Below are 69,230 nucleotides of genomic sequence, written 5' to 3'. Positions count from 1 at the left end.
GTTATGTGGCACTACGTAGGCGAGAAACGGTGGGAAAACTTGCAGATGAAAGCAACCTCATTTATAAGGAACACCCATCCTCCAGCCGAGGACAGTGAACGTAGCCAATGATGGACGCCACTGAGGTCTGTGTGATCTCGCCTCCCAAGTTTGTCCAGGCTGTGAGTGAGGCCATTGAAGGACCAAAATTGAGCTGTACTTCCACATCTGAAGCCACACCAAAGTCTGGCATCCTCCAATGAGCATAGGAGCTATGGTATATATGGAATATCAAAGAGCTGTACATCCAAGCTCATACTTAAACACACCAGCTAATTATAAATGATTTTGCTTCTTCCAATGACACCATCCACATGTACTTTAAAATGTCCACACATGCAGCATTCACAATTAACTGCACACATAGAGACGAAGCCCCTGAATATGCCATAACTCATTATCCAGCTGATTAAAGAGGCTTTAAATATTCAGTCCACACGTACCATATCAAGCTCAAGGCTGAATATGTAAGGAGCACCTCATTAAGAGATGACAAACGATGCTCATACATACGCTTTATCATCGATGTTGGAGTGGAAATACTTGCTCCATGTACACCAACTGTTCTACATTGCCAAGTTGGCTTACTTGTACAGTTTCCATTCATACTTTTGGTCCTCGATGAAGATGATTGTCTCTTTTTACTCAGCTGTAGTGTAGATTAGGTTTTATCATCAAGCTGTGAGGAAGAATTTAAATATCACGCACAATTTCAAATTCAATTTTAACTAGCAAATAGGAAAGGCCCACCTTAGTCAGATATAACGGCAAACACATTTTATAGGATTATAACAAAATAAAGTTGAATTATGTTTGCAAAAGTTCTGATACTTTGTGTATTTATATTCTATTATATAAATTGTTAATGCAGGGCTTTTATATGGAGTGTGGAGTTGATGGCTTTTATTCAAGGATCCAAAAATGGTCAGTTTCTTATTTATTGTAATTATTTTGATGGCTTGTTCTGGTTGAGGCTAATATTTCTGTAAACATGGAATTAGGGGAAGCTCACAGACACACCCTCTTTTGTTAATGTGGCTTTTTGCATGCTTCTTACATGATTCTTGTTATGATTCTTGGCTGGGTCTGTGCTGAAACATCTGTTTCATGCTTCTCGTGTGTGGTGCTTTGCACTCCATCAACTGAAACCTTTGCAGTCATCCGTGATGAAAACATAACTGGTGGTTTATAGAGCACAGGAATGTTTTCAATGACAAAGTGAAGATTTTTCTCTTGCCACAAGAGGGCAGAGGAAACTCTCTACAATCACATCAAACACTCAAATCAAACTGTGGATGCTGCCAAAAGTTTCTCTCTTTGCAGACTTTGTAAACCTCTTATATTCCACCAGACTCATGCTCTCCTGGATAAAGATAAGCACAATACTGAAACATGAGCACATTTTCAGTGTTTATTTCTTTCAAGTCATCCACATAATAAATAGAGACAATTCAAACCAATTACACTAGACTGAAAAGAGGGTGAAATAGCTTGGCTTTGCTAGGCTCTAATGCGGCAGGCACTTAAAAAAGATTAGTGTGTATTATTTAGAAGGATTACAGTGGGACTTTTTTTTTTTTTTTTTTTAAATAACACCATGAGGCAGCTTCCTGCTACTAGGCTGTCAACACAAAAGTGAACAGGAACAGGACATGCCTAAAAGCATATAAAAAATAAATCTGTTTCTAGTCTGCAAACACGCAACAACCAAAACATCTGTAGATTAGAAAAAAATAATACAATTTTAGGTATTATTAAAACCTTAGCATGCAACATAAGTGGCTGAGCTTGAATACTTTTTCTGTTAAACTATGAATTAAAACGTATGCACTTGATCAATTCAGTATTATCTTCAAACTAGTAAACACAGGTTTAAGCAAATATGTCTTTCAGGACCGAGCTAAAGCTCACTCTGCCATATTGTTGTTGCTTTTCTTTTTAAATCAATATTAATTACTCCAATAATACAGAGAAATATGATTCACCAGAAAGAGTGACTTGGGTTGTGACATGGTGCACACGCTGTGAAAGCTTTCAGTTTTTCTTTTTTCATCTGCACGGCACTTTGCCTTTACTACCACAAGTGGATTATTGGTTAAAACTATTTACTGTCGTAGTAGTAGTAGTAGTACACAGAAGACTACTTTATTTTGTCAGTAACATCAACTCAATCAACCAAAACGTTGTTGAGGAAACAGTTGCAAAAAGAACAGACCTTAACCCTCCCCGTATATTTAAAAACAGATTCAAGTCAGTGGCTTGGCCACTGTAAAAAAAAAAAAAAAAAAAAAAAAGACTAAATACATTTCACCTTGCATGATTACACACATCGGATTGTACATAACTATTTCCATTTTTTATATATATATATATTTTTTAAGTCTAGCCCAGTCCAGAATTGTCAACTTTTAATTTGCATTAAAGTGAGGATTTGATCTCTGACTTGGCCTGCTCCAAAAAATAAACACTGGCGATAGTACACAAATCCAGTGTTACAATAATGAGTATGAATGGATCACACAGTTTAGTACAAGTAGATCTGAGAGGTGACAAAATGCCAGTGCTCACTTTGAACACTCTTTTCAGATGTGAGGAATTAGCTAGCACCCTTAAAAGCTCGCTTATTTTCTTGGCACAAAGTGGTTTGCAAAATTCCTCAACACTTAAATGCTTTTAACACCTCTTTATGCCTGTACAGATTAAAATAAAGCTGTTATTGAGTGCTAATTGACACAAGTTAAGTAGAAGGTGTAAATTAACTCTTGGTAAATAATAACATCATTTGAACTATGACAGCAGGCGGGAAGGGGGGGGGGGGGGGGGGGGGGGGAAGCTGGGTGGGTAGAGCCTGGGTTGACTTTGGCACAAGAGTGCAGTTCAGAGGTGAGCCAACTTGTTTCTCCTGTACACCGATGGAGTAGTTCCAAAGAGTTTGTGACAGAGCTTTGACTGGGAAAAAAAATTAATGTTGCTCACAGGATTTCTTCTTTATCTGAGGATCTCAGTCAACTTCCGCTTGACTTTTAATGTCCAGTTAAACGGGTTAGACCTCACTCACTGGCAGAACAGCATCCTCTAGGTTCAGGGGTGTTTCAGGCATGTGGGGCTCAAAGCTGCTCCGCCGGCGCCACGGTGACTCCTCAGAGCTGGCGACGTTGGTCACGGGAGCGTCGCAGGTCACTTTGCCAGGCGTGTTTCCTGCAGGGACAGGCGTGCTGGCGTGTGGCTGTGACTGGGGCGTGGCAGCAGGCTCATGAAGTGCTCGCTGTCCCATGCCAGACTGTGAGCGTGTGCCGCACGTGACAGCACTCCCCCACTCTGGGTAGCATGGTGGCACTGCAGATATGGGCGAGCGAGGGACGGGGGGACCCGTGGGGGTGCGGTAGAAAGTGGAACGGCTGCCGTGTTCCTGCAGCAGAAAAAGCACGAGGAAAGAAAGAGCAAGAATGAAGGAGACAAGAGGAGTTGTTGTTAGTGAGATGAGTCAAATCCTGACGTGTGTACTTCATGTGAGAAGAGCCAAAGTTAGTTACAGACTTGGAATTAGCGCCCGCATTTGAGGCCTGATGCAGCTTGAAGTTGTAGGTGCTCAAGAATGAAGCATTGCTAGAATATGGAGATGACGGCAGTAGGAGTGGTAGCAGTAGAAGTAGAGGTAGCAGGAAAAGTAGTGTCAGGAGGTTTTAGTTTTGGTAGTCTCAATAGGTTGCAGTAGAAGTTCAAACAGAGTGCAGTGGTTGGTTGTTGCTCATTATTTCACAGCTTTTCAGATTTCAATCTCTGAGAAAAAAAAGATGTATCAGAAGAAAGAAAAAAACTCAGTACAGGTAGGAAAAAAAAAAGGGTCAGCAGGAGGTGAAATGTAGGTTAGACAAACACTCTGCAATGCTCTGTAATGCACCAAAATGTGCACATGAAAGCACCACCTTTATGGCTGTATATTTTTAAACATAGCCTCTTCACCAAGATGCTTATTCACGGTAACACCATATGACATTGCAGGCCTGTGCAACTTCCTAACTATCACTTACGCGTCATAAAATTTAAGAGTAAAATTGTAGCACAAACATGACAGAAAACCACAGTAAGCATCACAAGTGTATTAAAAGTTCTTGTTTTGTTCTCGTCGTTGAATCCAAATGTCCAAAATCAAGCTCATGTCGAAATTTAGCGGACAGTGGGAGGGGAAAGATTAGACAATCTCACAGTATGAAGGGTTGGGAAAACCCAAACCTTTACTGCAGTGCCAGTTGTCATCCATTGTAGGCATTTAAAGCTAACCTGCTCTAAATTTGACTTTTTTTTTTGTTAAGAGTCAAGCCCAACCGAAACAGGATATTAAAGCCTGATGTTTTGTGATTTAAAAATTCAATATAGCCGCCGATATTTTCTTTTCATTCAGACACACAAAACAAACACTATTTATTCTTTTATGTGTCATTATTTATGATTACATACCAACATAATAAAACAAGATTATTTTTAAACGGCATCATTGCAACAAGTGTTGATTGACCTGTGTTTGTGTGAATCCGCTTTGCCTACTGGGAAGTTGCAGAGTGCCTTCTGGTGGACAAACTATGTAACAACATGCCACAGTTGAAGGGTGTTTCCTTCTGTCCCTTTATTACTTCCCTTGTTTTCATCAACAGTCACAAATGCCAATACTGATATATCAACAAATAGCTAATATAGGCCAATATATCAGCCCAACCGATAGCTGTTTAAGAAAAAAGCCCCAACATGTCACTATGAAAACTGAGTTTGTGACTCTGGACCTGTGGATTCAGCTTTGGTGAGTTGTTGTTACACATTCACAACATTCAGAGATGTGCTTTCGGAAGTCAAGATGAAAACAAGGATTTTGTTGTATGGGAACATATGAGAAAGATAAAATAAACATACAGGCAGCGAACAGGAGGGAGGAGAAGAGACAAGCAGGATGTCACACATCTAAGACAGGTACACAGCTGCAGCAGACTGCAGAGATAACAGAGCACGGAGGGAAGAGAAACAGAAGGTGTGAAAGATGCAGTAATAAAGACACAGATACAGTTAGGCTTAAACTATTCATAGCTAAGCTGGTCAGACAGTTCATGCAGTCAGAGCATATTTGTGCATGAATACTTCCAACTTTGCACTGAAATGTCATCAGCAACAAAGAAAACATAAGAAAGCTGTGGATGAAGATGAAGGCTGCAGGGCCTTGTGATGGTCAGTTTAGAGTCATTTTGTACTGTGGCAGAAAAAAACCCTTCATTTTTAGCATTTGAAAGACTTGAAGTATGCTTGATTTGCACTGCCATGCCTGTGACAACAGCCATCACATGCAAGAGAAGCAAGCACACCTCGACTCTTAAAACACCTGACGCACAAATTGCATCCCTTTAGCTGCAAATATTCTAAATGCAAAACCCCTAAACTTTATGCTAAGCTTGATATCAGCGAGCTGCAAAACAAAACAAACAATAAAAAAAAAAGCAAAGGAGATTGAGGGGTGAAGATAAGCAGCGAGAATGAGGATGTGAAGGGAGGAGGAGCAGTTGTTGGGTAATCACAGCCATACGTAGGGTGTGGTTGGTTCAAAGCAACAAAAAAGAAAAAAGAAAAGCGCATCAGATGTGCAGTCGGATCTGATCTGTTCCCCTTCGTCCACAAACAAAAGGACCAGCCAATAAGTGAAAAAAAAAAAGTATTAAAAAGCTGAACCCAGAGCTTAAAAAAGGGGGAGGGAGTGGGATTTAGACGAGCTGACATACGTGCTGCTGCACTCCCCGATTCGGGACGTATACCTCTGTATACAAGGGTTCGACAGCCGTCTGGCCTGCCGCATCTGCAACAACACAGTGCAAAGCAGGATTAGAGCAGATGGGCCATCTGCCCACTGGGAAAGGAGAAGAAGAGGTGGAAAGAATGTGAAAGGAAGAAAGGGAGAAACGGATCGAGAAAAGAGGCACAGGGAAGGAAAGACAAGCTAGAGAGAAAGACACAGAAGGCAAGAAAGGAAACCACAGAGAAACAGACGCTTGCGGATAATGACTTCAGTCTAACCAAAAGGGCCCAAATGTGGCAGAGGCTGGTTTTCATCTGCAGTGAGGACAATGGAAGTGGTTTATTTCACTGCTCACCTACCGGGTCAAGCTGCTCGGCTCCCTGCACGTAGACTTCTGAAAAGTAACTAATGCTCAACAAGTGGTGACAGCTGGTTATCCATTACCCACTTTAGCTAAATCAGTTCAGGGGCAACCCAATGGGACTGGAATTAAGTGGTAGCCATGAACTTCAGTGTCCACAGTTTGTTTCCAACTGAAGACTTTTTGCATGCCATCAGTCTCTCTATCGCTCTCACTTTGATGCAAATACATTTAAAGAAAATAATTTCAAAAAAGTAGTATTAAAAATAAAAATCAATCCCGTTTGTAGGTGGTAATGAAGAGGCTTGAGGAACATTCAGAACCGTTTTGAGCAAAGTTCAAGCTATAATTTGCCCCCCGATTATAAACATCACAATCCCCTTTACAGGTCCATAGCTCAGGAGTTAGAAATTACAAGTCTATGCCATTCTGTACTATGCAACTACAACACAATATTGTTAAAATACTATTATAGGATGAACCAATGTCATGCGGAAAAAACGGCACAGCCAATTCTCCTATTATGCATTTGTTTACAAAGAAGTAAAAGAAAAAAAAGAAAAAGATTGCCACTGAAATTGCGTGAGGACGTGTAAGAATAAGAAAAAACAAGCGGCACAAGTGAAACAACACACAAATCAACCATATCATCTTGACTACTACAAACCACGTCACTCAGTAAGTCTCCCACTCTACTCATGCAAGTAAAATTCAGGGCTGACGTTACTTTTGATGTTAAACTTTAACCTAATTGCAGTGACTTATGTTCCCTCCCATGGTGGATTTGTGTTGTACCGTAGTAGAAGATACTTACCGTGGCAGCTGACCTCCCAGGGCCCCGCTGGGCCACAATGGCCCCCGACACAGCCTTGATCCAGCTGTGCATCTCCTCTGGACTGTCCGCCTAGTGGAGACAGACATGAAAAGAGGCAGAACGAAATGAAGGAAAGAATGAGAACATAAGGAGTGGAAATCAGGATCAGAAGTGGCGGGAAGGGTAACATGTAGTTGGTAAAGATGCAGACAGACAAGACTGAATACCAGATTCATCAACATTAGTAAGCACTCACGTCTGAGCCATTCTTTTCATCACAGAGAGTCGCATACCTGTATGTAAAACGTCCTTGATGTGGTGACAACTTCAAATAGATTATCTCTCATCATAATGTCACTACAATGAAGCAGAAAAAAAACAGGATCAAATTGATCTCATCTCTATCTTTATCAGAAAAGGTAAGCACAAACCACCGAGACAAAGACATTTTTCTGTACAATGGAAAAATGTTGGGACTTGTTAGATACCTCTGCTTGCACTCCTGGACTTTGTGAACTTCTTTTAGTGGGATCATTCTGAGAGGCTCTTTCTCCTAAAAACAAAGAATTAACTTTTCATAACACAGGACAAATATTATTTATAATGCATTCACATTTAAAATGCTGTATCTAATGGGATAGCTAGAAAAGGTGCAGAGTTTCTGGTTCACAGGGGAAGAAGGAGGTTAACTTTCCAAGAAGTAGCAAACTGCAAACACTAATGGTTGCAACTTTCTTGACACAGCACTTTGATACAGCAGACAGAGAGTCTGTGTCCTTGAGGCCTGTTGATAGCCAAATAGACAGATAAAGTTGTCAAATAAGGGCAGACCTAGACAAGGACAGGGTAAGGGACGTACAGTATTATCCAGAGGACAGTCTGTGTGTGTGTGTGTGCGTGTGAGTGTGTGTGTGCAAGTAAGAAAACCCGGAGGGAAGAAGGCATGATCGGACATGTACAGTGAAGGCATTGAATTCCACAGGCTATGAATAAAGCATGTTGGAACTCGGGGTTGTGTTTGCAGATACTTCCCCCTCGGATTCTGGAGGAAAATCAAATGTGTGTGTACTACAAATCTAAACATTCCATAAAAGCTTCATGTAACTTAATCACAGTTAATTACCAAATCTGACTTAAAGTAACTCATTGAATTCTCTTCGAGAAGAAAATATCGCCGTTTCCAGTTCCTCATCTGGGGAGAAAAAAAAAGAAAAAAAAAAAAAAAGATTCAGATTACAGAAGCACATCTTTTTATACTTCTTACACATTTTACTTTACTTTTGGGTCTTTCTAAAAGTATAGAATTGTACACATAGGAGGAGCTGAATTTTCTTAGATTATCATTATATTAATTGTAATGGAGCTTACCTACTTTATTTTTTAATTGGGTCCCTGAGCAGAACTACTGCACAGGGGAACCCATCTGAACACCAACACAAGGACAAATTAAATTAACTAATTTTAAGCAAAAAATAAATAAATAACCAAAAACAGTGTCAGTGGTTGTGTCAGTGCTCACCACAGCTCCTTGCTTGACGCAGTAGCCTGACTTGATGACATTGTGGTCCTGAGCTGGCCTCCCCAGGAAGTAAGGCAGCTGGCTGTGGGAACGCTGCATGGCCTCACGCTCAGCTCTATCTGCGCCATCACCTCCTTCATGCTGGAGGGTGAAGGACATAAAATAATGTCAATTTGAAGTTCATTGTGAAAAGCAAACACCACAAATTGCCACTTTGGATTCTGTGATGACAAGCGATCAGACAATGATCCTAGTTAACTGAATTTTGAGAAAAAGACATTGGTCAAGAAATAAAAATATTCACCAGTCACTTTGTTAGGTACACCTGTTCAACTGTTAACACTCATATCTAATCAGCCAGTAACATGGCAGCATGCATTTAGTCCTGAAGACACGGTCAAATCGAGCATCACATTTAAGTAACTTTGAACGTGGCTTTGACAGGCTGGTCTGAGTGTTTTAGAAAGTGCTTATCTACTGAGATTTTCCCACACAACCACTTCTATAGGGTTTACATAGAATGATCAGAAAAGAGAAAATATCCAGTGAGTGACATTTCTCAGAGGACAATGGCCAGAGTACCTGGAGCTGATAGGAAGGCAACAGTAAATTAAATAACCACTTGTTACAACCAAGGCCTGCTGTGAATACTTAGCTCAACTAACCATAAAGCAGGTGTGCTAAAGCAGCAAAAGTAGTCATGGATTCATCCCATTTTACATCAATGATCCAGGATGCTTCTGGCGGTGTAATGGTGTGGGTGATATTTTATTGCCCCATTTTGGGTTCCAGCATTTTCATATCACAGCCTACCTGAGTATTTTGGCTGACCATGTCCATCCCTTTATCTTTTAATGGTTACTCCTAAGATAACATCTTTTGAATATGCCAACGAGTTCACTGTACTCAAATCAACTCCAAAGTCCCCAAATCACAATCCAACAGAGCACCCTTGGGATGTGGTGGAATGAGAGATTCGTATCACGGATGTGTAGCAGACAAATCTGCATCTTTGATCCTATCACGTCAACGAAAACCTCTGAGGAATGTTTCCAGCACCATGTTAAATCTCTAACACAAAGAATTAAAGCAGTTTTGAAGGTAAAAGGGCATCTAAAGTTGTACTAGCATGGTGTATTTGGTGACCTGACTGGTGAATGCATAATCACTGTTAAAAAAACAACAACCTGTGATTAACATTACGACGACTGTTGCACAGATATTAAGATAATGCAGTAGTTTCAACATCAGAAATTAAGGATCATTTCCTTTATCAATAAATTATGGATTAAAGTAGTTATCAAATGTTATTAATCATTTATTGGTTCAACAATAGTTTTGCACTTTAGAACATAGAGATATCAGTTTCTCCAAGATCAAAGTGAGGTCTTTAAATTGGTCGATTTATCTGACAGGTTAAAACTGTAGAAAAACTGTTCTGTGTTTGAAGCAGAAAATTTCACACGTTTGAGAGCCTGAACGCAGCTCTCTTTGGGCACTTTTGCTAGGTGAAAACTAATGATCTAACAGTTGGAAATAGCTTGACTAAATCATTCTAACAGATACAATATAAAAGCAGCATTTTGGGAATAGTCTAGTTTAAAAACAAATTTACACATTTTCTTTTGAAGGATTTCCCAAAGGTGGGATAAATAAAGTACATGTTATCATATGTATACATGCAAATGTAATCAAATACAATATGTGGTTCACTGCATTCACGGGTAAAGTTTACCTGTGTTTGGGTGACTATGGGCACTCCTCCAATTATCTCAGTCTTATAGGAGACTTGTTTTTTGGGCCCTGCAACATCTGGCAAAGCCTTTTGGTTCTCTGAGTTCTGCTGGCCATCAGACAACTTTGGAACCTTAAAAACAAACAAACAAACACATACACACACACACACACACACACACACACAAAAGCTTTAGGTATAAATAGCCTCTTTTTTACAAACTTCAAGCCAAGCTTCATGAAACTTTATGCATGCAAACTCTGACAAGCCTTTTATCCCCATTTCCCCTCCACATGCCCAAAACTTCATTGTCCTTTATCCCAGAACTCTGTACAAAGCAGCATCCTGTTAGTCATGCTCTGACTAACTTCCATCTAGTTCCTTGAAAGAGGAAGAAATAAAAGTTTTTCCAAGTGATAAAACATAAACCAGAAAGAGCAGATTAGAAAAGCTGAATCTGAGATGTGTGTGTGTGTGTCTTTTGTTTATCATCTCACAGTGATCTTGGTGGCTTTATTGAGAGCGTTGACCCAGTCGACAAGGTCCTGCTGATCATTGGCCTGCAGGAAGAACTTCCTCATCCCAGCATTGATGACTTACAGGTGACAAAAAAAAAAAAAAAAGAGCATTGGGAACAAAAGAAAAAGTGAAAGTACATTCTTCTGTCACAATCAGGCTACAATACACCCTCTGAATTACAAACAAATACACATACAAAGACATATTGAAGAGTGTATTCAGCCCTTTCTTGTATCAGTGTCAGGACACATCCACCGCCACAGATTTCTCTGGAAGTGAAAAACAACTGAGCCAAGGGACTCTCCCACACACACCCAGCAGCATTTTCTCTGCATGGCGATGATGACCCAGCTAGACTCAGCTGTCTCCGTCTGCCACCACCTACCCACGTCTAACCATGACAGGGGGGGGGGGGGGGGTACCAACAACCAAATATTCTCACACGGTTTTACAGCCATGAACATGAGAAGACTGCATTTCAATCATGAAGAAATTTTTGGGTCAAATGCTGATTAGCTATGGATCAGGATTTAGATGCTGAAAGAAATAAAGTCTCTTTTCTCTCTGGCTTTGCCATAAATCCTTCAGTTCTGCAGCTCAAACCGTCCCTGTGTCTCCTCTATTTCCTTCTGACACCATAGCAATAAATTACATTAAAGCTGGCCTGGTAAATCAGGCGGGGGAGAGCTGTGAAAAGGCAAAAGGCAAACTGTGTCACAATGAAGATCATTCTTCCCCGTTCTGTGTATTTATTCCAGATCTTGGACACCTCAATACACTATTCCACTACTTTCCTGCAAAATAATTCTGTCTATCTGGCCTCAAGCAGATGACCAGGAGGAAATTGTCCAACAGTCTTGAGCTAAAATCTGTCCACTGTTTGTGGGAGTGATAAACTATTCGGCAGTAGTGGAATTGCAGTGGTATCTTTGGCGCTGGAATGAAATCTGGGAGAAGGGGTATCAGATCTGACTCATAGTTACACATAACAAAACAATGCATGCTGCTGGGAAATGCAGACAAAAGCCAAAGTTCACACAGTTGCTCTTAATCTTTCTCCATCGCATATGAGCTGCAAACAAAAGTCTGTTTGAGTTTTTTTAAACTATAAATTAAATGTCAACATTGCTTCACCCTATATCATGCCTTGGCTTGCTGGACACAGGAAAAGGGGAGGAGCACGATTCATGGATATCAGACAAAATTTAAAAATAGCTTCTCACGTCTGCGAATCAGGTTCTGATTAGGATGTCGGCATCCTGTCATAACTTCAACAAGGCAACTGCTGTGTACACAGCCAGATATACACATGCAGTGTGAACATATTGTCACACACTAGTATTTCCTGCTATTGAACTGGACAGATGAAGACTTAGGCTAGTAAACAAACACTGCGATGAAGATTTACTCTTAAAAAATAAATACATCTGACAGTAGTTAATAGTTTTTATTAAATATTTTTTCCCATCTTGGCCACATGAGGTAAGAAGACAAGTACAAATAGGGCTTTATGTATTTCTTTGTTGAAGGACATTGCAAAGAGGACATCAAACAATATTAAAAAGCTATCAACACCCCATAAATTATACCCAGTCCAGGTAAAATACAAAGATTATATAATTCACTCATACAAAATGAGTGTCTTTATTACCCTTTTATTTTAACATATAAAATTAATTACCGTATACCATTACCAGAAGTGTTCATATTACACAAAGTTTCAATTAATAAGATCAACGTATGGAGAAGTAAAAGCTCAGGCTACAGACTGCTCTATACGCTCATTTTCAGTTTCTTTTGTGAAGTTATTCCAAACAGGGTCATCTCAGTCACTAAACTGAGCACTGAAGCCCCACACATTCACTGTTAAAACCTTCTGCCTGCAAGAGGCAGCCAATCAGCTTGCTTAAAGGAAGGATGGCTTTAAAGCAAAAGGATAGAAATGGAATAACTCTGGAGTTGTACGGAGGCCCAGAATTAGACAAATAAAGAATATTTTGTACTATAAATCATGCAAAACAACTCTAGTCTTCTTCTTTCCGCTGCTGCATATTCACAAGGGGTCGTCACAGCGGATGGATCCACATTTTTGATTTGGCACAGATGTTTACGCTGGATGCCCTTCCTAACACAACCCTCCCAGGGATTTCTAGACAAACGTGTTACCCACTACACTAGCTGCTAAAGCTACTCTTGTCAAGTCAAAAAATAAAACTATGGAGTTGGAAAAGAGCACAGTAGGTCCATTTTAAAGATAGTAAGTAAGAAAGTTCTTGCATAAGAGTCAGTTTTCTAATCACAGGGACCCACAAGCACAGAGTAATGCGACTCATTTCTAAAGACTGCAGAATCAATGTGCATCAAGATTAGCTAACAACGCACCAGAAGAAGACACCAGCAACTTATGCCTTTATAAAATGTTTTACTTATTGTAGTCAGCAATAGGTAATGCCCCGGGATATCCTTATTAACTAGTAGGTGAGAAGAATGAGACAAAACCTTAGCAATACACAAAAGACTGTTTTAAAATAGGACAGATAATAAATTCTACTTATAGAATAGTTCAACGTGGTCAAAAAAAACCCCAGGCCATTAACTGCTGGAGCATCGTGCATTTTTCTACATTAACAAACCACGCAACGCTGAACAATGCTGCTTGATCAGTGGTGGAAAAAACCTGAGAAAAGCTGTGCTTGACCATGTTGAGAGAGCAGACAAGGACAAAAAAATAGTCCTCCCTTAGGTTATATTAAGGGTATCCAGCTTAGTCAACATGTGGTTAAACTCACCATCATTGCTCATGTTTTCAAAGCAGTTCAGACATTTGTCAAGTTGTATTTTTATAAAGACGCAAGATGTTTTCCTGTTTAGTATGAATAATACTATGAATCATATTATCCAAGGCTCATTAGTGACATCATTGGAAAATGTGTTCAAAATAATATTTGAAATGCAAGATGTTAAAAACAAGAGTGAAGTCTTCTGTGCTTTTATTATGCTAATATCCTGACTGGAAGAACAGATTTGATGACGTGCATTTTCTTACCGAAGCAGAATTCTGCTTTAGGCCTCAGCTTGGTGGCATCGCTGACCTAAATAAGAACAAATCCCACAGACGTTAGTGTTCAAGCTCAACTAAAAAAATGTGAAGTCTTCCAGTTGTATATAACCTTGTAGCTCCTTTGATGATCTAGCTTACCTTAGAGATGTATGTGAGCTTGAGGGAACCAACACAGACCGTACCAACAGGCAAGTTCTGTGAGAAAAGGTGGAAAAGAAAAATACTTGCAATAAAAAGGAAGCTCAAGCTAATGATGCAATTACGCAATACAATACACAATAGAAGTGCCAGTAAGGCAGGCCTTTAGCCGTAGAAGATCAAATGTGATCTGGTCTGGGGGTGAGGTTCTGCAAAGCCAGTCGATATTATAGAGTAAGTACAGCATGTGTTGGCTGCACTCCATCCAGTTAATGTCAGTGCCTTCCTGTGTTTCTGAAACTGGGAGATCCAGATTTAACGTCATTAAAATTTAACTTTTTTCAATCTATAAAAAGAAAGAGACTTATTCAATTATTTACAATTTTTTTCCTGCTCTACATCATTTATGAATACTTGATGTAACAGGGCACTTAACAAATACAGCAAATCTAAATCAGATTATGTGCCAACAGAGGACATATTACACTATATAAAAAGTGACACTATGGGGCACAGAGTAGACACTGATGGCCAACCACTACGGTCAGTGCAAATATTACTGTAGTCTCTTTGGGCCCCTCTCAACAACATGAGTACATTCTATTCCCTATTTAAATGGATGAATACCTGCAGCCTGCACGACTGCTGCAAAACACACCAACCTCAAAACATGCTGATACTGATGCTGCACATGCGTGCTGGTTAACATCAGTTAGGCTTACGCTGGGCATGTGTGAGCCACACAGCTTCTGCTGCAGGTAAGAAAAGCACCAAACACACCTCCAGCTACAAGTTACTCCCCTGTGTTGCAGTCCACAGACAGCCCTTTCTGACATGATTTACAGGAGTGTCTGCCAATAGTTACAACACAGACACCGCATTAGATCTGAGATCCTCCTTTGTCTGTAAAATGTGCTTTCCAAGCATGTTAGAATATAATTTTTAAAAAACATAATTTATAGAGGAGGCTCTGCTATCAGTGGCTCACAGTCAAGATACACCTGCATGAAAGCCAATCATCTATATGATAACTAAAATTTGCAGCATGTAGTTTCCCAGTTTGCCTGTACGGTTGCCCTGAGGCCACCCTCCAGTAAAGCTAAGAGCTAAGCTAACACATCTCTGTGTCTTTACCTGTGGGTTGTCCATGTACCACACCAAGCTTCCCTGTTGTGTGTCCAGTATGAAGTAACGGCGCAGGAACTTGCCGCTGTTCTCATTCTCTTCGATGTCCAGAAAGCCACAGATGCGGTTCTGTCGGTCCACGTAAGGCATCGCGCCACCGGGACATTCCCTAGCCCGCTTAGGCCGGGAAGGGAGAGAGAGGAGCGGGAGAAGAGAAGGGAAAAGCGGGACGGAGGAATTCCTTAAGGACACATTGAAAAGAGAGGAAAGAAAAATGAGTGAAGAGGGTGCGTGGTGAATGGGGAATTTTAAGTTTTCTTTGTGCAGAGTCTTGCTCTCCCTTTCTTTTGCTGTCTTCATCTACTGCATCTATGGTGTCTCTGCCACCTGGATCTCACTAGGCTACAACCAGTGAGGGGATCATGTGACACAAACCACAACCCCGCCTTTATCCTTTTATAACAGCCTCACCCGCTCTCTCTTCCTCTTTTTTCCCCCTGTAAAACATACTCGACACTGTCACTCTCTCTTCCACCCAGCCTAGCTTGCCCCCCACCCCTTATCCCTCTTCCCTTGGTGTCTCTCTTTTCTCACTTTCTCAGTCATCTCCTCCCAAATTCTCTCTCATCCGATTTGGCAAGCCTCTGGCCAACCCCTTCTATCCCCTCCCTTCAACCCACCTCCCTGCCTCCGCAGCTAAGCACCGCTTGAGTATTGCCAAAAAATACCAGTGAGCTCAGTCATGTTCGACACAAAGGAGAGACGAGAGGGGAGAAAAAAAAAAAAAACCAAACAAACACCTAAAGGACCCACACAGGAGAGAGTGTGCAATATTTAACCTGCTGAGTGCTGCCACATCCCTGCTGCTCTCCTTTAATGAACTGAAAAGTAAATGTTTAGACCAACACGTCTGAATGTGCGCATCTCAATGTCAGCACTCGCGTGGGTGGGTGCAGTGTTACTGTGGGGATATAGTCACATTAGCCTGTTTAAGCTGCTGTCTTTCTGAACCAATCCTACAATATGTGAGATGAGTCTGTGGAAGGCCGAGATAAAGCGCTCTTTTTCCAGAACATTATGAGCACTGTGTGGGTGGATGAGGGCAAGGAGGGGACAAAAGGCCCGCTTGTTGTGCAGGGAGTCTAGGCTGTTAGCATCTCAGTTAGTTTCTGGATCTACCCGTAAAATATGCATCTACCCATAAAAGTCAGCTTCTGAGTCATCCTATTTCACACACAGGCTACAGAAAGGAGCAGCAGTGTCAGAGACGACCATCTTAACGCTACGTACACACCGAAGGTCAAGTGAGAGACGTTTCTGTGGAGACTGGCGACACTGTAAATAAAGTACTTTGCAAAAGTTCAGCTGAAAGCATGCTCATCCATTTTCGTGATGCAGAGAAGAATTTGACAAAAGATGAAATTAAATACACTTAAAGATAGGGAAGAGAAAAGGAGGATTATATCAAAAGTCTTAATGCAAACTAGATATAATAATAATAATAATAATAATAAAAATTAAATATGGATAACAGCTTTGTTAGCCAAGATATGTACTAAGTAGGGAATAAGGGAAATTTTTAAAAATGTATGTTTTTTTTCCTCCATACTATAACAATATAACATTAAAAAAATGATCACTCCCCTAGACTTTGTTTGACCCAAAGTGCCTTTCAATGGGGGGTTTTAACATATTTAAATACATCATGTGGATTTATTTTGTCATCACAGCATCAGGTAGAAAAATGCTTTTCATTATTCTTAGTTCCTAGCTTCTGCTGAACAGGGTTGTTTTTTTTACACTAGTAATTAGGGCTGCACGATTTTGCATAAAATGAGAATCACGATTTTTTGGCTTAGAATTGAGATCACGATTCTCTCACGATTTTCTTTTCCAGTATAAATATTTATTGCACTTATTAACTGCACATCAACTTCGTAACAGTTGAGACTGAACATAAAAACAATAAATAAACATAAAAACAACAAATATCTCACGTTTTGTTGTTGCTGCAAAATGTTGTACTGCTTGAAATTCCGTCTCCACCGTTGCTCGACACTGCGTGTATAGAGCAGGTAGTGCCACAATAGAAAAAATAGTTGCGGGACAGCACAGTGTAGCATTTGTCTAGGGTGTTGATCATTTTCCTAAGTCCCTCGTTTTGCACAGTGTTGATGGGAGCCATATCTTTGGTCAGGTGATAAGTAATAGCCTCCGTAATTTCTTTGTGCCTGCGGGAGTTCCACGTGTATAGGGAAGCGCTGTATAAGGTTCCCGTTATTGATGTTTGGGTGGTTGACCGGGACCGATTTTCTCCTGTCACTTCTCGTCATCCCTGACGTGCTCTCCGTTGTTTTTTCCTGCTAATTTTAGCATCACACGGCACAGCTTCTGTATCAGTGGTATAAGGCTCCGCCCTTGTCATTTGTTGAGCAGGAAGAGTGAGCGCTTGTTTTCATGCAGATTACGTCCCGGACCAAAATGCGGTACAATCGTCGTCTTTTTTTTTTTTTTTAAATCGTTGTCATTTGGAAATGAGATCGCACATAAGTATGAATCGAGATCGCGATTTTCTAACGATTAATCGTGCAGCCCTACTAGTAATACTTTTTTTTAAAACCCATTTTTGGCATCTTCCTTTAGCTCCTACTTGAACATAGATATCCTCTGCAAAAAGATGTAAGAAAACACTGACTGATGAACCCATGGCAAGTACCATTAAAAACATGTAATCAGCAGCCAAAAGATTATAGATATAAAAACAAAAAGTGCAGTAAAGTCCAAAATAATTTATCAGCCACATATGACCAACAAAAAGCAAACCAATTTTGACTCGTCTAACAAAAGCTTTGCTAGCACTTCATTTCCTCACAATTACTTAGGGAACCCAAACAGCCGAAGTGAATCTGCATCAGTATGGCTGATGCTGGTATAGATGTGGGAACATGAAACATACAAAGAAAATACAGACTGGGTATGCAGCTTAAGCTCACAGCATTGTTTTGTTTAGTTTTTGGAAGAATCAGGTAGATATTTGAGAGAATCTAATTTCCATGCTTTCTCAAATATCATCACAGGATTAACTTTCAATCAATCAGGTGAGTCCAAGGTTAATACATTTATTTAACCCCTAATGAAATGTAAAAACTCACAAGGGACTAGATAAATAATTGTTTATGTTTTATATTATAAATAACTCTGTGAAATACAGCATTTCCTTCCGTTCTAAAAATTGCTGTAGGAACTCCTTTATACAAGGCAGGTGACAGACAGGAAGAAAACAATTCGACCTGTGCGCTTGCTTCTGTTTGCAAAGTTGCTGAAAAGTTTGCAAATGACCAGTTGGTAGAACACCTGAAAAGCACAGCCTACTCTACCCTATTTGAATTCTAACAACCATAGTTGTTAGGGCAAATTTAGAAAAAGGTGGGGTAGTGAGATGATTGCTTCTGGATCTACATAAAATCTATGACACAGATAATATTATTTTAATTCCAACACACACAAGAACTTGTAACACGGGGGTCGTGCAAGGATCAATATTAGGGCACTGTTATTCAGCTTGGGCATCAATGATGTTCCATCTGTGTGTGATGATGTAAATGGTAAATGGACTGGTTCTTCTATGGTGCTCATTTACTCTACTTGAGCACTCGAAGTGCTTTATACAACATGTCTCATTCACACACATTTATAACAGTACTTTTTTTCGACAGTGCACGTGTATTCACAGCATAGTTTTTTTAATTTTTTAATACATCTGCAAGAATCTCAAGCAAACCCTTTTCACTTTGTAATTATAGGTAATGTGTGTAGAATTTTAAAGTGAAAAATGAATTTAGTCCATTTTGCAATAACATTGCAATATGACAAAATGTGGAACAAGTGAAGTGCAGAGAATACTTTCCAGACACACATGTCCAAGTGCTTTCTGACATTCACACTCCGGTGAACACATGAGGAGGAACTTAGGGTTTTATATCTTGCCCAAGGATACGTTGGCCAACCACCTTCCAATTAGCAGGTGACCTGATCTATGTCCTGAGCCATTGCCATCCCATAAAAAAGGCCTGAGCAAGACTGCAGAGCTTGTAGTCAAGCCTTTAAATATAATGCAAAAACATTTCATATTGGTTTAAATCATGCCTTACACTCAGTATTGAGAAATCTACATTTCATTTACAGTTCGCATTTCACTAAGAAGTGTAAATAAACAGCAATATTGTTGATTAAATAAACAGTGTAGAGGAAGCATATATCTAGGTGTCACTTGAGTTCACATCAAGAAGGTGAGTAATACCAAGGCCTATTAAAACTTACTCACTGAAAGCAGGAGGGACCTGAATGCACCCACTCTTCCTGTTATCTATTGGTTTATCTCTTGTTGGATCAGGTGAGACAACCTTGAAACCAATGAGATCATATCCTCAGTAAACACAGCAAATATCCAGTTCTCATGATCAATTAACAACTTTGAACTTTATGGTAGTTTACAAAATTGCACTTTCATCGATAAAAAGATTTGTACAACTTTGCTCAGGACAGAGAAGCGGCGCCTCAAGGTCAACTGTTTAAGTGTTTATAGTTCTTTTTTATAAAAAAAAAAGTTTTTCACTACCACTGTTTTTAAAGTCAACATACATACTCTTAACATCAAACATTGAAGCAACAGTGGACATTTTATCAGTTCAACTAATCACATCGTATATGAAATAAAAACTGTATTTTGGTGTATAGCAGTAAGCATGACCCCCCCAAAAAAGACTGTTTTGTAAAATGGCTGATTAAAAACATGTATATGTCACAGGTCACCTGTCAATCTAGTGGGTCAACATTTAAAAACAAAACAAACAAACAACAAAAAAACAAAAAACGCACACACAATAACAACACAGACTAAATTCCAATGCTGTTAACCCAAGTTCTCATGGGGTCTGTAGACAAGTAATAGAGGTGGTGTAGCAAAGGTAGCACTATCAGACAGGGCTTGGACTGAAGATAGCTACATCCCTAACATCTCCTGCAGAGGAAAAATGTGCATGATTATTTATTAAAATGAGCCTTCTCCTTAAATACAGATGAAATTATTTACACCAACACATTTATGGGACTGAATCTGAACTATGTGGGCCCCCAGAAGAAATTTGTTAATGTAGACAATAATTTTTCTTTTTTTTACTTCAGTTTCATTTAAAGTTTGTGTTTGACTTCTTTTCATTAATAGTTATCACATCTTGAATTTGATTGACAATGTTTCTTAAAGGAGAATGCAGAGAGCTAGATCTAGGTCTGAGACTGCGGTTTGGGGAAGGCCTCAGTGAGGACTGGTGGCAGCTCCCGAGCCAAGTGTTTCCCAAAGAAGGCATTCCCCAGAAGCAGTGATGACTGACCGTTACAAAGATCTTGATGAATCTGTGATGAAGAGCTGGATTTAATATGGTCAAATATATTGCACTCCTTTCTACTTTCAGCTGCTCCCTTGTCAAAGGGGCTCATCACAGTGAGTATGTCTGCATATGGGGGGATATATAATCCCCCGCTGGGGATTATACAGGACATATATAGAACATAACAACACATCAGTAATTCAACTGTCAAAATAACAAATATAAGTTCATATTAACTCACCGGAGGTGGCTGTAAGCTACTATATGTTACAGTGCAAGCTACCTCTTGTGCTTAGGTAAGAGCAAATACAGAATGGACAGAGTGCAGTTTTTGCACAGTAGGTATTTTTGTGTCCAGGGTCAATGGTCATAATATCCTTACGATAATTCAGCTCCCTCGCAAGTAAATCTTTGAAAATTTTCCTTACAGGACACGCATAATTGTGCCAAGGAAAGCAATCCACACATGGCAAGCAGTGATCAGTAACCCAGCCTCTATTTGAGTAGCATATCTGGGTTTCTCTAGTAAGGATTCAAAACAGATCACTACCAGGATACTTAGAAACGCAAAAATTCTGTATGGGATCACACAGCACGGTTTTCACTGTAAATTAAATTTAGGAAAGATACAAGGAAACATTACAATAAATTGTTGAAAGTGCTAACCAGACTACAGTGAAGATTTACAAGTTTAAAGGTCAACCTCTTAAGATAAGATGGTGGTAACAGCCCACTTCTTTCTAGGTCAAACATTTCCCAGGTAGACTGACTCTTTACATTTGCTGGAAGGCCTCACTAACACAAACACTGTCACAAGATACCCAAGTCATAAGTCAACATTTAGGACTGGACAGTCAGTATTTTGTTTTCATGGTCCTAAACTGCTGCTGTAACATCTAAAGTACCACAGCAACTGGAAATAGTAACTGCAGAGTAAAGGTTTATGCTGCTTGTGTCAGGATGTGGATTGAAAAAACGCAACAAATGAAATAAATAAAAGGGAGAGAAAACAATGGTAAGGGATTAAAGGTAATTAACTAAAGGGGCAGGGGACTTCACTTGCTCTTTGTGGGTCAGGCCATTCTAGTTCAAATAAAACAAATAATTTCTCACCAGAAACCTTTAAATAGAGCCCGGTTTCAGCCTTAACAGTTACTTGGTCACCCAGGTTTCTCGCACCACAGCAATGCCTAGTCTAGATTTTTCTATTTCCAAAGTAAGGCAAAACGAAGATGCTCAGTGGGTTTAGTCTACTAGCTGAGTCCTGCGCGTCTAAACCAAAGGATTTAGGAAACAAGAGTCCATAATCCCAGCGTAAATATAACATCACAACCAAAAACTGTTAGCTAACGTTGGGTATTCCAGCTTACCACAACACGCTGAAAACGGCTGTGTTAGCAGCATCAGCAGCTGTGGCTGTGGCTCCCTGGCCTCAACTTAACTGAGAACGATATGGTTCATGTTAGCTTGTACTTAGCGTGCCGCAAACTTGTAAAACGATTCGCAAGACACGGATAATTACAATATATCTCCCCTAATACTGCTTTTTCTTTACTGCTCGACCGTTTATAACTAGCTGGGAGAAAGAAGTTTTGTCACAAACGTTAACCTAACCCCGAGCTAACACTGGCGGCTCCTGCTAGCCCGCTTCGTTAAATATTAAACGGACAACTTCAAGTGTATGAAACAACAAAGTTATTAGCTTAATTCATTTAGTTTAACGACCCATGTCAGCTTACCCAAGTCGTCCCTCCTGTAAGTGGTGCGCTGAACCGCCGTGGATCTCGGTTGCTGTTGGGTCTGTGCTCTATACCTCAGCCCATCTCCTCCGATTCAGGACAGGGATCCAACACTGCTACTGCTGAGCGACAACCGCAGATCGTCTATTATGAAGATGATCACTCTGACGCTTAACAAAAACATCGATAGAGCTATGTCGTTTAGATTTGTATTTGTGTTTTTTTTTACTATAATTTTTATATGAATCCATGTGTAATAGGAGTATAATACAGTACAATTCGTCATATATTATTATTTCGATTAAATAATAAATAAAAACTAACACTAAATACTTAGTTTGCATCAGACGTTTGAGCAAGTATTTTTTCAATAACATGTAAATATATGTGTATGTTTATAGGTTTGATTTAATTGCAATCTGCTCAGTATAAATGTCAGGGTGACCAGATGTCCCTCTTTATGTGGGACTGGACAGTATTTTTAAGCCTTGTCCACTCGTCAGAAATCTTGGCACAATGTCCCATATTTTGACCGCTTTGCGGGACTAGCGTTGGCACTTACCCCAGTCAGGGAAGGCTTTTTATTACAGCCTCAGCCTGTCTAATGCTATGCACAACAGGGAAAGTGACAAGGTACCAAAAAAGTCAAGTTTGACAGATTTTAGTAAAAATGATGAAAAATATGATAAATAATATGAAGAGGCAGTACTGAAACCCAGAGACTGTAAGCTGGCAGTACAGCAGCTGAAATAACAGTGTAAATGGGAACATAAAAAGATTATCACATGTAACCACAATAAAAAAAAACATCTTTCTTTTCAATTATTGTTGGAGGAGCTGGGAGAGTTAGATTCAAATATAATATATCTGACTATAGCATTGTGCTAGCATTGTGTACCACTTTCTGCCACACAAACACTGTCAAACCAGTCATATTTAAAGATTATCAAAATATTTGGTGCTTGAAAAATGAGTGCAGAGTAAGAGATCTCTACATAATAATGTGAAAATGAAGCACTGGGTGTAAACCTGGACGGAAATCAGCAGAGTAGTGATTTAGCGACATCTTACGTTTAAAGCCTGCATCGACCGAGTCCTGCGATTATCCCGTGGTGATAAATAGAAATTTGTTATTGCGTAAGATGTGTAACAAATGTGTAGAGGAAGCATATATACTATGTGTAACAAAGAAACCTTTTTTTTATGCAAAAGCGCCTCATATTTTCTGTTTTTAGTTTATCTTTAATAAATATAACTGTCTGCTGCTATCTGTCCATACGGTTCACTCATGCAGGAGAAAATGCATGCAACTCGCAGGTCCTGCATCCAGATGCAGTTTCGGTAAATGTCTTATGTATGATTGTAATGGAGTTTCTGTGCACTAAAGATATTTATTTTCCATGCATGCCGCCTTAAGTTACAGCTAAGAGCTGTGTGACGCAAATGCATGCAATAATGTGCATTGCTTAAACTCCGTCTTCTTCTTTTAAGTCATGCAAAATGGAAACAGCTTCAGCAGTGAGTGGGATAATGGGTAGGCAGCTGCCACTGCCTTTCACAATTGCTCTTAGTCATAACAGCAAGCCAACCTGTTTGCAGCGACAGATGATGGGCGTGAACAAACACAGGAACACGTACTGTCTGCGGGCTAAGAAAACTTTGAAGAGGAGGAGCAGGCGGTGTGCTGATGTTCAGCAGGTTCCTGTGAGGTTTCTCGCTTTCTCTTCACTGTGAACTTGTTACTCCCCTCGCCTGGCGGGTTGACAGACGAGGCGACAATGGCCGACGAAGAGGAGGGGGATACCTACCGGGAGATGAAGCTTTTTCCACAGCTGTGGCCCCGCCACAGGTGCCGCTCTCAGAGTGATACCTCCGGATTTCGAGCTAGAGTTTTGTTCAAGCTCCGGGGAGCCCGCTCAGGTAGGAGAGACCTCTCACGAGTGGGCCAAGAAAAAAAAAAGAATAAGGAAGTTTGAGACAAAGGTGCTTAATAAGCACAAAACAGGCTTCAGCTAGCTTTCTTTAATCAACAGTTAAGGTTATGCAAGTTATAGCAGTTACGTCTTGCTAGACAACATCTCCAAATTGCTTCCTCTGATTTCCTGTTCTCCAACCCAAAATAGTCGTCGTATCTCTTCCTCTCACATTTTGGGCTGAATTAAAAAAAAAAAAAAGCAAATAAAGAAGCCAGTTTTTGTTTGTTTGTTTTGTTTTATACTTAATTCTGCTTTCTTGTTCATACAATTCATACAGTTCATACATAGAACACAATAATTACCGTAGTAATTCAACACTTGTAATTCATAACCATATAGTGGATACACCTATTTTTTTTTCTCAAAGTTACACAATAAATTGCATGGAGATCGTCTTTGTCACGTCAGGGTGTGACACATAATTAAATTCACCAGTAACTGAAGTTAGCAAGTGTGCAGTTTCAGTATAATAACAATATCGGTTATTTCTTTGGGTATTAGATATCGAAAGGTCTCAGAGGTAAAATGTAAAACCAATACTCGGGGACAGGGTGTTAAAATGATGCAGTGTGAGACCTCTTTCACTGTGTTAACCATGTGTCCGCGGTGACTTTCTTAAATGTCACTGTCAGGGTTTTGCTGCCTGAAGCCCGTGGCTTGCAGGCCTATATACTGCTTTAGTGGTTTGAACCACTTCCTATCAGTCATCTACACTGTTTTAACTCGGGCCGTGCTGTTTGACCAATTCACACGCCTCCCTCTGCTCTGACACAGTTTGCAGACATAACATTTATTAATTCACTGTCTTTTGGTGAGGACTTTTTTTCTTCTTAAATGGGATCAATTCATTATAGCATACAAATAACATTTGCGTTAATAGTTAATAGTTATATTGCTTGTCTACAGTTGCCACAGTAAGTGTCCTGTGTTTACCGTTAGGCTGTAATTACAGGAAATGATTGTGGAGTGGAGCCGTTAGGAAAATAGATGCCCAAAGTTATTTATGTCTCCTGCCAGTTTGCATTTTGAACTTCACCAGTTGCAAGATTATTAAATATTTCTTATAAGTGCCCGTACATATGTAATCTTCACTCAAATCTGTTAAACATATGTAAGGTTCCAAACAACCGGTTTAGACTATACAATGACTGTAATGTGTACAAAACACACTATATTGTAAACTGAACGATTTGTAGCAACAGGGGGCGCTATTTCACCTTTCCTAACAATGATCCTTAAAAACAGCACACATCAACTCAAACGTATTACGTCACCCAGGTGTGGACTGATGGTGGGAGGCTGGGTTTATTTTGACTGAGATGATGTGAGATTAGAAATAGTGTAGTACACATCGCAAATGACACAGACCATATCTGTCATTTTACAGAATCATATTTTTTTCTTTTCTTTTTTTTTTGACTAGAAGGGATGAAGTTGATCGAGCTTCTGAGAAATGTCCCTTCCCAATATAAAATTGCTCCGGTGGGGAATATTAGCATGATTAATGGCAGAAGGGAGGGATGTTCTTTTCATGCTAAGTATGGTTTGTTTATAAAATATATGAGAATAAAAAGGAAATGCCGCCCACATACTTGAGAACATGCAAGGCAACAGGAAGCATAATTAAATGATAAAACAAAATAGGCTCTTTTAAGTAAAAGTGAATTATCTAAGCATTCCCTTTAAAAATGAATAAGAAACCACAGTCTTGTGAGATATTATGTGGCTAAATTGTAACCGGAGCAAAATCAAGGCAGAAAGTTTTTGAGTAAAGTGGGTCTGAATAAAGACTGACAAAAGATTCAGTTTAATTTTTGGTGTAATTTTCTATCACTTCCTGAATGTGCATAAGAATAACAAAGCATGTACACCAATGCACTTCACGGCTCTTAGGTTATATGTGGATAATGCGCATGCTAAGATGGCCTTTGATGTACTTTGTAAATAATATGTTGTCCTCCAGATGGGTACTGTTTCGCTGTCCTAATTAGAGAGGGATAAAGTAGAGGAGGAGATAAAATGGTACAAGAGGCCAGAAAATAGAGGAGAAAGATAGAAGGAAAGGCCAAGAACAAAAAGTACGAATTAAGACAAAGAAGAGCAACAGTGAACAAACAGACCAAAGAGTGGAAAGCAAGTGAGGCATTTGAATGCAGACAAGGGAACATTATGAAATCAGCGAAGAGCAGAGAGGAGGCAGAAAGGGATGCGAGGACTGGATGATTAAGGAGGAGGAGAGGACCAAAGCAAAGAAGACAACAGAGGAGTGTCAGCTTTCTGGTAGCTTGGCTTCTTGCGGGTACTTGCCTCGAAATTACATTGATTACAGACCCTTTTAGCCTGCGATAACTGCTTGTTAAAATGTACTGAAATGCAGTGAGCTGCCCTTCCCCCTTCACTGCCCACACATCTTTAGCTACCGATGTGGCTTCTGCAGCAGCCACTGACATACCCCAAAAAAGTTATGGTTTTTGTTTTTGGAGCGAATAAAAACACCATCTATGTTGCAGTGTTCACTTATTATAACCACATTCGACTTTTTCTTTTCAAAAGTCTCATATGGAATTGGAAATCACTAAATCATTAATTTGTAATAGATTTTGTTGAGAGCTCAATTTCTAAATCCTGGAGATAGACGATTCAGAGAAAGGATTTTTGGTTTAATATTTGCTGTGTCAATTGAAAGCTTCTAAAAAGAAAATATTTAATGTGAAATGTATTTTTTTTTTTATTCCAATTACAACGGATAGATGTAGCGATGTCATGAAATGTGTGCCAAGTGATGGGGCAGCAGAGGAATCCGTCTGTAACCAAATGTAGACCACAGTTTAGGATCTATTAACTTATTTGACTATGGCTAGTATGTAGCAAAATACAACCACCTTGTTTCAGCTACATTTATGATGATATATGTTTTTTACATAATACCATCACATTTGAATTTATCAATGACCCTGCTGTGAGGCAGTAATTCCACCCCTAAAAATAACACGTCAGCGAGCTCTCAAAGGGTCATTGTGATTATACCTGTTTTGAGCAAAGCAAGACATTAGGTAATGGTTAACTCTGGTTTCTGGCGTCAAAGTTTAAAAATATTGAAAACCTAGCCTACAGCTCTGGAACCAGGCTTTATTTTAACATATGATATCAGTGGCAGATTTTTAAGAACAAATTTATATCTTTTATAACTTAAGATGCCTTTTGACCCATTTTCAACAAGCCCCCCAGGTGTGACATCCAGTTCAAGCGGTGAAACAGTTTAAATTTGTTCAGAAAAGTCACATAGGCAATACTCCCATACCAAGGATTGCAATGAATGTTAATCTTGGAATATTAAAAATAAAAATAAAAGGTTACATTAGCTAACATGCTAGCAGAAGAGAAGCTAGTTGTAATGACTATATACAAGCTCTCCATAGAAGCCAATACAGAGAATGGATCTACAGAACATACTATTTTAACTAACAGTCAGTGTTTGCTTTTAACAGTATCAATCACTGACATTTGGCCCACCCTTTTACTAATAATTTATTACCAAATCACCAAGCTTGCCTAATCCCTGATCAACTTGAGTTTGTGTTTAAATCTAACCAAAACTTGACTGCAGCGATGTCAGATGCACAACCTATTTCATTTTCAGTAGTGAAGTGTGAGTAAGCCATACGTTCAGTAAACTCTCCTATGTGTTGCTCTACAGGGACATTCCGAACGCAATTCATCAGAACCTGTCGGCCTGCTGTTGCTGCATTTTAAATGACCTCATGATTATGCCAGCAGACAAACAAAAGGCAACTCCAAATCCAATAATTATTCTGGATCAGCTCTGTTGTCTTGGTTTTTTAATACACTCCCTGAAATCTTCATGAACACTCTTTGAATGCTAATTCTAAGAAACTGATTTTCTTTCCTTTTTAATAATCACACTCAGCCTTGGTAAGGTTTTGGATGGACTTTATGTGTTGCTCTCACATTAAACTGTGAAAAAGAGAATAAGACTGCATCTCTTTTTGATTATCTTGTTAGATACTGGCACTTTAATGCTTTTTTAATCTATTCGCTTCTTTTCCGTGTGATCATGCGTGTGCCTGTGTGGGTGGGTGTTACTGGAGTTGATGAGCCAGTTTCTGTTCTTCTCGCTTATTGGGAGCCCTTTCATTGGACTGAATCAAAAGTCAAAGTCTCACTTTCTCTGTTTCTTACTCCCCCTCCATCTGTCTAACAGTAACTTTGTGCAGTTACTTAATAAGCCTTTAACTTTATTAATATATGTTGAAACGCCTCGGCTGAAAATGAGCAGGATGATTACTCTGCACAGCCTCTAATAATGATGTTTACATACAGCAAGTGTATGTTTAAGCGTGAAGTGGGAATTACATAATCACTCTGTATGTTAATTAAAAAATCCAGCAGAAAAGAGACACTAGTGATTAAAAAATACAGATATAAGATAGATAAATTATATGTATGTATAAAAAAAATATCATTTGAGAACAGAATTAAATAATAATAAGAGAGTCAAATACAATAATACAGGAAAATACTGACACTTGACACGTAGCACTAATGTTTGTGTGTGGACACCATATTTGTTCTCAGTCCACTTAACTTACATTGTTTACACTGGCTTACACACACACATGCACACACACACACATGCACACACACACACATGCACACATGCACACACGCATATCTGTTATTCTCAGTCCATCAGCACATTTTATCGTGCTCTGACCCATTTTTTCTTTCCACAGATTGGACTTTAATGTGAAATAGATATGCTTTATAATAAACAGAAAATTAAAAATCACCTGTGCTTAGTAGACGTGCACAGCCAACATAAATATGCAGCAGATATCTAAAGGAGACACGCAATAATCCTAACTTTTGTTGATATAAAACTTATTTAATTATTTAGTGCGCGCGCCTGTGTGTGTGTGTGTGTGTAAATGGGAGAAACGAAGAGAGAGGAAATAACCATCTATCTGGCTCTTAGTACCACAGAAAGCGATGAGGAAAGGACCCAAGCAGGCTTGGCAACAAAAGGCTGATAAGAAACTTGAACATTAACAAAGTCCCAAAAGGCACAAATAGAACCAAAGATGAGCACAGAGACAGAGCACACCGAGGAGCATAACAGATGAACTAGCAGACAAAGGAGGAACACAGGGCTATATATAAACACAGAGCACTAATTGGGGGAGCAGGCAGAACACTAGAGGAAACCATTAACATCAGGTACAAACAGTCAGGGAAAGAGAGAACTAACCTTCAAAGTAAAACAGGAAATAGCCAAACACAAAATTTAATAGAAACATTTAATAAGAAGGGCAGCACGGTGGCACAGTGGTTAGCACTGTTGCCTCACAGCAAGAAGGTCAATTCCAACATCAGGCCGGGGTCTTTCTGTGTGGAGTTTGCATGTTCTCCCCGTGTTTGCGTGGGTTCTCTCCGGGTACTCCGGCTTCCTCCCACCGTCCAAAGACATGCAGCTTGTGGGGATAGGTTAATTGGATAATCCAAATTGCCACTAGGTGTGAATGTGCGAGTGAATGTGAATGTGACTGGTTGTCTGTCCCTGTGTGTTAGCCCTGCGACAGACTGGCGACCTGTCCAGGGTGTACCCCGCCTTTCGCCCTATGACAGCTGGGATAGGCTCCAGCGCCCCCCGCGACCCTGAAAAGGATAAGCGGAAGCGAATGGATGGATGGAATTTAATAAGAAGTCAGGAACAAAGGCACACAGAGGGAGGCATAAACATAGACACTAGGGAGACTACTACTACTAATAATAATGATAATAATCTAGATGAAATAAAACTTAGACTCCTCAGTGGAATACAGCAAATACACAAAACAAAGATAAAGAAATGTTGAATTTAGATAAAAATCAAAGCAAGAATCAAGAGCACACAATGAAAAATGTAAAGCGCTAGAACAAGAGTGAAAACAACAAAACCACCCAAAAACCTTGTAACCAGACCAGAGGCCATGGCACTTCATCTTTCTTGCATTTTTTATTCTACCTGCCCTCACCTGACTCTCTCTCATTGTGTGTGAGTATGTTTGTTGATTTTTATAGAGATATGATTCTCACAAATGTTATGTTTATATTCTTGTCGTTGGGCCACAGTCTTCAGCTGTCTTCTTAACTGTAATATTCAATAAGCCATAAATGGGGTTAAAACGAGGAGGGGGAAAAGGCCACTAGACAGCTGCAGTTTACGTCCGTGTCTTTTCAGACTCAGTGTGTGTACTTAATACTTAGTAATTAATTAAATTAAGAGGTGGACAGTAAAAATTCAGTATCTGAAAACCTTGTGAAATATGACCACATCTGTCTTTCCATTCCTCCGTTATAGTGTGGAATTTTTTTTTCCATTTTTAAGGGGATTATAACAGTGTGTCATGGTCACGGTCCCTGTTCATTTAACTGAAATCCATTCTTGGGTTTCTGGTTTTCATATTTTCCTAATGTGTCCTGGTGTGTTTCCTGATTTTTGTCTAACTCTGTTTATGTGTCTGTTTGTTTTCTTGTTTTTAATCATTCTCAGTTCCTGTTTTATTTTGGTAAAGAGTTTTTTGTGCATCTCTGATATTTTTGCTTCCTTTTTGATTTCTCATTAGTTTCACCTATGCCCTAAGACTTGTGTGTTTGGACTCCTCTTTCCCCTTTCAGGTTTCATATGTGAGTTCAGTTGTGACTTTCGTGTATTAATGTTTTGCTTTAGGCTTTACTGTATGATTTCTTGAGTTATGGCCATGGTGGTTAAGCTGGTATGAGGAAGTGTTTTTTTTCTTATTGTTTTTTGTTTTTATGGGTAGCACATGACGTGTGCTTGAGCTATGCAATTTGTGGCTTTTATGATGCTTTATATCACTGCATTTGAGACATATTTATATACACAATACATTACCTTTTGTTTATTTTTCTCTTATTTTCCTTTCAATTCAACCATTTATTATATTAACTACTCGTTCAACTCAGAGTCACAAGCATTGGAGCCTCTCCAAGCTGATATTGGGGCACACACTGGTTCATCATCATGAAGCTAAAACGGAGAGACTGACAACCACACACTTACAACTTACAATCACCAGGAAATTCATTTTCCCAAGGGGCCACGTAAAAAAAAAAAACTGGGAGGAGTGCACCCATTTGGTCAATCCAATTTTGCGTAATATCAATTAAGCAGAACTGAGTTACCTTATTCTGCTTAATACTAATTTTATCTCTTATAAACATATAGGCGCCCTCCAAAACAACCCCAGTTTCTTATGTGACCCCTTGAGAAAATTAATTGCCCACCCCTGAGTTCAGCTCTTGCAGTTCATGTCTTTGACCTGCAGGAGGAACCTAGAGAAAACCCATGCAGGTATTCAGTTCATATTTTATTTTTTATTTTTTATTTATTTTTTATTCCTATTCATTCTATTTATCCCCTTCGTATATTTTATTTATATTGTCTCTGTATTTATATATATGTGTGTGTGTGTGTGTGTGTGTGTGTGTGTGTGTGTGTGTGTGTGTGTGTGTGTGTGTGTGTGTGTGTGTGTGTGTGTATAATATTCTGTAACTCTGTAACTTCTGTCGGTGCTGTGCTTTTTTGGAAATCGAATTTCCCAGAGGAACCCACCCGAGGGATTAATAAAGTTCTATCTAATCTAATCTAATCTAATCTAATCATATTGGTTTGATTTACTAGCATGGAAGTTTAGGTATGCAACTGCCAAAGCATTAGCAATTTCAACAAACAGCATACAACAGTAAAAATGCATTAGATTATTAGGACTGGCGTGTATGAATTCTATGTAGTTTTTCTACTATGCGAGTGTGTGTTTGAATGATTGCATCTGCTGTGCCATATTTTTCTTCTGCTTCTTCTTTTTCTTCCTTCCTCTTTACGTCACTGTGGGATTTTAACCCATGGGGATGGGGTAGAGTTAAAAAAAAAATAGATGAGCATGGAGCCAGACTGGGTAGCCGTAAGAAGAAGGAAAAACTTGACTGACAGTTTGATGGAGATAAACGCAGGATGGGACTGGGAGAGAGAACGAGGACCTGAGATGGAAACAAACATTAACTTTTAATGGTCTTTTCTGGAGCGAAGGGATGCAGATGGAAGGGAGGAAGGGAGGAGGAGCAAGTGAGTAGCAGACAGTGTAGAGAGACTGAGAGAGAGAGGCAGAGAGGGTAATACAGGAACAGAGAGAGAGAGAGAGAGAGAGAGAAAGAATAGGAAAAGCAGGCAGACGGTGAGAAAGAGGGAGGGGGAACTGGCAAGGGGGAGGGCTGGAGGCAGAGAGGCTGTGTGTCTGGAAGAGGCAAGGATCAACTCAAACTGCTGATAATATTCCCTGGGTCAAGTCATGGAACATGACGGTAAGTTTCCTCCTTATATAATAAGCTGTACTTCCTTGTATATCTTTCTATTTTTTAAATGATCCAGTGTCTCTCTGACTTTGTGTGTCTGTGCAGCAGTAGCAGAAGCTTCTGGGTCTTCACCTAACATGCTGTCCTTTGCTTTGGTTGTCACCTGTTAGCCTAGGATTGCTTTACATGTTAAGTGTAGGCATAGGCTGTAAATCCTGGGTCTGTATCACCTGAGTTATGAAACACTCTGGTTAAAATGCTCGTGTTTAGCCGGAAGAAAGAAATGAGCACACAGTGGGGGAAATAAATGGGGGTCATATAGCGCTTTAATGTCCCCATTATTAAAGCCTTTAATTATTTTGCAACTTTTGTATGAGAGTCTGACTTTCTTCAGGCTCGAGCAGTTTTTCTGGTAACGCTTTGCATTGTTTCATTATTTAAAATAAATATGCAGCGCATACCAGTGACAACACCCAGTCATGCAGTATATGCTTGAAAACTTGAGACTCAAGCATCTGTTTGGAATATTAATAAGATCCTATTGTTATTGAGTGTTGTAGAGGACTAAATGACATTAAGGGTTTCCATATCTTCACTTAACTATACCTCTAGTGTCCTGGTAGGTTCAGATTTGTTGATGACAGAAAGAGTTTTTGGCAGTGTTCATGAAGCACCGATCGTTGTGTACTTAATGTAAAAAGAAATGATTGCTTTTGAAGTCTGTTCAGAGTTGCATTATAGCATTAGGGTTTCTCATATGACTGAGTGAAGACTGCATCTAATGGCTGTAACTTTGTTATAAATATTTCTATAGAGAATAGAAAACTTATTAAGGATAATAATTCCTAATGTGCTTGGCTGGAAGCCATCTTGGGTGTGCTAGCCAACATCACAATGGTAAGTCTGTACATTGGTTGGTGTCACACACAACACGAGGGGGCAGGCAGGCTATATCAGTCCCATGTTATCTAATGTAGTTTAATTACTGTTTGCTGAGGTTGTCATAACATATCACAGTGTTTAATAGCCAAAGCCCCTGCTGTCATGCGTCAATAAATCAAGACAGAAATTTTGAACAAAGATGATTGTTGCTGTCCTAGGTAAGCTTTACAATAAACTGCTTTAACCATCCTTTAATTGTGTGATTTTGCCTTCACTGGCAGACTTGTGCTGAGACCCAAATGAGTACACAAAATATTATTGCTGCGGTGAATTTGTAAAACAGTGTTTTGCAATGCAAAGCAGCATCTGCGTGTGTGCGTGCATTCATATGCATATGTTTGCACAGACCATAGTTGGTCATAGTGCTACTGTGTGGATATATTTCCTCTGCCCACTCTTGAATGCATGTGTTTTAGAGAAAACACAAGGTCAGTCTGCAGATTTGCACACGCTTGTATAACATGAGTCATTTACTACTGCGTCTGCAGTCTGCACTATATCGATGCAGGTTAGACTCCTACAGACTGTTGATAACACAACAACCTCTGCACTCAGCTGCTAAAGTTGTGATGACCTTTCTGAGGGGGGAAACCACACACACCTAACTTCAGTTATGCCACAAATGCCACTGTGCTTGTTTGTGTTTCTCTCTCAAACATGAATATTTAAATGACAGAGGAGACTTGACCTGGTAAAACAGCATAGTTTCAGACTGACAGATTGACGTACTTGTTTGACAGGTACACCAGATAAATCAGTACAACTCTCTTAAGTTTTTAAAGAGAATGATCCTCATGTCACTCTTTGAGCCACTAAGATATCATCATAGGGGAGAAGATGTTTTATTATTTATTCTGTATTTTAAACCTAAACTGTTTTATGGTATCTAACCTTTTTAAGTAACCCTTTTCAAAACAGCTCTTACTGTCAGTAAGAGCTAGCATGACAATGGCCAAAGGATCATCATCAAGCGGCGAGTCTACTCTAAAACAAATCATGTTTAGCCTTCAAAAGAGAAGCAATGTCCTGACTAACAGCCACACAACACAACTGAGCAAACATGACTGACGTGCTTAGGACAGCTGTTTTTGTAATTAACAGCAGCTCTTGGGTAAATCTAGCCTTATATAGTTAGACTATTGTGTCCTCTTAAGCCTTCACATCACACACTTTTAAAACAGTCGTGCCATTGCCATTTTCTCTTATGTGCAGTTGCTCTTACATTTTCCTGCCACGGTGGCCATTATTTTATGGCTATTATTAAAGACCCCACAGGACATTAATGGTCTTTCCTTCAGCTCTTTTGGTCCTCATCTGTGCCTCTTTCTCAGCCTTTCTCGCTCTCTTTCACCTCTCTCAAGCTCACGTTCTTTTAAGCTCTCCGGCTGCCTGTCTGGCAGGATGTCAACTATTGATTTATACAGGCAACATTTTAACAGTGATGGCGGCTTATGGGTTGTGCCAAACAGAATACAACAAACAAGAGATCAGATTTCAGACAAGCCTGCTGGCAGATGGAAAGAGGGATGACAGTAGCCTTTACTGTATTGTTGCATTATAATATTATACAGTTAATATTACCAGTTAAAAATGCTTTTATTAGGTACATAAGAGGGTTGAGAGTGGAGAGAATAGGCAAACTTGTGTTTATAACACTGGATATTAGTTAGATTCAGATACTGTATTGAGACTTACATCCATTGTGTAGAGATGAGATGATCATGAGCAGAACTACATTTGTCCAATATTAAACTATGATTTTTTTATTATCAGCAGGAAAAAAACTATAAAACTGGAAATTCTTTCTCAGTACTTAGTGGCTATGTACTGTAAAAACCTAATGAAAGAAGAAGTAAGTTTGAAGTGAAAGTTCACTAAAGGCCTCCCTCTACCGACACTAAAACTGTATCCACACTTGGTGCTGACCAAAAAGTTGGCATATTGATGGAATCAAAATGTGTTACAGTGCAATGGAAATAGTCTTAATGGGTAAATGCTGATATACACGAAACACGTGACTCAAAAGTCCAGCTTCCGCTGCACCAAACTGATGAGGCAAAGGCTTTCTCAAGTTATTACATGAAACAAACGCAATTACCAAGTTTCTTCTTAACCACTTCTACTTTGTTTTCAACATTGATGTATTAGAGAGAACTGTTTTCCATCATTTGAGGTTTGACTGGCACTTATTCAATCAACAATGAGATCTTATCACACTGTCAGTTTCTGTAATGTTTTAACGATCCATTTGGAAAATAAGTGTGCCCAACCCTTAATATTATTATACAGCAGAGCTGCACAGTATTTGTTCAATAATTGAGACTATCTTTCATGTTTTTTCTGGAAATTTTATTTAAAAAAATTCTAATTATGCATGAAAATCTGGCTATAGTAATATGCTGAATGAGAAAATGATTTAAGGTGGTTTAATACTGCAATATCTCCTAGTCTATGCAAAAAAAAAAAAATGCTGATTTACTGAATTCTACTGAACATTATCAAACCTGGCAAAGATGAATAAGATACTGTAAGTGTTGCTGATCATATATTTTACAGACACTATTTTAAATGAATGAAACATCACAGAACTACAGAGAATGACTAGTTTTACACTGAGACCATTTAAAATAAGTTCCTCTCTTCTCAGCTTAGTTTGCTTGTATAACAGGGCCTGTTCCTTGCTGAGTCACACCTGACTGTTATGACAGTTTGCAGTCTGAATCATGATCCTGGTTCAGACAAGTCCCGTCACTGACTCTTAAAAAGGTTAGTTAGTTGATAACACAGAAAATCCATTAGGTGAACTTCACATAGACCTCCTTAAACTGGTTGTGCTGTGCATGTAAAGGACAGCCACACATACAGAGTTATGAAAGCGCAAAATAATATTAGGTTAGGACAATTTTCTTAGACTGTGCTCTGGGGGAAAAAAAACTTTGTTTAATAAATAAATCAAGGGGAGGGGAGAAAGGCTCTGAAAAGAAGCACTTAAACAATTATTATCTCTTGTTCTGCTGAGGCTACTACTTAATATTTGATGACTCTCTTCCTTTCCTCTGGCCCCTTGCCCCCTTCACCTCTCTTGTCTCTCCTTTTGCTGTTCCGGTTAGAGAATTGGTCAATCTCCCTCTGTTAGTCTCAGTTATTTAGTGTCAGGACAAGCAGAGTCCATTTCCTGAGGCGTTACCTTGAGAGATTCATTCTCATACTCAAAGCTGAGTACTCTTGATTTCAAATAAATCCCTAAAAATCTTGCACAGATTTACAGCACAAGTATTAATTTCATCTAATCAAAATCTTGCGTCTGATCAGTAATCAGTTTTTCAGGTAGTTTACATGTGAAATGTGGTGATGCTGCTTTCATGGCATGTTTTGGTCGTTTCACTGCTCAGTTCAGTTCATTTTATGTTCACAGCAAGGCCCTTTATATTGTAAAATAAAGGCCTTACAATAACAGAGAGAAAACACCAACAATTAGACAAATCCCCAATGACTAAGCGATTGGCAACAGTGGGAAGGAAAAACTCCCTTCTAAGAGGAAGAAACCACCAGGAGAACCAGAGGGACAGACATCTGACGTAAGCAGTTGGGGTGAGGAGAGGGAAACAGGACAAAAGACATGCTGTGGAGGAGAGCAAGAGATTGATAATAACTAATTTTTATTTATTTATTAACCTTTATTTAACCAGGAAGATCCCATTGAGATTAAAAACCTCTTTTTCAAGGGAGACCTGGCCAAGATAGGCAGCAGCAGATGTCTCACAGTTACAGAAATTACTCAAACACAGGCAGCAACAACACACATGCAACAATAAGTGAAAGAATACAAATAAAATAAAAATAAAATTCAATAAAATTCAAATAAAATAAAAAGTCAGTTAAAATGACAATCAATCTAATTGAAACAGTTGCATGTTATGGACTTGGCCTCAAGGATTCGTAGTTTAGATTTAAAATCACTTAATGAAATGAATTCAGTCATTTTCCATTCCTTCTGCAGTTTGTTCCAGGCCGAGGGTGCTAAATGGACAAAAGCTCTTTTACCAAGTTCAGTTCGGGCAAATGGAACAGAAAGCAACAAGTAACCATGCGGACGAAGAGAATACCGGCCAGCATGTTTCATTACAAGCAGGGAACATATATAAGAAGGCAGCAACCCAAGTATCGCCTTATATATAAAACTGTATAAATGAGAGTTCCTCCGACTTACCAAAGCAGGCCATCCTACCTGAGAGTATAACTCACAGTGGTGAGTCTGAAATTTACAGTTAGTGATGAACCTCAGAGAAGCATGATACACAGAATCAACCATTCGAAGACATTGAGCAGAAGCATTCATATATAGAATATCACCATAATCCAGCACAGGCAAGAATGTTGCAGCAACAAGCCGCTTCTTTGTATTAAAAGAGAAACACAACTTATTTTGAAAATAAAATCTCAGTTTTAACTAACTAATGATTAAATGCAAAGTGGTGTATGAATAGAGAGTGGAAAGAGTTCGATGAGGAAGAAGCGCTGTGTCATGGGAAGCCCCCAGGAGACGAGGCTGATGGCAGAATAACTACGGGTGAAAAAAGGAACAGTATGCATACGGGCGTTTATGGGATGCTCAGATTAAGCCAGCAGTTTGGAAACAAGTTACAGGAACGCAGTCTGATTGAGATCTGGTTACTGACACTTTGACTTGATAGTGATACTTGCATAAAACCAAACATTAAAGCAAAGAAACCCCACAGCTGAAAAACTGAAAGTGGCAGCACTGAAGGCCTAGCATTAACAGAAAAAGTACAAATATAGCCACCAGGCCAGAGAAGTGAAGCCCCTGCAGAGGTGCCTCGCAATCCCTTGAAATAGAGTCACTAAAAAAATCAGTTTTCATGAAACACTAAATCAATATAATGTAAAAAAAAAAAATCTATATAATGTCATTGTCTGAACTCACTCCTTCAGTGAACTTGTGATCCTTTTGAAATGAATCCCATCAGTAAGTGTGTATTAAACTGCAAAGAAAGGTATATACTTCGAATCAGGTTTCCAGGGTCACCAGCTCCACCTTATCCAAATACGGTCACTTCTGACTCCAGAATTCAAGTGCACATGGTAGTCAATAAACCAGCTGGTGTGACATCAGGATGAGGGCATCTCTATTGGAAACATACATAATGTCTGCTATTGTCAGCTGATATTTGTCTGTCTGGTTCTAGAGGCAACACAAGCTCTACTCTTTGTCATCATGGTGTCTTAATTGTACTTGATGATTTCAGGCAGGGTCAAGGCTCTGTGCATCAATATAAATGATACCCAAGTAGTGTGTGAGCGCACGTATGTGCGTGTGTGTGTTTTAAGGCAGATGGGCAGTGAATGATAAAGCTCATGAAATTCAAAAATGAAAATTGTCCTGCACTGAGAACAGAGACACCCATTTGAAAATATAGCATTAAAAATAACTATACATAAAAATGCATAAAGGTGTACATTAAAATATAATATCCCACCATACATGCTAACATTAATCTATGTAACCTTGTGTGTAACCATAAAACCACGCACATACAATAAACTCAGTAGTCAATGTTTAAAATGACATCATCTTTATCCTTTTAGACCTCTCATGTCTTTTTGTTGGGATGAGCTGAAATCAAGCTTGTTTCGGGTAAGGATTCATTATCTTCAAATCTTTTTTGGCTCAGTTTTCATTCTTTCTTTTTTTTAGCTAATTAGCTAATGCATGTCTGACTCTGATCCATTTTGGACAGAGTCCATATATGTGCATCTCTGTGCATTATTTCAGTTATTCTGAATCTATGTGGATGGCTCCACTGGTGGAGCATAGAGCCTCTGTGGGTGGATGACCAAAGGGAAAATACTAAGTTCAATGAATATCATTTATCTATGGAAAAAAGTTACCTCATGCTATTGTGCTGACATTTAACTGAAATGCAACACGGATCTTTTTCACTGTTAATAATTAATTTTAAAAATGTGGTGTAGGCAAAAACATAAGAATCTTTGGATTATGGTAACCAAAGGAACCAGTGAAAATACCCTCTGAGACTGAATGTTGTGCTGTCTTGTCTGGAAATCAGTGTGTGTGTTCTCAGTGGTATTATCTCTGTCCTTTAACACGTGTAAATGTGCTCCAAATTCAGTATGTGTTGTGGGTACATTGTGTAAATGACATTACCTCCCAGTAAGTGCTAACATAGTCATATTCTGCTGTTAACCTCTCTAAGTACTTCCATTCTCATTCTCAGTTTTTATCCTCCCACCTCTTTACCGGCTTCCTTCCTGTTCAATTATCCATTTCCATCTGATTCGCTAATGACAGCCCCATAACTGTGGTTGACTTGGCAGCTCCAAAGCTAAATGTATATTGAATGGTAACACTGCATGTTACCAGCACAAAAGCAATTGAAAGGGGTCATTTGTTAATATGGTGGATCAAGAAAATGTCACATATTCTTTGGACTTGATGGCATCCGTGTCACCTTAAGAATTGAGTTAAGAGTTAGGTTGAAATAAGCCACAATCAAGGGGCAGGTAATTGGGTTTTATCAAATCAGAGCAGACAAGAAGTGGTGAGTGAGTCTGCACACACACACAAAATCCATACACTGCTTCATTTTTGTAACAAAACTTCCAAAATTAGTTTTGTTTAAAGGTCAATGTTGGCTTTATTTCTCATTCTGCCACAATCCTTAAGAACAATGTTCTCTGTGCTGTGGCTGCTTAAATGCCAGGACTGCATGTGGCTTCCTGATGTTTAATGACTTATGGGGAAATGGGATCAGGGAGCGAGGGCAGCACTGCCACATAGAAACAGAATTATGAATGGAACAAGAACAACTTTGTGACAAATCATCTCCCAGTTAACCTGAAGTCAGTTTGCTTATGCTTACTTTGCTTAACACTAGATGGCAGTCTTGGCCCAAATGGTAAGTCGTTTTGTGTGCAGATCAGGCAAGTTTAATTTGCTCATGCTTGCTGCTGTGTGTGTCTGTGTGTGTTTGTGTGTGTAGAGAGTGGGAGGGAGCGTGTGTACTAATGGCTTATTTCTGTCAAGCCCTGTTCTGCAAGGTCTCAACTGACACTGTGTTGACAGTAATGATAGCCAAAGCTCTCTTTCTCTTGCGCTTTCTCTTCTATAAACACAAACACACACACACACACAAAGACAGACACACACAGTCACACATGCATGCACACACACACACACACACACGTTAGTTGACTCTCGTGTTGAGAGTCAGTGGCAGCGTTTGACTCAGTTTGCCACAGTTTGCCACAGTTGTCACTGAGCAGTGATGTGTGCTCTTGTGTCTAATATTAAACAGATATTACTTGTGCGTGCTGCAAGTAGAGCACCTAATGACAACACTAGACTGACTTTGCGCTCTTTTGAATGACTCACTGCTGGGTTGGTTCAAGATTCACTACTGTCATCTTCCTTTTTAATAATAAATTGCCTGCAGGGTAAAGCCTACTGCTTTTCCTCTGGAGCTGGACTGTAAACTCATTTATGTATTAATTATAGGCTGTAAGCTAAATATATTGTCATTTCCCAAGCCTGGTTTCTGAGATAGGCTCTCAGATGTTTAATTATTGGGCTAGATGGTACTATTGGGCTGCTGGAATGTCAATAAAATAATATTTAGTGTGACTATAAATTCACTGAGTGGATTTGTTGCTAAGGAGGACCTTAAATTTGGTCTAAAAACAACTGATATGCACTGCCACACAGGTTTTAAATGACACTGTATGACGTATTGTGCAGTAAGTACACTACATATCATATTAGCAATGCAGCAACTTATTAATGCCATTATTATCATCTTTTTGTTTCTTGTTATATATTTTTAATATTGGGTAATATTGTAAAAGACCCATCACAAGTTCCAGAAACACTGTACTTGCTTAAAATTCACAGGCACATCCAGTAGAAAGAAAATCTGTCATAACTCTTTGGAATTACCTGGTTTTCTAGATTCATTGGTTCATGAAATGTGATCCTTGAGTTACTAACACACACAATTTATACATATTTATAGAGCACACTCATTTGAGGTCAAAAGATAATTTAACCCTTGGATTTAATACCTGCTTCAGCCTCCTTTGTAACCTCAAACCTCAGGCTTTAGAGGAACCTGCAGGTCAGAGATGGCTGATGATCACAGGGGGAATTTTGGACCATTTTGTACTTACAGGACTCCTTCAGCGGAGTCAAATTTCAGGATGTGAAAGGCTCTAATGAGGTCATGCCACCACATCACCCATTTATGGGAAGTACTCTAGGTTGAAATAAATTGGATTTAATATTTAAGGTAAATGTCCTGCTGCAACACACAACTTATTGTGCACGCCCAGACATAATTTTGCATGATACCAGCTTTTCCCACCCCTGACTCTAATTGCTTTCTGTTGCTGTCATTAGCTTAGCATTAGCTGGAGACGTTTTCCAGCCTGCTCTGTGAAGAATTCACAGATGGAGAAACAAGTTAAAATATTTATATTCAAATACACAACATACACAAACGTACTGGGCCTCCTACACATTACACCTTACACCTATTCAGCTCAGCTTATTGGACTAAGAAAGTGTAATGGGTTTCCGTGATTGTTTGTCCACGGAAACCTATGCCATGAAGCTCCTGGTGCACAGTTATTGTGCTCATGTTAATGCCAAGGGAGGTTTGTAACACTACAGTTATTGAGGAAGCAGTGTTTGCAACTTTTACGCATAGCTCTCGGTAATCCCACTCTGTAACTTTACGTGGTATGCCAATCTGTGGCTGAATTGCTATGGTTCCGAAAGACTTTCACTTTGATAAAGTAACACTTACAAGTGATTGCGGAATAGCTAGGATGGAAGAAATCTCACAAACGGACTTGTTGTGACAGTAGAATGATAACTCAAAGTCAGGGAGCTCTTTAAAACTATGTCTTCTTCCACAAATGTCTGAAAAACAGACCAAGGGCTGAACATACAGAAATTGTGAAATTGCATCCAGGAACTTGTTATGCAACAGTGCTAACCACCATGACACCCTGCTGCCCAATGATAATTATAATACTCTATAAAATTGCAATTAAAAAACTTAATTTTGTATTTACTGGCGTTATTTTTTTTCTCTAATATTAAAATTTGTTTGATGATATGAAACATAAGTGTGACAAGGATACATGTGTGATAATACTGCAAATGACTGCATAATGTGTTTTTTAAAAAAAGAGAAGACAATACACAAAAGTTAGATAGATACAATAGTTACAATATGAATTTTAACAAAAGCTGTGTAATGCACTAAGGCTACAATATTGGTTTGTGAAAATAGTTATGTAATTGAGTCACATTCACCTCAAGTTTCACTGGAGCGCAGTTCTAGGTTAGTGCCATCATTTCGTGATCTGGGCCGATGTAAACCAGCGGCTGAGAGTGTCGGACCCCTTCGCCCTTTGACCCCAGCAGCGTCCCTAATCTGCATAGAGGAATGAGAGGCATTTTCAGCCGCTCACAGGAGGAGGAGGAGGCGGGGAGGAGGAGGAGGTGGTGGAGGAGGGGAGGGGAAGTTACGACGTAGTAGAGAGTGAGTGAGAGAGTGAACCAAGTTTCCAGTGACTGAGCCATCACGGCGTAAAAACTTCTTTTTTTGAAATGAACTCGCTTGGCGGTGGAGGACGGGGTTTATGCGGAGATAGAGAGCCGTGATAGCGGGTTAGGGGGCCCGGTCCGGCCCGGTGCTCAAGCCGAATATGGGTCAGACCGCCGTGTCTGCCGTGTCTCAGACTGCAAGCGGTGAGTGTGTGTGTGTGTGTGTGTGTGTGTGTGTGTGTGTGTGTGTGTATACGTGCAGTGTGCAGTCTCCCTTCCTCTTGTCTCTCTCACACACAATCCGCTATCTTTATTCAGGAAGTCTTCTCGTTTTTTGTTTTCGTTCTTTCACATTTCTGTCGCATAACTTCGACACAGTTCAAACAAAGCGCAGCGCTAAATACCGTTAACGTCAGTGGAAGTTTGCTAAATAGATGTGTGTTCATTTTATTCTTGCATCATTTTACGCCGTGTGTGTGTGTGTGTGTGTGTGTGTGTGTAGGGGGTTTCTAAATTTATCGCTGGCTCTGCCAACCAACTGTTGTATAGCAGAAAGAAAAACTAGTGAAACAGCCTGTCTTAAAACAGGATGCAGTGTTGTATAACCCAAGAGCTGTTTAAAAGGCTGGCTTGTTGTAACTAGGTAATGAAGACTTTATGTATTTAGCAGCCAACTTGACATTGGTCGAGATGATCGGAAGGAGCGCAGATTAAACTTGTAACCATTTGCCCCTACAGTAGACCCCAGATCGAGCTGTCTATCTGAGCACAGTAAATACAGTCACGAAGCTGTTGAGCAGCACTCAGTGAGTCAACAAGTAGGCCTGGTCATTTTTATGAAGAGCAGCAGGAAATGCAATATTACAGAAGATATTAATTTTGGATAAATGAGAAGTGCTGGAGTTCTGAGCTACGTTTAAACCTGTTATTATTTAAATTATGGATTAATGTAACTCCTTAGTGAGTTAATTATCTCCTTAATGAAGACTTCTTCAGATTTCTTTCTAGTTTTTTAGGTGCACCATGCTAGTACTGGATTTGACCGCCTTTTGCATTTATAGCTACCTTAAGTCTTCGTAGCATAAATTCAGCGAGGTGCTGGAAACATATCTTTGGTGCATAATGACATGACAGCATCATGCAGTCATCATGAAGATTTGCCAGTGATGTGGATCTCCTGCTTCACTGTGTCCCAAGACCTCAGTTGGGTTGAGATATGGTGACTGTGGAGGCCATTTGACAGTGTCATTGTCATGTTCAAGAAATCATCTTGAGATGATCTGAACTTTGCAGCGGGGCATGCTTACACTTTGGTTATAAAGGGATGTACATGGTCAGCAACTATATCCAGGTAGGCTGTGGCATCTAGATAGCGCTATATAAATACAGGCCATTTACCATTTACCATTTAAATGGCGCTCAGAGACCCAAAGTATGGACTGACATTATACCACACACTATTAGACCTCTGTCACTAGCCTGAACTATTAATACAAGACAGGCTGTATCCACGCTTTCAAAGTTTTTAAGTTCTAACCCTGCAATCAGAATCAAAACGTCTTCAGACCAGTTAATGTGTGTCCGATCTTCTCTTGGTGAGCTTGTGCAAACTGGAGCCTAATTTTTCTGTTCTTAGCTGGTAAGAGTGGCACCCCGTGTGGTTTTGTGCTTCTGTAGCCCATCTGCTGCAAGGTTGCATATGTTGTACTTTTAGAGATGCTCTTTTAGATACTTGAAGTTAAAACAAGTGGTCATTTGGGTTATTCTTGCCTTCCTGTCAGCTCAAAGCAGTCTGAGGGGCAACACCAAAGTGTTATCATTTCAAACTAGGAATCATGCAGATTTTGAAGATTATGAAGCTGAAGCTAATAGAAAGAAAAGGAAAAAATACTCTTAAATGAAACAGTCTAACCATCAAGTGTTTATCAGCTTTATAATGACATTGAAGCTTATTATGAGCTACAGATTGAACAAAAAGAGTAGTTTGTGTTCTTTCATCTGCATACTAAACTGCAGCACTGATTGTTCATTGGTTAATCTGTTGGAGTTCTTTGTGTATCTAATTCCCAGAGTCATTTTAATCAGCTTTTTTCATATGCAACACTGGCAAATACTGAACCCGAATGCTTTGTTTTTACAATCAAAGCCTTTTTTTCCCATCTGTAGTCCTTGGTCGGTTCGTTGAGCCATAAAGGTAGGCACTTCACGTTCAATCACACTTTTTATGGGAAGGCTTAAAGGCAGTGAGGTAGAGGATGAGACACATGACTCTGGATGAAAACAAAACTAAATCTGTTTTATGGCTCTGTCAGCATTTAAACTAAAACTCAGACTCAACTGTAATGCACTTTAGTCAACATGCAAAGGAACCTGGTGGCTATAATAATGATCTATACGTCCTGCATGGTTACATTACGACTTCATAATGATGCGGTGGGCTTTAAATGCTGAATCTACAGCACTAAGAGCAGAAGTGGAATTCTTTCTCTCAGGGTCTTATTGAAAGATCATTAACATAAAACTGAGATCTCTGAGCTTCTCTACCGAAGTTAAAACATGGTCGGTTTCCTGTTTGACTGCTTTTTGCTCTGTTACTCCAGACTTAGCCAGAGCTTTGAAGTCGTGCAAGTATCATGAGTTGAGCTCTATAATGCTTGTCCAGCCTTTGCTGGAGAAAGATTTGGAAGAAATGACCCAAGTGTTAAAACTGCAGAGCCCAGCGCCGCCCCTCCCTCCACTCTTGTCCAGCACCTCTTGTAGCCTTGTCTTCTTCTCTTCCTTTCCCTGTTCCTTCTTTCTTTAATCCCACATTTTCTCATGCCCCACCTCAGTGTCCCTTTTCCCCTGTGTTTCCCCTCTTTCATCTTTTCTTCTTCCCTTTGTTTCTTTTTGCCTCTTTCTCCCCCTCCATCCCTCTTCCTCTGTTTGTGACGCTTGCTTCTTCCCTCCCCGGTGACTTGGAGTGAAGGAAGGAAGCCTCTCCCCTTTCCCTCCTCCTTAACACATGTTCAGGCAATAATGTCTGAAAAGAGTTTGCTGGCTCTGTCACAATACATCTCTTTTACCCTTAAATATTATATCAGGCGATACATATAAGACTTTGCAGTTTGTCAAGGCAACTGGCAACTGAAGTCTCTTTTATTTGGTCGTCTGCTGTCTCTGAAGTTGTTTCTAATTATCCCACCCAGCTGCAAAATATCCAAGTCCTGACTCACCCATTTTGCATGACATTGCATTTCAGCTGTTTCAGTGTAAAATTCATTGTGGCACAATGGAGTCGAGTCAGCATCTGTAATGTGTAACAACGTCCCAGAATTAAACTGAGATTTAGAGGTACACAGTTTAATTTCAAGAGATCAAATACAGCACTATTTTAAAGCAACTGTCAGTTACAGCATAACATATGTTGCTGTTAAACAGCAGATTGATGAACTGAAGATCTTAATTCCTCTGATTTGGTTTCCTAAAACCTGATTTTGTTGATTTATGATGGTGTATATTTTTCTTAATAGATACAATAGATTAAGGCCTGGCAAGATCGACTTTAAAACAAACAAACAAAAAAATTTTTTTAGTTGAAAAGAAGTCAACATGTTTAAAGCTGTTATCTGTTAGTACTTACCTTGTTGACAGTGTTCGATCTATTGGCAAATAAGATTGGCAGTGGTGTTTATCTGTTTGTGTAATGTAATGAACAGCTGAAACGTTTGCTGTGTTTGATGTAGCAGTCGTTGAGCATTATTTCTGCACATACAGTAAACTAACATTGTCTGCCTCAAGGTATTATATTTGTCACCGTTATATTTGACTATGTAGACGTGTCAGTGGGCTTGAACAGGAATGGGACAACTGTGGTGTTCACCACAAAGAGGAACAAGCGCGAAATAAACAATCAAACATTTAAAAAGTAGCAAAAGAAGCACATACAGTGGGTGCAGTGGAGAGTTTTCATATTGTTTCATATATTGTTTTCATTTTACCCAGTGTCACTTCACAATAAAGAAGTTTTATATATATATATATTGTGTCTTCTGGGGCATAGGCTAAGCTAAAAAAAGCAGCACTAACACAAGCGATAGAGTCCCAAAGACTGGTTATTCCAACTATTTTTAATCCTGCCTCCCCAGTTTACAGTATACAGTATAGTACAGCGGTCCCCAACCCCCGGGCCTCGGACCGGTACCGGTCCGTGAGTCGTTTGGTACCGGGCCGCGAGAGTTGAGGCTCAGGCGTGAAATGTATGGTTTTCAGGGTTTTTATCGGTTTTCAGTGTTATTTTGTTATTGTTTTTATCGTTAACTCTGTTTCCTGGGTCTTTTCACGTGTGTTATGAATAAATCTTCTTTTTTTGGTACCGGTACTAGTTTTATTTTGTTATATTTATCCGCGACACCTTAAAGGCCGGTCCGTGAAAATATTGTCGGGCATAAACTGGTCCGTGGCGCAAAAAAGGTTGGGGACCGCTGGTATAGTATACATCGCTAGTCCCATAAGGTGCCGTCACAGTGTTCACAAACCTAGAAATTTTCAAACTGTGCTGAAATGAGACAAGTACAGATAAATGAGATCGTCCTCTTTTTTTTTTTAGTTGTTTTATTTAGAAGTTGCCAAATCAGCTCACTGACAGATTATCAGATCCATCTCGCACACAAGCGAGCAACTTCTTCTGTCACACTAACACTGTATGTCCTCCTTCACTACACCCATGACTCTTCTGAGGTTTTCCTCTTTTCTGTCTGCATGGCAGCTCCATATTCAACAGGCTTTGTCCAGTGTCCCTTCCCTGCACGTGTCAGGTCCATCTTGTCCACAAACAGCTCAAGCTGGATTGTCCCTCTGATATACTACTTTCTAATCATTTCCCTCTTAGCCACTCCCAGTAAAAATCTTAGCATTTTCAACACCGCCAAGTCCAGCTCCACCTCTAGCGCCACCTCTGTCTTTTTGTTAGTGACATCTAACCGGAACAGTGCACCCTTAGGACTGGTTCCTATACATTTTGAATCCCAGTGAAAACATAAACTAATCAACCATCATGCAATCTCTCACTAAAGAACAAACAACAACCCTGCAGCTGCAGGTTCAATTACTGTGGAGAAATTGTTAAAGTAGCTAATATCGACCGTATATTCACTATTTTCTGTTCCACTACAATGTAGCTACAGTAAATCACCAAGTTTTTTTTTTCTTTAAATGTCGATAATAGTCGTATACATAAAGATGGAAATCAAGAGTTATTTAACGGTTGCCCGCCTCCAAGCATCAGCCTCTGGTCAGTTGTTTGGGGGACGGAATGATTGGAATTTCTGCAGAGTGAGGTGAGAACAATAAATTAACTGTAGGTGTAATTTTCTCGGAAAAGATGACTTATTGTTGTACTTGTGAGATCTCTGCCGTTGAACACATTCGGTGTAAGTGTAAGCACCTCATGCATGTGTCACAGCAATGCAGGCTTTAGATTTCCTGCATTGCTACACGACACAGCATGAATCTCAAATCTTCCCCTTTCCTTATGATAATTACATAACTGTGAAACCAGGAATTTGAAAAGACTGTATTACAATCGGTTCCGAAAAATGGGAAGCAGATGAATCTCTTTTGATGATTTGCTTTGTTTCTTCTCTAAACTAAGCAGTGAGTTTTCTTTTGCCTCTTCGTTTCATTTTCTTTTCTCAGCAAGTAGTCAGTCAATCCATTGTCCCTGTTTGGTTCCCACTGGAAGTTTGATAGTTGGCCTAATGGTGATGATAATCGCTGTTACCGATTTTCCCATCGTTAGCGGTACAGAGTAGCTGCTGAAATGCACCTATTGTTGTGATTTGATATCAACACAGGAACAGGAAATGAGTGTGTGTATGCAAAGTATGTGTGTGTGTGTGCAAAAAGAGGGTGCTACATTGGTCTGAGGGGAGTTGTAGGGGGCTCTGTGCTGCACTTCTCCATGTCTTCACTCTTTACTGCCATTGTTTTTATGTACATGTTTGTCCTTGAGCACTCGATGTGATAAAGGTGATCACAATACTGTTGGGAGCAATAATGAAACTATGATTTTACGAGCATTCTTTAACAAAGCAGAGTGCTTTGTTATGGTTATATTGCTCTAGTTATATTACTTCTTACTATCTGACCCTCATTTTACACTTTAGGCTAATGACACATCAGTTTTTTGTTATAATAATCCTACTTTATTTAGTTTAGATCTGCTAAAGACCACCAAATGTTTTAAAACCTGCAAAACTGTCTTTAAATTTATAGACAGAATAAGAAGATTCGATATTATTTGTTAGATATTAAGAGTTTGTTAGTTGTAAACCTGTGTGAATTTGGTTTAATCATATTTAATTGACAGTGTTCCAACAAATATTTTGATCGATGCACATTTACTTTAGCTTCAGTAATGCAGGGGAAAAAGAGAGACTTTCTCATCACCGTGGAAAATAAACAACACTAGTAGAAAAAAAATGTACACTTATGTAGACTTTAATTACTCACAGCGTGTGAATAAACAATGCATTGATCCTTCATCAGCAGTAAGCAGCAGTCAGAGATAGTTTACACTCATCAGTTTTAGCCCATGTCCATCTGTGCAGAGTGCGAATCAGCTATCTGCCAATGCTGGTGAGAGCCAACCAATCATCAGGCTATTGATAGTTTTCAATTGAGCTGAAGGTTATGAAATGGATTTGACCCACTAGATCTGCTTAGCCAGGAAATGCTTGACTGAGTGACTTTAGTTGCTGTTAGGCAAATGGTTACTTAACTTCTTTACTGCCAAAATGAACATCTGGATCATCTGGTCAGCTAAGCTGAGTGTTTTTTAAGCTTTGGTCTGGTGGAAATCTGGCAGATTTCTTTTTTTTTTTTTTGCTGACAATGGGGCTGCATAAGCATCTTAAACAGTACTGACACTGCACTGTTCTGTTTTCAACCAACTTTTATTGTTTTCTTGTCGGCAAGTATTTAGAGTGACATGAGCTGAGTGGGAATGCATTATTATTTTTATTGAGCAGGCATAGTGATTCCCTCCATGTGTAGCTAGCATTTGCAAATTTAGGAGTTCTCTAAGAATGCACTTGAAAGAATGAATTAATGAATTCCCTTAAATCGTCTCCCTTGAATAATTGCGTTTATCTCAGTTTGCAGATGACATGAGAGTCCCTGGCCTTCGGCTATTGAGGTTTTGCGATGATTGTTAATTTTTTTTTTAGTTTTTTAAACCAGGCTGCTACCATGTCAACAAATGTAGGTTGCGCTCATGAGTATATTTCCTCTTGCCAATCAGAATACAAATTGTTATGGATTAGTGTAACCAGGATCCTGGATCGTGCACTTGATCTTGCATCTTTTAAAGTTTTGTTTTCAGAATTAATTGAAGCTGTCCACATAATTGGAGAAAACAACCACCATGACTTCATGTGAAAAACATCCAAGTATTGTGTTGAAGACATATCAGCTGAAGTTGAACTTGAGCCAGGCTTTTTATGTAATGCAAATTGTAGGTGTGATGTTTTGTAATTACTTTTAATTTCTGCACATGGCTGATTAATGTTCCAAACATCTATTATTACTTAGTCTGACTGCATTTAAATATATTAATATAATAAAAATAAAGTGTTCAGCACAGTGTCTGTGAAGGCTCTCAGTCATCCAGGTCATCTTAGTCTGAGGAGCTTGGAAAGAAAAGCGTCTGGACCTCTTTAAATTGCTTGAAGAAGTTTCACCTCTCATCCGAGAAGCTTCTTCAGTTCTAAGAGTCAAATGATGGAGAGTCCCAGATTTAAGCTCTGTGGGAGTGTCCCTGAGAGGGTCATGGACCCCCTATTGATCCTCGACCTAATCACACAGCCAAGGTGTGAAAACGAGTGTAGGTCACAATCAGCCGAGGTTTCGGGTGAGCTCATCGTGAAACTTAACCCCACCCTATCACGTGATTTCCTGAGGTCAAATGGCACAGGATGTGAATGGTCGTCAAGGCGTCTGGGAAGGGATCTCAGAACTGGATTGAGATGGCAGTCAGTTGGTGTCATAAACCACCACCTCTATTCAAAGATGGTCGTTCACAGTGGACATAGATGGCTTCTTTCACTCCTCATTTAAACTGTCCAAAATGTGAACATTGGTATCTTCAAAAAAGTGACCATTTCCCTTTAGATGCAGAAGGACGGCCGAGTTAGTCCCGTGGAGCCGGCTCTTCTATGTTGCGCCATGCGTTCATAAAGGCATGGTTTTGGGGCTGTTCTGTCATTTAAGAGCACTTCTGTGCTAAAAGCACACAGCTCCTTCAATATTTCCACATCGCTGAACTTCATTTCCTACAAGCAGCAATAACTTGACCTTTTCTTCGGGAGTGCAAATATGAAAAAAGACATAAATTACTCAAAAGTTTTTTGCGGAAAAAATGATACACATTTCCCGCTTGCTGGGCTCCACAGAGTCAGCGGTGATTCAGCAGTGTTACGTAGCTGCAAAAACAAAAGCCTTCCTCTGCTTAAATCTGAGGAATCACACACACCACCTCTCTTTCCTCTGTAAGCTTCCTGCACACACACACACACACACGCACTTGCACACACTGTCGACATTATCCCAGAAGTTTCACAGCTCTTCTAATCTTTCAGCAGGAAGAGGAGGAGCTGTGGGAGGACAAGGATCTCGCCAAGACACACACACAAGCGCACGCACTGCAAATACTGTTAAAAACAAATATTCGCCCCTGACTGACCTGTAGAGCGCGACAAATATGACTATTTCTCAGCTTTTTTTTAACACTTGCTGACTCCATCTTAAAAACGTGTGTGGATCTGTCTTCATTTAAAGCTTTTAGTTGATAATATAGGCGGGCGTTATCGGGAAACTAACAGGAACAAGCCTTCGGCAGTAAACACCAGTAATCACTTGTTAAAGAGATGTGTATAATACTAAATAACACTACACTATTAAAATATAAACACAATTCCAGTAAATACAGACTGAAAATATAAACACCGCTATAATCCTGCACATAAAAAATGCAAACTATAGAGCCAGATAAAGTGCACTGTGGTTTGTGGAAGCTTCCATTATGTTAAGAGAGCCATTTTTCCTGTCGTCCTTTAAATGGCTACAGGAATAAAAATGAATCTTAAGTGCTATGACTCTATTTTGAGCATCATGTTGTTGTGACCTGAAGGAAGGGGGTCAGATGATTGCATATGTTTGAGAGCACTTTAAGTAAAGAGGGTCCTTCACCTTCTCGGATCATTTCAGTTGAGTAATTTGAAGGGTGGGATTCAGGCTGTTCAGTATATCACAGAAGAAGAAGAAGTATTAGAAAGGCAGAAAAATCTGTTTTATAACATATAACACATGTGTACATCGTAGATGGCCTATACTTGTAGTATTGTGCAGTATGAAGGAGTTAAAATAAACTAGTTTGACTGAAATTAAGGTCCAGTATTATTATTTTTATTTAAATTGGAAGTGTTGGTCTTGAGAATAAGAATCTCCTGTGCTCAGATGGCAGGATTATCTTTGCATATCCGTTGTAGGAGAGACCAGCTCTCCTAGAGAAAGGCTGCAAAGGCTTATGGATAATATGCAAATATAAGGGCCCTGCCTGGGTTGCACGCTGATATTGCTTTTCTCTTATTTATATGCATTTCTGCTTTCGTGTCTTCTAGTTGAGGGACTGGAGAAATCAACATCTCTGGCCAGCTGCGACGTGGCGGTGGACAGCTCTGCCAATGCCCAGAATGCCCATGCATCACGGCAGCAGCGAGGCAAGCTGTCAACCCTGGGCAAACTTTTCAAACCCTGGAAGTGGAGGAAGAAGAAGACCAGCGACAAGTTCCAGGATCTTTCAAAAGGTAGGACGTCTTGTGTGTCCGTGTGTGGATGTGTATGTTAATGACACTGTATCAACAAGCTGATGAGTCGCTTCTGATTTGTTCTCCTCAATCAAGTGTCTGGTCAATATCTCAGATTGCATTTTTGGATTTGTGTGGAACATTACGCGTGAAATGGAGCACTGTTGCTCCCAGAAGAGCTTTAAAAGGAAAAGAGTGAATGGTTTGTTTGTAGTTCTTGCTGATTGATTCCTCAGGGGTTTGGCTGGGAAATAAAGAGAGACAGAGGTAAATACAAAAACCAGAGACTCTTTTTCCTGAAAGCTGCTAGGTTTTATCTTTTGCTTTTCCTGTGTTTATATGAAAGTTGTGTTCCTCTATGTCCCTTTAATGCTAGCGCTCAGGCAGTTTAGATATATAGGATATATAAGGTGCTAACTGGGAAGTAGAACGTCTTTCTTTATAATTAGATTATTTATTGGTGTCAAAGTTTTCGGGGGGGAGGGGTCTGAGATCAGTACACAACCACATTTCCATGTCAGTAAAAGCAGATTGTGGTGATTTACAAGTAATTTAAACACCACATTTATTAGAAAACAGTATAAAATATATTCACACAGTTGTTTATATATAGGATTTCGTTTACTTAACATTATGTGGTCTCCTTTGTCACATTTTTCTTTTCTTAATGTGCAAAATGTTTACATGGGGTGACAGGTCTGGATTGTAGGCAGGCCCGTTCGTCACCCCGTCTCTTATTTCAACGTCATGCAGTTGCAAACTGTGTAAAATGTGGTTTGGCATTGTGTTGTTGATGTGTTCGAATAAATATATTGAACTTGAGCTTGTTGGTCTTTCAGTTCTAGAGAGAAAAATCTCCACTAGACAAACGAGGGAGGAGCTCATCAAGAAAGGAGTTCTCATCCCAGACCAAGGTTTGTCCTATGTCTCAGTCAAATCCATGCTCAAGAACACATTGAATGCCACACCTCTTCTTCCCCAAATTATGACATTTACTTATTACAAAGCAAAGCAATTCACCTTGTAAGACACATCTTAACATGTTTTTTATTGTTCTTTACACTTCAAAGCCTTTTTACTTTGTCACATGTTGTTTGTGTCATATCAGGAGATGGAGAAAATGACTAAAAAGCAGCTTTTATTTCTTCTCCCCTAGATGAACCAGTCATCAGTGAAAATCTGAACGGCCATGCCACATCCAGTTTGACGCCAGAGGAAGTCAAAGTCGACATTGAGTCTCAAGAAACACTGCGGGAGGAACAGGCAACTGGCCCGGTCAGAACTGAGGAGAAACCAGGTAACCTTTGGACCAGTCACAATATAACCTTTGTCATACTTTGGCCTGTAATCCAGGGCTGGTTGGAGTCTCTAACCATCAGATTCCTGTACTAGTTGAAGTTACAAGCCCAGGGTAACAGTCTTCCACCTGCATATATTGAAGAATTATATATAGATGCATTGTTGTTATTTGTTTGAAAATTAAAGCAAGAAACGGTTGTCGCTAGAGACGTGCTAAATGCTGAGAAAACTTTACTCTTCTACAGAGAACTCACATTTTGTGGAATGTGGGGCTTTTTCGGCCCTTGAACTGTTCCATTTTTATATACTGGATCTAAATATTGTAGCTTTTTTTAGGTGCTTTGATGTCTTTTCCTCTGGGCTGTGGAATGCATTAGTATCTGCAGCAGCTTTCTGGTTGACATTGAACTCGCTGTGGGATCAATGAGCGGGTCTAATGTGTTCAGATAGATATTCCCATTATATCAGCCTGCAATAGGCATTCACAGTTTGAACAGAGCTGTATCTTCTCCTCCTAATGCCTCTCTCTCCCTGAGGAGACAGGCCACTGTTCTTGTGTCTGATGCTGCTTAAGTGTTGTGCTGTTTTCAACTCAACCCTGTTAGCATTGAACTTGTAGCCATTTGTTTGTTCATTTGTCAATAATCAGAAAGGCAAAGGCAACAAACTCTGTAAGTACAGCAACTGAACACACATACTATCGCCTACCCTGGAGCCTGGGAAGGTTAATGGGTACATATTATCTATCAGTTCTCTGGAAAAGCTGTACAAGAGCCCTTCATCATCAGCTCTGTCATACACTTTCTGTATCATTCATTTTCTCCTCTGTCTCTGCTTGTCCACCTCTCTATTTGTGCATCAGTTTGCACAGATCAGCAACTTTTATCTTCCTTCCAGCCTTTATATTAACCTGTAACTGCTGCACTTTTCCTTCCTACTCCCTCTCATCTATTTAGAAAGGTCTGATACTAAACCTAACACCCGGGCAAATCAGGCGCGACCTCGAGAGACTCAAGCTAAAAAACAGCCAAGCGCCACTCCGCCCGCATCATCCAAACCTGCCGGTGGCACCGCAGCCACGGCAAAGCACAAGGATGGTGCCTCTGGGGCTAAAAAGACAACTAAAACCACTGTCAAGACTGGGTCGTCCACACAGGCTAAAGCTAACCCCCCACGGAACACTAACACAACTGGTCGCGGGACTGGTAAGTTCAGATAGTTAGAACCGAAACCAGCTGGCCTGTCAGTGTTCATCCCTTCCCTCATTCCCGCATGGAGAATGCCCTTCTCTCACTGTTGGAAGGAAAATAGGAGTCACTATTAAGCAGTTTGTTCCTTCTAAGCATGGCTTTATGTGCACACTCGTGCAAATGTTATTGAAGTTTCTGTCAAGTGGTTAGTATTTCCCCTTTTCTCCCTCTTCACGATGTGCTTTCCTTATAAAAAGCATGTCATTTACAATATCTGCCTGTTTTCCAAGAAAGCAGAAGTAAAGATTTATCTGTGAACCTCTAGAAATGTCTGCAGTGTTTGTGTGTGTGTCAGAGGGGCTGAGCAAGAAAAGTGAGTGAGGTCAGTGTAGCATCGCCACTTTAACAAGAAAGAGAGAGAGAGCAATCTGACGAGCTTGTGTGGTTTCACTAGCATGACACCAGGGCATGATCATCCCCCTGCTTCCTGTGTATATGTGTGTGTGTCTGTGCTGCAATATATAGCATGGTTAAACGAAACTTAGAACACTGCATGTGATGTTCATGTAGTCCTTTCAGAGGATATTTGTGTCTTTTGTGTTGTGTTCAGGAAAGTGGCACAAACGTTGCTTCATTAATGTTTGAATAACTTCGAAATCCTAAGTTCACCCCCTCTCCTAAGGGTGTTTTTACCAGCACACAAAGACACTTCACATAGACTTGAAAACATACTTTAGTAGTCAGTATATCCTTAGGTATTCTGTGTTTGTCACAGTTTTAATGGAGAAGATATGTTTAGATAGTTACTCTATTATGTTTAAGTTTAAGAGTTGGTAAATATTGGAATCCATATGTGCTGCATACACTTGGATTATGTATTAATCAAAAATGGTTACGTTTTCTGGCATTGCACAGCCTAGACAAAAAACGTGATGCATTTGAAAAATAAAATTCAAGGCCGATCATACTTTAGGTGAAACTACTTTGATTGAAATAGAGAGCAAAAGTGAGACATCGCGTTTTATACGCTTCAGTTTTATCCATGCAGCCAATCAAAATGTTTCACTTGAACAGAAGGTGTAAGACTACTAGCAATAGTTCCCTGGGTTAAGTAGCCAACAGCCATTAAACAGAATATAAACATTGCTTATATTTTGGGATGATTCTCACATTATCATATGCGTGTTATTAACTACATATATTACTGATGACATTTTTACTTTAAAACACATAAATATTTGTCTTTTACAACATAGAATTTGTATAAGCATATTAGGAGGTTTTTCAGAAAATAGAGCATCTAGAAAAACAAAAACGTCTGATTTTCTGTCCTCCTCAGCCAAGTCCTCTCATCCAAAGAAGACGGGATGCACAACAAAAAGCACCACCACCTCCACCTCCACACCTCGTTCTCGTGCGTCAAAGGACACTGGCTCTGCAGCACAGAATGAAAGGACAGATGCAAAGGCCAACCGGAAATCAGACACTCCGACTTCATCGTCTGTACTTCAAAAAGCCTCTGCAGAGACTCTTAACCCACCTGGAGACTTAAAAGCTTCTCGCCTTTCCTCAGACACCAAACCTATTTCATCTAAAGTCTCAAGCAATGACACAGGGGGAGCTCAGGGGGACTCTGTCCAAGATCCCAAATCTTCACCTGACGCATCGCGTGCAGGTGAAGATACCCATAAAGGTGCAGTTCCTGGAACCACAAGTCAGTCTTCTCATGTCAACACTGCTACAGAAAACACATCATTCGCAGATGGAGAGGCGCGCGGCAGCTCACAGAGCGATAAACAGGAGAGGACAAAAGAGGAGGGAGGAGGAGGTGGAACGAAGAAAGGAGAAACAGAGAATGTTGTTGAAAATAGCCGGAGGTACTGTAAAAATCTAGTTGGTACATGCAAGTTGCTGATTGCTTGAATTCCTTATGTTCACTTTGACTTTATCTAAGTTTGATAGCATGCATTACAGTAACCTTAACAAAGTCACAAATTAATCTTTATATGATTTGCTGTTATATGAAATTAGATAACTGACAATAAATCTATTAAAATTTGTTTAGTCACACTGTTGTGTTATTGATTCCTGCAGGTCAGCAGAGGATGAAGCAGAAAAGCCGCAGCGACCCAGGGTAAAAACAGAGCAGGCCGAGGTGACCGTGATACCCGATAGGCCGAGAGACAGCCAAACTAGTGACTCTGATTCTGACGGACCAATCCTGTACCGGGATGAGGAGGAAGAAGAGGAGGAGGAAGACGAGGACTCAAACAGTATGTTTGACAACAGTCACGTCAGCTGCAGAACTTAAAGAGAAGCTCACCTAAACAACTCAACTTCGACATGTCAGTTAGCAGGCGGGGTGTGATGTGTTTAAGAGGATGTAGTGCAGTGGGTCAATGGTTAGAACTGTTGCCTCACAACTAAAGAGCCCTGCTAGTCCTGCTACTATGGTTAAAACATATTTATTTTGCAAATAAATATGTTTTATATATATTTTACCTAATGACACATGACCTTTGGTTTTAATATAAGACAGCGTATCCTGATTCAGAGTTGTGGAACTGACCAGTAGGCCAGCAGCTCATGGCTACTGAATAGACATTTCCAGTAAAAGAATATGTCATGTCACCAGATGTGTATAAACCCTTGAATGGTTGCAGAAACACATCCATAGCTTTAACATCCTGCTCAGCTCAAGGGCTCATTGCTCCCAAGATGAAGTGAAAGAACCGTTTGCAGTCAGACTGTGAAGCCGCCCAACTTGCTGTGACGGTGCAATGTTTGCTTCGTGCAGTCATGCTGTTAAAATTGTCAAAGATGCAACTTTTGCTTGCAAAACTAACCAGCACTGGTGAACAGCATTTAATCTGTTTATCATTACAATGGACTTTCTGTTGATGTTTCAGGTTTTTAAACGTCTCATTTTCTTCATTGTTTGTTCATTATGATCCACAGCTGACCCCCCGGAAGACTGTTACTAGCCCTGCCTGTTCTCTCTCTGTTCTAGCCTCTCTTGCCAGCAAGATCCGCCGACGAGACACCTTGAACATTAAACTGGGGAACCGACCCAGCAAGAAAGAGCTGGAAGAGAAAAACATTCTGCCACAGAGTTCAGAGACGGAGAGGCACGAGCTACGCCAGCAGATTGGCAGCAAATTAGTCAGGTACACTCAAACACACGCATACAAAGTGGACTGTGAAAATGTGGCTAGGTGTTACTTTTTTCTCAAGCTTGGCATTGCTTTAGGATAACAACAGAGATTGTTGTTTATTTTTTTGGTGTAGCTGTGGGTGGTATACTGTTACAAATGATGCACATTAAAAATGTGTCCTGAAGTTTGGCCTTTTCTAACAGATGAGCCAAATTGGCTGGTGTTAAAACAGCCTTCAGATTCTCAGCAACAAAAGGTGTAAACAAAAAACAACATCTTAAGTGTTGATAATTTTGGATTTTTCTCTGCACGAGCCTGCAGAATTATTAAATCCATACCTGCTCGTAAAAAGAGTGTAAACAGTTTTCTCTTTTTAGACGCCTGAGCCAAAGACCAACCACAGAGGAGCTGGAGCAGAGAAACATTCTGAAGCGTAAGTACACTCTTCAACAGAGGTGTGACGTGATACACCTTTTTTTTTATGATCGTCATAATGCTTTAAAGCCCGAATGTCATTTATCTACCTGCAACCATATCACAAGAGCTATCATGAGGATGGTCACATTAAAGCCGGTATTGTGCTGTTTCAGCTGCCCAGCCACAATCTGTTACTGCCACTTTCAGATCTTCAGATACGACCTTGCGTGTCTTATTAATCAGATGGATGAGACAGATATGTCTGTCTAAATTATGAATTACTGCCTTTTAGCAGCTTTGTGTCTCCCACGGTGGAGTGATGTGTTCAATCACACTGTGAGGGGATTTTCTTTGGTGATCATATACCGAAGTGATAGAAGCTGGTCTGAGTCATTCGTTTTCCAACGCACACTAACGAGCATGCTTGTCATGCTACTGAACATGAATAAAATAACTCTGCTAGCGGCTATGATCTCACCTGTTTAGTTCAAATTTGTCATTCGTGCAGGCTTTTATGGTTTTAAGAATTGCCCATTACTTCAATCAGTATATTTGTTCTTGGTCTAACTGCACAAATGCATGATACCTCTTTCCCTAATATACAATGATAATACTGCTTTATTGTAGGTGAAAAGAATGCCTGTATTCCCAGTCAATAGAACAGATATACACATAGTCCATACGTGTAGTGGTTATATCCACATACATAACAGCGGTAAGGAAGTTCCGATATATTGTTTCTGGTGTTCATCCCTTTGTGGGCAAGAATTTATCTACAAATAGATTTGGTAAAATTATATAATACTGTGTGTATAATGTAATGTAATGTAAAAGTGTCAAGAGCAAGAGCAACAGCTTTACTGGGTATCTGTGTAACTTTATCCTCTGATTTAATTATTTTATTTATTTTTTGACAGGTTGATTTGCAGACTTTAAAACGTTTCGGTCTGCAGCACACAGCCTCAGTGTCATCATAGCACATGAGAAATAATGCAAGGCTCTCATGTGTTCCTTTAAACACAGGAAGAGAAGTAACACTGTGTCTGTGTTGTGCTAGGAAAGGATTAGGTGTCGTAAATCCTGCATGACTTCTGTTTCAATCTGGATGAGACCACTAGATGTCACTGACTTCTCCAGTGCCCCCTCACCAAGCTGTTTATATATATATATATATATGCGTGTGTGTGTATGTGTGTGTGTATATATGGTGCAATTCAATGAATATTTCACAAGAATAATCTAATTATAGCTTGTGTATATAATTAGATGCAGTAACTTGTTGCAGACATAGTAGGTGTGAAATCAATCTGCTGGTTCTCTACATGCAGAAAAGAATGAAGCAGAGGAACAAGAAGCTAAGCAAGAGATTAAAAGGAGGCTCACGAGAAAGGTACTGTAAATTTCTCACACACACACACACACACACACACACACACACACACACACACACACACACACACACACATAAGAGAACAGAAAGTACACAGCACGTCTATATTTAGCTACTAATATGTTTTGCCCCACCTTATGAGTCATGGTAGTAGAAAGAAACTGTTTTATATAGAGAGATCAGGCCATCTAGTGGACTCAGCTGGAACTGAGACATTAACCAAAATACTGGGAAGATCATTTTGAAGTTTAATATTTGATTCGACTGACTGTCTACTTTCTCCTCCTTTCTCATCTGTGTGTAGCTGAGCGTGAGGCCGACGGTGGCAGAGCTCGTTGCTAGGAGGATTCTTCGTTTTAATGAATATGTGGAGGTAACGGACGCCAAGGATTATGACAGACGAGCTGACAAACCCTGGACACGGCTTACTCCTGCTGACAAGGTACTGCTCTTGTAGACTGCTTTTTAATTCCTGATATAATTTAATTTATTAGGGCTTTATGAAACCTTTACAGTTTCTATTCAGGGTGAAAATTTTGTGAATTTGTGATGTTGATTACTTTGGTGATTAGAGACTTAAAATATATGTGGACATGCAATCACACATATATGGCGAACAACCATCTGCTTTTGTAGCGGCCTCGACTTCTTGGGAAGACTTTAGAAAAGATTTCAGATCTTGGCTGCAGGAATTTGAACCCACTGGGCTGTAAGAGCATTATTAAAATCAGGCACTAAATGTTTCCTGGCTTGCAGTCGCTGTTCCAGTTCATCCCAAAGGTGGTGGATTGGGGTCAGAGCTTGTGCAGGCCAAAATCAAAAACCCATTTATGTATGGGTCTTAGTTTGTTGCAGGTTTTTTTCTAGTTTCAACAGGACGGCCTTCTGCGTACACAGTTGTGTTTCATATTATGGTCTTAAACGTCTCTGTGTGTTTATGCTTGATGATATACATGAAATTCACCTAGCTCACACTAAGTCAGTATGTAACTGCATATATGTGCCATCTGCACTGTATGAATATTTAGCATGGCTTAACAAAATATCCTCACAGACAATAAAGACCCTCAAAGTGTGCAGTTTGTCAAGGTTTCCCTCTGCTGTTGATGTTCAGAACTGCACAGCACATAAATACAGACCTTGAGACTTCCAGCCCACATCCAGTATATTCAATTTTAGGATATCTTCTCACATTCAGAGGGCAACAGGGAAAACGATGCATGGACAAACCAAAGTAAACTGTCTGCTTGCACATTTGTACAGTGAAATCTCCGTCACCAGTCACACCGCAGACAGCCTTGGAGACATATAAATTATTTCTGATCGCACAAATCTAAACTCATTACTGTCAAATAAAAGAATGGACAGGCAAATAAAGCAAGCGACGTCTAACTAAATCCTTAACAGCTTTAAAAATAAACCTCCGACTTCACAGCATCACCTGCACAACCAGGTCAAAAAATGGATGTACTTGATGTTACTGACGACAGACAAAACAAACTTTTCATGTAAGGCTTGAGGGAAGAGTCGGTTACAAACATTACAATAAATCCCTTTAAAATCATTATTTTATAAGTTAAAATGAATGAGAATAATCATTTGTGCTGCTGTGTACTTTGCTCGATTTTTTTAACTCATATACTATTAGTTCCGACTACTTCCCCGAAGCAAAGACTGTAGCTCTGCAGATTTATGGAAATTATCTGTAAACATCTTAAAAGCTCCAAATGAGAGCGCTTAAGCATCTGAACATTTCACATTGAAACAGCTCAAAGGCATCATGAGCTTACTTGGAAAAGGTGATTGGGGTGGGGGGGCACAGTTGGCCTTGGTCTTCTAATGATGTTATTTTCTGTGTGTGTCTTTGTATGTGTGTGTTCTGCCCCCCAGGCTGCTATCCGTAAGGAGCTGAATGAGTTTAAAAGCCGAGAGATGGAGGTTCATGAAGACAGCAAACAGTTCACCAGGTACTTAAGCGGTCAATGGCATTGACCATTTAAGCCGACTCTGAAGCTTTATTATCGCTTTATCACAGTAAATGCTGCTGTTTATTAGTCACATTGATCAATATTTATATTGTTCTAGTCCCACATTAAAGTCACGATATACTCCTGGGTCGACTCCAGTTTATTTACCTCAGGCAATAATTGACAATAAAGGTTAGGTTCCCTCTCTCATTTGTTATTTTATCGGTGTGCCGAGCCCACCAAAAAGAACTTATAAACCTTTCAATAAAAACACAACTAGCGCAAAATGTTTCAATATTTGTTTACATCCTCTTTCTGAACTTGTGAAATTACATAGTTGTTGATGTTTTTGAAAGAGAAGAGATGTTACTGCAACTCATGCAGAACAGAGACATTGAGTCACCGTTATTTCCTCATATCTTATTATACTTTGTTTTATGAATTTAGAGAAAATAAGAAAAAAACCCAGCAGTGGCAGCATTATGTCTGGCAATGTTTTTGCCTCAAGACTTTATTAAATTGTTAAGGGCTGAGGGGCAGGTCATGCAACGGAGAAGAGTATAAAAGAGAAAGAAAAGTGCTTCCAGGGTGCAATTTTCCCTGTCTGACTTTAAAAATGCTATTAAAGGTGAGCCACAGAAGTCAAGATAACATTTAGGAACAAGAAAACTTTGATATAAAATGTACACGGGCTGGAAATGGAGGAAAAGCAACTTGTGCACAAACATAGTCCACATGCAAAAGTCCTCAGAGGGGATGCCTTACCTGCAAATTCATTACAAAAGTCAATATAATGAGATGAGAATGAGAACACGTGCTTTAAGAAGACAAAGTTAAAACTGAAATCTTTCCAAAAGTATGTTTTGTAAAGAAATAAAAAAAAAAAAAAAGATGAGCAGAACGCTTCCTTTCTTTTGAGTCTGACAATGGAAACATTTGAAGGAAGGTCCACGATTTTCATTTTCCTTTGAGAAATCAATGAAATGCGTCATTTGTTCTACGATGCCCAGAAATGTTTTTCCTTTGTGCCATATTTTTGAAGAGGGAAAAAAAACCCTGTAGACTTGTGCTTTTCTGCAAGATTTAAATCTATTGTTAAAACACTTCAATTAACAGCACGATTAAAATGCACCACCACCATTTTCGTTCTAAAGCCAGCAGCCGCAGCTCAAAGATAGAGGAAACTCGTGTTTGACTGTTTTTGCCTGATAACACGCTGAAACGTAGCAACGGTACATGATAAAACAATGTTCATATTATAATCTGTCTCACTCACAGTGATGTGAATAAGTTTCTTTCTAGAGTCCGGTGAAAAACTATCTACACGATTACTGCTTCCTTAGGAATTTAGAGGGTAAGGAGCAGCCAGGCTGAAAATCAAATGCACTTGATGAATTGATCATCAACAAAGCAGAAGTTTGCTGGTGTGGAGCATTCAGATGTGTGTTAATAACACAATCTTTCATAGAAATTCACCTGAAGATTCACATGAAAAGACCCAAGAGCTACACCTCAGACTCTACAGGTCTCAGCATGTTAAATGTTGAAGTTCATGACAGTACCTTTAGATAAAAGCTGAAAAAGTATGGCTTGTTTGGAATAGTTTCCAAGAGGAAGCCTCTAAAAGAACATGGCTTAGGTTTCCAAAGTTGCATCTGAACAAACCAAAGGACACACTGTCTTTTGCAAGGGAGCAGAGTGGCATAGATGTTTGGATACATACGCAGCACATGTTTGTAAAAGGAATCTGAACCAGCTGTCCGTCTCAGCGATGGAGGAGTGAGAATTTGGTCTTGAGTTAGCATTATAGGGTCAAATGTGAAACCATCTGTCTGGCAGTGTAATTGGGTCAATGCAGCAAGACAATGATCCCATAACATTCCTCCACAATGATGTGACAGATTGATAAAGTCATACAGAAAAACAAGTGTTCAAGTTATTGCTTCTAGGTAAGCATCAAGATAAGTTCAATGACTTTTAAAGATGATTTAAGATGGTGAAATGCTTATTTAATGGTTAGTTTTTCTATAGGACTGCACATAATCCTTTTTCTCACATGACTATTTTTTGCTTTGTGGTCCTCGGGATTCCCATATGCTTGTCTGTCATTCACCTAGGGACCATTTTTGATCCGACAACACCACAAGGATTACGCAGATCAATGCGGCCCTGAAAGCTTAATGCTTAGCCATGTCTTCATTTCATTCTCATTCTGTTATTTGATGCCTCGACTATGTAAAAAGATATTACTATTAAGTGTCTACAGTCAGCAAATAACTCACCACAAACTGCTGTTACCGACTGTCTTTGATCACACAAACTACTCACAATGTAGCCTGACAAAGCATTTTGTAAACACCCACCTCCTGGAGTTAAAGATGCGGTCTGTTATGTGTGTTGGTTGCTTTGAATTCAGATGAGTAATTTATGTTTCTGTTAAAAAAAGAAAAATACAAGTTTGAAATTCAAATGAAAATTGGCAGCCCTAGTGTTCACTGAGCTTTGGTTTATATCGACAGCAGTTGGTTTAGTGTTTGAGGATTTTTCAAGATCTGAAAAGTGATTTCAGATGCAAGTTTATTCCCAGGTACTGTGCAGGTTACTACTCGGAGTGTTAGTAGGAATTGCTAATAAATGACAATACATTCATGTATTTCTATTATACTGTCTGTGTGTTTCTTCTGTTGTAAATAAACCTTTGTGTCTGTGTTTTCAGATTTCATCGGCCCTAAGTCTCCTCAATGCCCCGTCGACGTCAGCGCCACAAGCTCTCTGGTCCACATCTCCCAGCAGGCTCAGCTCAGTCCACTTCACTCTGGAACTCAGTCGACCTTTTTCACAGCGGACTTTTTGTCTTGTCACAGCAGGAGAAGCACAGGTGTACTTTACAACATTTAAACGTGGCTGTGTGTCGTTCAGGTTAACCAGTTCCAAAACCTTGGATGTGCGCTCATACTTTAGAAGAGCGATTGATAGGAAGGTGACACTCGCTTCACCTGCATTTTTCCTACTGAAGCACATCGGAATATCTTATGTAAAAAAGCTCTGTTGCCCCCGATGAAACTTTTAAGTCTATCATAACATCTGTGTGTGTTTCTTGGCACCCATAAAACATTTGCACATATCCAATGTCAGGATAGTGGCGTGTATTGTGCTCAGAGTAGATTTATTTATTGTAGAGTATCAGAACCAGCTGGTACACAAAATATTTTGTGTATTTCTTTTTTTTTTTTTTTTGTATGTATGTTTTTGGTCAGCCCTGTAGTAGTGAATGTGAGTGTACTGTAGAGTTTGTGTCCTTACCAGGGTATGCCTTGTCAGTAACTGACAAATGGCCAAATATGGGCAACTTCCTAGTACAGGAAGTGGGGTTGATTGGATAGTTTCATGCTGATGTCAGTGCCTATGTCACAGATCACAGGAGAGGAGAGGCAGTTTCCTCTGCTCAGATGTTCCCCTCAGAGATGAATCAGAAATACTGCAGTTCATTTTTTTAAAAACATGCTTTAAGTTCTGCCACTAGAGGTCGCTGTATCCTAAGAGTTACAGAAGACGACGGTGCACATAGCTGAAGAATAACCACAAGTGTTATATTTAAAACTGCTAAAGCTGAGGGAGCCACCTGAGGCTTTAATATTGAAGTGCAAATCCCATTCTGGCCACTTCTAATCCTTCAGCACACTTTCCTGATGATACATGATGATAACATATCATCATGTATTCTCTGCTGGGTTATGAACCTCTAATCACAAAGTGCTGGGCTAGCTGTTTAGGAGATGTACTCATTGTTTTCTTACTAGTTCTATTACAGGCTTTTGGCTGGGGTGCTTTACTTGGCTCTTTATTTGGTGCCAAAGATAAAGCAGGAACCTGATCGTATGTAGGTGTTGGAACGCTTACAGCATAGGTGTCAAACTCTGGCCCGTGGGCCAAATTTGGCCCGCAGCCTACTTGCATTTGGCCCGTGAAGCCATACCAAATTACTATCAGAGCTGGCCTACTGGTATTATACAGCTAATATATATATTGTTTAATATTAAGCTTTGCTTGTTCCATATTCAGTTTTTCAGCAAAACGTGTTTGAGTCCATAAGAAAAGATTCATTCTTATATCTGGAGGAATAAATATATTTCAATAAATATTAACGTTAGCCCGCGACTTTGTTACAGTTTTGAATTTTGGCCCACTGTGTATTTGAGTTTGACACCCCTGGCTTACAGGTTTCATTTTGTTGGGTGGACTACGTAGAGAACAGGCACTGAGAGGTTCAGCACTAGTAACGAACGGCCCTCTTCTTTCAGAGAGTGAAAGAGTGCTTTAATTTTCATTTCCTTGAACATGCTTTTGCAATTTAGTCAAGTGACTTTATTTTTAGAACACATTTAAAAAGAAGAAATGTTGACATGAGTGCTTTGTGACTTTTGTGATTATATCTTTACATCTAGCTTTAACATGCATCTTGAATCCAGCAAAATTACCTAGTGTCATTACATGTTTTTTTTAACCATGAATCAGGTTTATTTGATGGATTTGTTCCACTTTTTGGAAAGTTAATTTCCAGCCATGGTAATTATTTCAATAAGAATCATTTTAGATCATTTTACAGTTTTGGTCAATCATTGGGAAAATGTTTCAACTTTCATGTGGTTGAATAGATGCCATATTTAACAGAGTCAAGAGGATTTCCTTTGTTTAAATGTGGAGCTATGAAGCATCTAGTGTGTGGATTTGTGATTTTTTTTTTTTTAGCAATCTGGCTCGGGTGGTTTGGTAACTATTGGATTTTGGGGGATTTGTGGATTTGCTGACTTTACGTGCACTGCCAGATACTTGAGATGCATGTTTCGGAAAAATGTAGAGGATCCATTAAAAGTGTTTTCTTTCTCCGAGAATGCCAGAATCTTTGTCTGAGCTTTAGTAATATCTTTGTCCCATGCCTACTCGAGAAGAGCGGAGATGTTGGCTGTCGAGTGATTGACAGATAGAGCTTGCTGACCTCCAAAAGACGGTGTTCTTATAGAGCCCCAACCTCCACAAACACTCGTCATTCTTCCAAATAGTAACTGAAAAGGGCAGATTGATTGTTTCCACTTCTGAATGTGCGGGGGTTGTAAAGTGAAAAGATGTATAGCAATGAAAAAGAAGCAACAGTATTCATGTTGATGTCCAAGTTGTTGTTCATATATATATATATATATATGAATATACATATATGTGTGTGTACTGTACAGAATGTATATCAAGCATGTGCATACATTGGTATGACTTTTACTACCAATATAATATGATACAACTTTTATGTGAATGTTTTAAAATCAAATTGTGTTGGGTTTTTTTTTTTTTTTATATTTTTTGATACCATCTCCAGACACTGATAAAGAAGTGATTACAGCTGACCTGAAAGTGGTGCTTTTTAATCAATTTATCAAGCACAGTCTTTAATAATAACCTACCTATTTCATACGTAGACAAAGATAATGATCTCTGGGAATATCCGGTTTTGGATTTATTTCTACAAATATCCACAGTTCTAATCTGCACAAACTAGAAATCCTTTACATAGGAATAATAATCATACTTGGTTTTAGATATTTATATATAAAGAGAGAGAGAGTGTATTATATATGTAAAGTTTACATATGCTAATTAGTTTGGAAATAAAAACTAGCAGCTGAAGAAAGGAAGTAAATATGAGTTTGATCCCTTACAGTCTGCCTGGGTGTGGCTCCAGCACAGGTGAACACGGTATACACCGTCAGCCAAAGCTGCAGTCAAATACCCAGGAAGTTTGAGCTTTTATTACAAATTAAAAGTCATACATCCAGTTGAGTTAGAGGCAAATTGATGTTTTGGTTTTTTCTAGGTTCATAAACATATATTATCTCTCGCATGAGAGGCGTCTTTGGAGGTGGTCCTGAGAGTCTTTACTGCTTTCCATTTATCTCAGAAGTTGGATTTGCATCACTCCCGAGTTGAGCGTGTTCCACTAGTAAAGTCGGAAAAATAGGATTTGTGATCAACGCATTCATTCTGAGTTGGAAATCCGACTTTAGGAGAAATTCCATTTTCCAACTTTAGCTTGAACATACTATCTAACCTACCCTGCCAACGGAGGTGTTGGTAGGGTAACATGAGCCAAGATGTGAATCAAGATGTGGTTCATTGGGGTCACAAGTGTGTCAAGGTGTGAGTGGCCCAGGTGAACTTAATAAATTGCGTAATGGGAGGGTGGGTCAACAACTCTCACAACTATCTCCAAGGTGATGACCTCGGTAGGGGCACACTGAGTAGCCTAACCCACGTTATTAATCATTTACAGCCTGTATACAGTCAAATAAAATTACAATTAAACTGGTTATTCAGGGTTATTACTCATTATGTACCAATTAGGAAAAGCTTTAACTGTTATCAAAATAAATTAAAAACTTGGAATTTCTTAGCATTTACTCAAAGCTACATTATAGTGTGTTGTACGTAATTTTAGCAATTTATACACTCATCAATCACATTACAGCCTCCTGTCTAATCATGTGTAGGACCTCCTTCTGCTGCCAAAACAGGTCTGACTCATCAGGGTATTGACACGGGACCTTTTGGGATGTCTTGTGTTGTCTGGCATCAGAACATTGGCTGCAAATCCTTTAGATCCTGTCGGTTGCAGGTTGGAGGTGCCTCGTTACAACACACCCCACAAAGGTCCTGTCGGGGTCTTGAGCTCTTCGTTGTGTTCCTGTAATTAGTTTTTGTTGAGTTGCAGGGTGCATTGTTCAGCTGGGAGAGGTTCCTGGCAATAGTGGGTTGTGAAGGCCAGAGTCCAATATTTCCCAGCAGTACATTGAATTATAACAAGATGATCAGTATTATTCGCTTCACC

At 39.6% G+C, this 69,230-nt stretch overlaps 2 protein-coding genes across 10 annotated transcripts; one reads left to right on the top strand and one right to left on the bottom strand.

The window, feature by feature from the left end:
• Positions 1-1,436: 1,436 nt before the first annotated feature.
• LOC147316018 (pleckstrin homology domain-containing family A member 1-like) lies at positions 1,437-22,347 on the bottom strand. 6 transcript variants are annotated; one of them, XM_086259135.1, is made up of 15 exons: positions 22,211-22,321; positions 19,405-19,487; positions 15,094-15,325; positions 13,960-14,016; positions 13,807-13,852; positions 10,739-10,836; positions 10,242-10,373; positions 8,507-8,647; positions 8,111-8,179; positions 7,476-7,540; positions 7,281-7,344; positions 6,988-7,077; positions 5,799-5,872; positions 4,945-5,019; positions 1,437-3,448 (listed from the first exon to the last, which is right to left on the bottom strand). In XM_086259135.1, the coding sequence occupies exons 3-15, from the start codon at positions 15,232-15,234 to the stop codon at positions 3,217-3,219; spliced, it is 1,284 nt and encodes a 427-aa protein (XP_086115261.1). In that variant the 5' UTR covers positions 15,235-15,325; positions 19,405-19,487; positions 22,211-22,321; the 3' UTR covers positions 1,437-3,216. The 6 variants fall into 6 exon arrangements, 5 of the variants coding, with proteins under 5 accessions (XP_086115261.1, XP_086115262.1, XP_086115259.1 ...); XM_086259136.1 differs by having other exon boundaries at positions 19,409-19,487; XR_015124430.1 differs by lacking the exon at positions 19,405-19,487 and adding an exon at positions 3,577-3,819 and having other exon boundaries at positions 3,309-3,448; positions 22,211-22,347.
• A 1,597-nt stretch (positions 22,348-23,944) lies between these two features.
• phactr2 (phosphatase and actin regulator 2) lies at positions 23,945-67,655 on the top strand. Of its 4 annotated transcripts, none has more exons than XM_086259129.1 (13): positions 23,945-24,130; positions 52,753-52,938; positions 53,778-53,852; positions 54,095-54,235; positions 55,194-55,442; positions 56,767-57,304; positions 57,522-57,700; positions 58,438-58,594; positions 58,960-59,015; positions 60,328-60,389; positions 60,694-60,831; positions 62,280-62,356; positions 65,073-67,655. In XM_086259129.1, exons 1-13 carry the CDS (start codon positions 23,989-23,991, stop codon positions 65,086-65,088), a joined length of 2,016 nt encoding a protein of 671 aa, XP_086115255.1. In that variant the 5' UTR covers positions 23,945-23,988; the 3' UTR covers positions 65,089-67,655. The 4 variants fall into 4 exon arrangements, with proteins under 4 accessions (XP_086115255.1, XP_086115258.1, XP_086115257.1 ...); XM_086259131.1 differs by lacking the exon at positions 23,945-24,130 and adding an exon at positions 32,477-32,568; XM_086259130.1 differs by lacking the exon at positions 23,945-24,130 and adding an exon at positions 43,073-43,297.
• The last annotated feature ends 1,575 nt before the right edge of the window (positions 67,656-69,230 follow it).

Source organism: Aulonocara sp. 'chitande type north' Nkhata Bay, linkage group LG13, assembly GCF_057382095.1.
Source record: "Aulonocara sp. 'chitande type north' Nkhata Bay isolate Kocher_YH1m ecotype deep benthic linkage group LG13, A_spYH_male_GT1.1, whole genome shotgun sequence".
In the NCBI taxonomy this organism is placed as follows: Eukaryota; Metazoa; Chordata; class Actinopteri; order Cichliformes; family Cichlidae; genus Aulonocara; species Aulonocara sp. 'chitande type north' Nkhata Bay.
The sequence above is the reverse complement of the archived record's forward strand: the minus strand, read 5'-3'. Positions and strand labels throughout refer to the sequence as shown.

Excerpts from the sequence above, each read along its gene's own strand:
- phactr2 (XM_086259129.1), top strand. The coding sequence starts at position 23,989 with ATGGCCGACGAAGAGGAGGGGGATACCTACCGGGAGATGAAGCTTTTT. Across the intron at positions 55,443-56,766 it reads CACAACTGGTCGCGGGACTG|CCAAGTCCTCTCATCCAAAG; the intron begins GTAAGTTCAGAT and ends TGTCCTCCTCAG. Across the intron at positions 57,701-58,437 it reads GGAAGACGAGGACTCAAACA|CCTCTCTTGCCAGCAAGATC; the intron begins GTATGTTTGACA and ends TCTCTGTTCTAG.
- LOC147316018 (XM_086259133.1), bottom strand. The coding sequence starts at position 15,234 with ATGCCTTACGTGGACCGACAGAACCGCATCTGTGGCTTTCTGGACATC. Across the intron at positions 14,017-15,093 it reads GGTACATGGACAACCCACAG|AACTTGCCTGTTGGTACGGT; the intron begins GTAAAGACACAG and ends CTTTTCTCACAG. Across the intron at positions 8,180-8,506 it reads GCGTCAAGCAAGGAGCTGTG|ATGAGGAACTGGAAACGGCG; the intron begins GTGAGCACTGAC and ends TTTTCTCCCCAG.